General features: G+C 40.7%; 2 protein-coding genes across 2 annotated transcripts; one reads left to right on the top strand and one right to left on the bottom strand.

Annotated features, from left to right (window-relative positions):
• Positions 1-379: 379 nt before the first annotated feature.
• On the bottom strand, positions 380-2,681 carry LOC145457793 (caspase-2-like). The gene has a single exon (XM_080336076.1). The coding sequence runs from the start codon at positions 2,193-2,195 to the stop codon at positions 1,065-1,067; it is 1,131 nt and encodes a 376-aa protein (XP_080192202.1). The 5' UTR covers positions 2,196-2,681; the 3' UTR covers positions 380-1,064.
• A 28,128-nt stretch (positions 2,682-30,809) lies between these two features.
• Positions 30,810-46,779, top strand: LOC145457175 (galanin receptor type 1-like). The gene is made up of 6 exons (XM_080335348.1): positions 30,810-41,774; positions 41,841-41,994; positions 43,511-43,590; positions 44,153-44,297; positions 44,386-44,728; positions 46,643-46,779. The coding sequence occupies exons 1-6, from the start codon at positions 41,392-41,394 to the stop codon at positions 46,762-46,764; spliced, it is 1,227 nt and encodes a 408-aa protein (XP_080191474.1). The 5' UTR covers positions 30,810-41,391; the 3' UTR covers positions 46,765-46,779.
• Positions 46,780-56,532: the final 9,753 nt, after the last annotated feature.

Raw genomic sequence — 56,532 nt, forward strand, 5'->3', positions numbered from 1 at the left:
ACTGCATACGTCTTTTGGTGTGTCGTGGCGCGGTATTGACTGGCACCTAAATGCCAGTTACTATAAATCATGCATGCTTTTTTCTTCAGGAGAAAACGTAGGCTTTGTATTTCAAAATCAAGCTATGTAGAGACATTTAAATTGCGATGCTCGTAGAAAATTTTCAAGTTCATGAAATATCTCGAAAATAGTCTATAATTTGTGTTGGTTTACGAAATACTTTTGAGTCCCCTTCTAGCTCACTCCCCACCCTATTAGAAAATTTGGGGTGCGGCAGTTGTAGACCTAGCAAGAATGCAAATCGCTGGCTGCGATAAATCGTCCTCTATAAAATGGGAAATGGGTACCTTATTACGCAAATGTCGCATCTTTTAATCTCATTAGGCCTGTCAGCGCAACCCATATATTGTCTTCCAATATAACTTTTAAGATGCAAAATAAATGTAATCGTGAGTAATCGTGATTACTTTTCCAATGTAATCGTAATCGTTATCGACTACTTCCTGATTTGCTGTAATCGTAATCGTAATCGCGTTATTCAGAAGTAATCGTAATCGCAATCGATTACATTCACGAAGTAATCACCCCATGTCTGGACGGAGATAGAGAGTCTTTATTTTCATCCAACCAAAATACATAACTAACAACAGACGACAGTGGTACAGAAAATATGCATGCACAGTATTCGGTATTAGATAGGAATGATCGATACGACTTTGAGGGTCAACTAGTCTGATCACACCCACAGCAGTAGTTCGGGGCTTGAATCCGACATACACCAAAAGACAAGAAACTACGGATGGTGTAAATTTGAGGTTCACATGCATAGAGCGGCCCGCAGTTGAAATGCAATAAATTTCAACCAGAGATGTCATAATGACGTGAAAATTGTAATATATGAAAAAGGTTCACAGTGCAGAATCTATCAAGGTCCGTTTGTGAACGTGAACCTCTAAATTTCCGAGGTTCACACACAGAACGCGAACGTGAACCTCACCTCCACATCATCCATACAAGAAACGTCGGATTTTCGAGCTCTACAGCGCATTATTGCATCGCAAGTATTAGCTTTGCCCCGGAAAAAGAAAAAGCTTGCGACGTAAACTCGATGTAGTCTGACTCATTTCCATGTATCGCCCAGATTTATCATAACCATATTGCCGACTTTTTGCTTCATTAACTATCGTCATGAGGTCTGCAACATGCTCTGATTTGGCATGCTCGCGAAATACGTTAACGATAGCATTAATGAACCAAGTACCAAATTCATGACGAAATGCCGTATATCCCTTATGAGTGGCATAAGATATCAATATATCACTTGCTGCTGGCATTATGGAAGGCATGTCTGATTTGTTTCGTGAAAACGTTTTTTCAACAACTAGTGCTCGCTTGCGTTCTTTTGGAACACCGCTATCCTCCATATTTCCTCTGCATGCCTGAATGAATATCAATTTTGGGATGCCTTGAAGTGTTGTTCCAGGATAGCCGTTTTCCATCATTTTCAAAATTTCGGTCTTCATCACCCTTTCACCATCATTTCCTAATATATACTCTTCTCCGACTCTTTCCGCACTGCCCTGGCGATAGTATTCGCTATTTCCATGCGACATAATGAAGAACGCCACAAATCCACACCTTTTACCACTATCGGAAATGACTAATCTTTTGATCTCATCTTTCATTGCCTGGGCACTAAGATCCGATTTGTCCAGAACTTTGCAACCCCCAATTTCTTTCCAGAGACATTTCAGATTTTCAACATCAATGTCAGAGCCTCCTCTCTCACTAGCAGTTTTCTTGAAGGTATTGTTGAATATCAGTACATATCCTTTAATCTCCTTGCCTAATATTGCGTAATGTGTTTCATTTTTGGTTACTCTTGATGCATCTTGTTTAGAACAATCAACCCTTTCAATGAATGCCGGTGGGGCAAGAACTCTGCTGGTAAATACTTTGTACACTTCTGTTAAATGATCATAGGTTCCTCTGCGACCCGTTCGCATGCGCCATCGATTAATCAGACCGAACTTCTGCTCCTTCGCATTACTTGTACTTGATAAAACATCTTCGATTTCGTACTCCGAAAGTTCCAAATACGCTCTTGCAAATCTCGTCGAATATCGCAATGATACTTGATTCAGGAAATTATACAGTGTTGATACATCCATGACTGGTCTCCTTTCGGAATTCATGAGGGCTAGAACTATCTCGTACTATTTATGTCTGGTCAATCACCATGAAAATATACATCATCATCGATTTAAAATTTAAGAATCGCGATACAGCAATGAAAACAAAGGAGGGAGCCCAAATTACTTCACGTAGTCCATCATCAAATTCTCAACTTGGCCTACAAATATAATAATGAAACGAAAGGATATCTTAAATAAGAAAAAATGCACAATCAAGGAGGGCGCTTCTTCGTTTTACGATCGGAGAGAGCGAGTGTTCCCATGGTACCGATCAACAATGTTCACATTGAACACGTCACTATATGTAAGGTAAGGTGAAGCGTCCGGCTTCTTGATCGGTAGGTCGTTGGTTCGATCCCCGTCTGGGTCAGAATAAAGACCTTATTAGTAACACTGGCATCCGCACTCATGTATTACTGGGATAACCTGGAGGGGGGTACAAGACTCAGAAAACCGTACAAGGTTATATCTGCACCTTCCTTGTCCAGTGGCATATGCACATCATGCACATCCAGCAATGCTGTCTGGCGAAACGAGAGAGTAGCTCAAGAGAAAAAGAGCCAGACACCATTGTTGCGTCACAATGCCAATCTCCATAACAATGAAAAATTCGAGGCTGATTGTGGGAGTTCCAGGGCCACGAGTGGAATAAAATTTATACTTTCGTAATCAGTGCAGAGTCAGCTTTCGATTGATACCCGTTTTACCAAATTTAATGCTCGTCAAGCCGATCAAAAATGAACGTCAAATTGCCTGTAGCCAAATGGAAATTGTGACGTGATACAATTTCACTGAGGCGTGAGATTTGCTTGTGTCGACACCATATAGGACACTATGATTTCCCATTTCATACATGATTATATTGATATATACCCGATTATTTCAGCTGGCACTTTTCAGGGATAATCGTCAGCAGCTAGTACAGGATTGGAAAGAACATTTCTACATCAACAATCGTATCACCAGATATCAACATAATGTAGGCCACGACGTTATCTTCCGCACCGAGTAGGCTACCTCGTTCGCGGGTCGTAGGTTGCTTGTTATTATCGGGTGACAACTCAAGGCAGGAATTTATGATAACTGGTCCCAATTTAATGCTATGGCCGCCCTGATTCCAAAAAAATCGAAATATTATCATAACCGTGGCACCCGAATCCCTTCCCCCCTCAAACATCGTATATGGATAGGAATATCAGGTTTTTCACGTACAAGCAAAGCGCAATGAAGTAGTGCGCTATCGGCTATCGACATCGCGAGCCAACGTTCAAGCGTGAGTTGTGAAGCTGCATTGGTCTGTATATGTGTAGTGCAGAGAAAATACCTTCTCATACTGATGTCACTGTTATAGTTATTTTTAATTTATTTACCTTCAATAAGTGTCTACGCATTACCTTCTTACGTAGTCTGTGCGCGAGGAGTGATAATGTGATTAGAAATAAATCGCTAACTGAATGAGATCTGAAAGAGTATGCCTTGCCACTCACAAACCTCTCCACCCCATACATTTCAGACTCAACTGCGTCACCTCACGAAGACTGTGATGTCACTGTGTATGTTACTATATTGGTGAAAGCTGGCGTGAAGCATTGCAATTTGTGGAATAACACCGCAATGGTTGGTCTAAATGTGAGCACAGACATGTACCATGCCGGAAGGCAAGACACATCTAACAAGAGAAGGTTATGGATGTAGTCACACGAACACGGCGTATAGGCAGATGTCGGCACGTTGCCACAAGTTATTACGAGTATAGATCCGCGTTGCGAGATCAATTGACCAATGATTGCAGTGGCGGCTCGTGACAATATCGGGTGGTGGGGCAAGGGGTGCATGCGATGTTAATAATCTAAATAACGTCACAATAGTGCATTCCGACGTGAAAATGTGACTTCGTGGTCGTCACACGCAGTTTGTGTGGTGTATAGATATCAGGTATGGCTAACTAGGCTTACGCATTTCAAATTTTACTAATATATTCATGACAGAAGTATATTAAAACCCGAAGCTTTTCGCACTGACACTCTTCAAATTATTCGGAAGAAAATATGAAGTACAGTAGTTCATACCTGCATATTTTAACGTTTGTATCAGTAGGCTATTGCGCGCGGCGTGATTTCATAGTTGCAAAATGTTCAATGACGAATTCATTGAAATCTGGAATACCCACAATGACAGCGCTGGGAATCCTGAGTACATCTACTATAACTCATCGAGCCTATATCTTTACACACCTCGATTCTGAGAGAAGTCTCGATGCGTTTAATGTGCTGAAACCACGCTTGGATTCTGCGGATGAAATCGGGGTGGTCAATATGATATTAAAAAAGCTAGTTACAGCAGCAAAGTTGATAGAAAGCGATTTTTCAACGATAGGAATTTTGAAAGTTCACCACTGGTTACTACTTCGAAAAAAAGATGCATTGAAATATAAGCCAGTCAACTCTACCGAGTAGTGTCGACAATCGAGTAATATCGAGACACCGTTTGCAGTAGAGACCACATTCTTCAGATCACGATACCAAATTTTGTTCCAATTAGACCGCCTCTGGTACCAGCAGTGTAAAAGTGTATAACAAGGCGTCCTTATCCTCGCTTTTACCTCAGTTATTCATTGTTATCGAAATATCTTTTGGGAAAAGGGTAAGAGTGCGCTTTCCTCCCGCGTACGATTAGATCATTGGACAATTTCTAGGCTGATAAGGACCGAGTCTCTACCTCTAATTATTGCTCTAAAGGAAACTGCATGAACGGCGTACGGAGCAGAAATTCAACACAATTCATGTTCGCAATTGACCTGGCTAACAATCTGCAGACAGAGACTATAACTCGAGATATTGTGTATAGCCCAACCGGAAAGGTCAACGAGTTCAGACACAAACGCCATTGTTATCTCATATTGAATCCAACACACCATTTTAAATTTGAAGAAGTAAGACGAAAGCAGCCTCGGAATTTCGGTCTCGGAACAACATTATAGGAGATTTTGGCCTTGAAACTGGAGATTGTGACATAACACAAATGGCTTACTGTCTAGAAGCCTGCTGCTAAATCGGCATTGGAATGGAAAATATATAACCGAATAAATACGTGAATGAAAGCTGTCAACTTAGTACACTGTTACATGACATCATCGAGAAGTAGCCTCGACGCTTTTCGGTATGGTACGGTCAAAATTAATACGAACAGCCTGTTCGGAACAGACCAACACCGAATTTTGCGTAAAATTTACTGAGGAATATGCTGATCAAGTGATCAGCTGTTAGCCCTCATCGAAAACGAAATAGCTTTCGCGCTTGACAGAAGGTTGTAAGCAAATGGCTTGAAGGCCACAAATTGAAATTGACATTGGAGAATATAAAGTAAAAGTAAATATTTGAATGCAAAACGAGAATGTTAGTTAAATGTTTCATGATATCATCGTCTCATCACCTATCTCAGTATGGAACACAGTAAACGTCTAGCACAGACCGATCAGACAACTTTTGCGTGAAATCCGCAATGCGTTAGGTAGGCTATAATATCAGATCGGCGCACATCTCTACCATACTCGACCTCGATAACGAAATTACTGCCCTAATCGTTGAGTGTCAACCTTGAGACTTGGCACAGCGTTTGATACTAAAATCAAGACATACCGTGCAAAAGCTCATGACAGATGTAGGTAAGGAGCATCGTTAAAATCAATAGAGATCAATACCGGCTTTGCGTAAAATCTGTTAGCGATAAATGACGAGTCAGCTCTCAGCCTCTCACTCGACTTAGGAAACGAAATTACCACTAACATAATTCGGTGAACAACTTAAAACTTGGTACAGCGTTCGATAGTAACATTAAAACTTACCGTGCCAAATGTCATGACCGATCTCGGTACGGAACATCGTCAAAATCAATGGACACCAATACCGGCTTTTGAGTAAAATCTGTTTGCGATACATGACGGATCAGCACACACTCAATTTCGGAAACGGAATTACTACCCTAATCTTTAAGTACCAACCCTGAAACTTGGGACAGTGTTAAATACCACCATCACGACATAACACACCAAGTTTCAAGAATTATCATGGTGTGAAACACCGTCAAAATGGACCTATACCAGCAAAGATCGACTCAACGGATATGACGATGACCGAGTTCAGATATGGATACGATTGTTACATCACAACTTAAGGGCAACCATGCTATGTTGCCCCACCCGCTCGGTAATTTTATGAATAGGAGAGAGTAAATAACCGTCTCTTTATAGTGCGAGGCTTTGAGAGAATGGACAGTGAAAGCTTGTTTTTAGCGCTACCGGGGCATGCCCCGGCTAGGCATTCGCAAAGCGAAAACACAGAAGAGAATTCGATTTTCGCAGAGACTTCGCTATATATGGGCATTTACAAGCGAACGCACAAGAAGAATGCGATTTTCGCTGTGATTTCGGTATATATTGATTGCTGTGCGTCTATAAATGATGAATAGTTGTTATTGAATCGAATTTTAGGTGGGGAAATGCCCCAGTTGCCCTATAGGACGAGCCGCCACTGAATGATTGCAATGTCGATAATTACTAATCCCAAATGGCGCCACATACGATTGTCCTTGAGAAAAGTAGGTCTCTCGATCGATTATCCAAAATTGCATCACGTTACGTTAATACGCGGCCAGCAACAATGAGCAATGAGGATGCATCATGGATTTGGAGTATTCGAAATCTATGGGCAACATGTGTTGCGTTGACGACCGTAGCACTCCCATGTGCGCAGAAGACGCAATTGGAATCGTTGGCCGTGATCGATGTGATACGAATCGCTACGCAAGCCATATGGCAAATATTATGCCTTTATATTAACTCACTTGCAAATGGTGGACGCATATTGATGGTTTGCAGGAAACTAATTATTTCATGCCGACTGTCTTTCGAAAATTTTGGATGGGTAATTAATGCATTGTGGTTAACAGCCGATGGGTATATGATGGCTATCTTTATCCATGGTTAAAAATGTGATGATGCAGCCTTCCCGACTATGCGAAGAAGAAACTTCAAAACAAATGTTGAGGACCGGCGAACCTTCAAAAATATAAATTCCCGCTAAAGTTAATTACGGCGAATCCGTGCAACTTAAATGTAATATTGGAAACTTCATATAATGATTTTTTATTGATACTTGATTGGTTCTGTTGAAGTTTCTGCACGCGGAGATCGCGAAGTCCTGTTAAACCAACAACCTGAGTGATTGGTCGGGGTCCTTAGAAAGAAATGCGAATTTGCTATTTGTCTTAAAACCTCCATACCGCTAAGTGTATGTTAATTGCACCGTTGGAATCTAACAGATTTTGTTTTAAAGTATCCGTAGCTTTCACATATAACTTTTCCGAAACGAGGTGTAGGCTACTTGTAAACACTGGCACCATTGCAACGCGTATTCAAAGTAGACTATGAACTCTCTATTGCGGCACCATACAAGAATACGCGTGATATTATATTAACTAAATTACTTTACATATATAATTGTACAGTGCACACTACTACTTTACATATCCCTCGCGCCCCACGCTTGGGAATAGGTGATCGAAAACCTAAACAGCGTGTATGGAATCAAGCGTCAAAACGTAGACTCGGCTTGCACACAATGTAGGCCTACGTACAGTGTAAGATGGAAAATATAGCCTATTTCGAAAGTATCGCTTTTAACGTAGTGAGGTGTTTTGTTTCAAGCACGGGACAGCGAAAATACAATTATCGCATTACTTCAAAATATGGCGCCTAACGGACCATTAATGCGAAACATGTGGTTTCTGTTGCTCCGTGGTCACATTCCCGAAAATTTACAGATATGGTTTGAATGCGTTTGGAAGCAATATATGATATAAATGATCGCCGTATATGGTACCCGTGTACTATCTTTGAAATATTAGAGCATGATTCTTCCTTTATCAATCTTTGCCATTTCAAAGTGTCAAGCAGATGCGAGAGTATGGAATTGCGGAAGATGCAACTTATTATGTCATCTATTAAACAATCATATCGGCCTAACAATAGCAATAACGAACGTTTATAAGAGGCGTATATACAACACTTACATCTAGAGATGCTGTTATTTTCGTCCATCGGTAGCCGTAGTGTTCTTGTTCTTGTTGTTTGTGGTATTCACGGTATTTGTCGGCTACTATGGTCATTTGCACCAACCACTTTTCTTCATTTTTATTCCGTAGTTGCCGACTTCTAGGCTTTTATAAGACACCGCTTACTCGGATGATATGGCGAGAAGGAGCCTATAGATAAACCTCCTACACTTTGGTATAGGAATTCTGGAGTCGACCTCGGTCGGACTCGAACCCGCAACCACTACTACTCTTGGTCTTGAACAATTTCTCATGATTATACCAGGAGATGAATGATTTTAAAACTCTTGAAGGGCACTTGGATCGATTTGAACATTCGATTATTGACCACTTTGTTAAAACATATTTGTGTAAAGTAGTGACTTTCAACATGGTGCCGTTTGAACTGATCAAAAGTGCAACGTGGTAAATGGTAATGAAGTAATGTGGGTTGCCGTCGACATATAACAAAAATTAAGGACAATCACATACTGAGTAACATTTGGGAAGCTGGCGACTGTAAAAAAGGTCATCGATAAATAAACTCCAACTGGGAGTGACGACATTTTATTAGTCGCCAGGTTTATAGAAATTGTCGATTCGCTGTTGAACGGGTGCGAGAAAAAGTTCCGCCGGTTTTGTCTGAAAATATAGTATCAATTGTGTTTTTCAGTTAGTACTGCTTGTCCCTCTTCATATGCTACACAAAATAAGTCATGCATGTTCTATAACAGTCACATCATTACGATATCTCTTGGAAATGGAGAAATCATATAGTTGAATATCATTTTTATTTTCATGTCTCTGCACTTTTGTTGGTGATTCAGTGATTGATCGTGAATTTATATATTCATAATGACTTTGCCAAACTATTTGCATGTTCTGGCAATATGTAATAGGGATGGTGTGAACCTCTGAAAGGTTCAGGTTCGTGTGAACGCGAACCATTTTGAAAGATTCTGTGTGAACACGAACGTGAACCTCATGACGTCACATGACGTCATATTGCTAAAATTCCAGTCCTATCTTTTCATGAAGTGATAGGCTTTGTACACGATACCTAGCGACGACTCGGGCCACATAATGCCACAATACTGAAGTACATATTAGCGTTTTAAACGTCGCCAAATTTATCAACTGAGGCAAGTAATTATATAATAATCACATAAATTAAATATCTTCCGACGCTTTACCGACAATTTCAACGAGGACTTGCCAGGGAATATAAGCTTACGACCTAAAAGTCTAGGCCAGACCGGACAATGCATTCGGTGTCTGATTATTGCTATATTGATATTGAGCAGAGTGTAAAACAGGTTTCTATACTTGCTCTTGAAATTTTACTACAAGTTATACAGCTGTAGCCAACAGCGCAATCACACTTATTTGGTTCCAATGATACAGTAAACCTGCTATATTTGTTGCATCAGAAAATGATATCAATCTCATTTATTGGTCGGGTAAGCATCATTCGCTGACTACATGTAGTGTATTTCGCTCTTGATGTCGTGTGATTGCGGGCTAATATCGCAGCAGAGAGTCACTAAATTTTCACAACCGGAAATCTGGAAATTTCGAGCAAACTTTTGTAACAAAGCAAGTAAAGTTTTTGAGATTGTCAATGGGCATTGGGCATGCTCGTTTTGTGTTGATTTTTGATGCTACCAACATCGTGCACATATAGTGGCCCGCAGTTGAAATGCAATAAATTCGAACCAAAGATGTATTAATGAAGTGAAAATTGTAATATATGAAAAAGGTTCACAGTGCAGAACCTACCAAGGTTCTGTTGTGAACGCGAACCTCTAAATTTCCGAGGCTCACATACAGAACGCGAACGTGAACCTCACGTTCACACCATCCCTAAATGTATGTACTGTACATTGTAACGTTGTAGCAGCGGCATTTGCCTGGTCCGTGCATTAGCATTTTGAATTATAAAAGTAACGATAACTTGATTATATCAAATTTATTCATACTAATAGGACAAAGTCACTTTGAATATGTAAGTCCAATGCGATTATTATATCCCTCCCAAACGATATACTGATAAATGAGAGTCAACATTCTTCTGAAACCTAGCCGCGGAGATAAAACTTGTTAAGGAAAAGTGAAACAGATTCACGTACCATATCATGTGTTTTTTTACTTAATGTGAACCCGGCTGTTTAAACGGAACTTTTTGGTCAAAATATATGTATCTGACACAGAACTTTCGAGAGGCATACTCGCGTATAAGGCTCTTCTTGTCGATGTTTTTTTTTTGTTGTTGTTGTTTGAGGTAGGCCTATTCATGGTGTTTGTCGACTATTATGGTCATTTACACCAGGCCAATTTCTTCATTTTTAGTCCGCAGCTGCCGACTTGTAGCACAGCCCACTTCTAGGCTTTTTTTAAGACACCGCTTACACGGATGACGAGGAGGGGCCTCCAACACTTACGTAGGAATTCTGGAGACGACCTCGGTCGGACTCGAACCTATCGAGGTTTCATCTGTGGATTATACCACTGCGCTATCTCGTCACAGATAATGCTATTCTCATTCATATCTAAATCGGCGACATATGCGTAACAGTGCTCAAGGGTGATGTCACAAATTTTAATTGAAGTACGACGATCTCAATAAAATGCTTCTTGCTGAACACAACAGGTTCGGGACTTGAGCCACGCGTGACGTTTCGACGAAATAGTAATCAGTGGTCTATTTGATGACAGAATATCCGTCGCCTAGCAAAACACTGTACGTCGAATACGCCCAGCGGTTTCCTATAGATATTACATCGCACAATCATAGGCTATTTCACAGTAGCGCAGCGAAAGAAGCATTCCGGATATAGTTCTTACTTGAAATGGTGTAATGAAATCTCGGTAAGTATAGAGACGTTTCAAAGAGAGGCATTGTTTCCCTTTTCCAATTCTTAGTGAACGTCAATGATACAAGGAAAAAGAAAGTTTCCGTACATTAAATCGCATCACAACCTGTTAACTTATTCTATAAATCATGAGCAGTGAGAATAGCCAACCTAAGGACGAAAGAGCAACCATATGGTAATCTCTCATTTGGTCAACGGAGAATCCCATTTTCTCGAACAAATAAATTGATATTGGTGATCCAAGAGCTCTTGTATACATTAGCCGTAGAATTCTCACCAGAATGCAAATATTGCCATATCGTCACCTCCAGTCAACTTTTTATGTTTGACGAAGCAATAAACTGTCTGTCTGTCTGTCTGTCATTCACATGCGAATACTTTCGAGTTATTATGAAATATTTTCAATGTTCCACTGCAGTTGAAAATAGATCTGTACTAATTCCTTAATATGTTCTAGTTGAAACAGAAGCTTTTGAAAAATCAGTGTTTGCGTAAACAGTTTATAGATAGCCATACTATTCGATATATTTCCGGCTCGAATCTTTGATTCTAAATTTTTATTTGTGGGATTCTTTGATGAATCTCGTTACGAACAACCAAGGTTGCATGTACCGTACCGTACACTTGCACGATGTACGGTTCCCACTGGATTACGCGATACCAGTTCACAATATAACACATTCTTCGGTTCCGAGTGCCATAAAGGAAAAGCAGATGCTTGTTTGTGTTATTCATGGTGTCTGTCGACTACAATGGTCTGGGCATTTACACCAGGCCGATTGCCTTTATCTGGATTCCGTATCTGCGTACTTGTAGCACGGCCCACTGAAGCCTTTCTGTAAGACGCCGCTTGCGCGGATCAGAGGGCGAGGAGGCAAAGCAGATGCGTGTGGACTGGACTGAACAGGAATTTATGATATTTGTTTGAGCTTTTTCATCTTAATTGCGGCAATGAGTGATATTCTGTTATATACCTATCTACCTCGTAGAGGACCAGTTTTTGTATTACAGTTTACACGTGTGCTGGCCTGGTATGTGTGGTCGTATAGCTAGGCTAACCAGTGTTACAACAGAATAGATCATACAATGACACATTCTTTACGCGTTATAAATTCGCTCATTAAAAATGCTCCATATCCGTAACTCTCATCGATGTATAGTAAACTGGATATCTCTATGTCGGGTATATATGATAATCCTGTTTAGGTTGGTTACTTAAGTGGTAACGGGAATCCTGATGTGGTCAAATTATTTTTGTTACAATTTTAATGATGCTTGTGCCTACCTTTATAAAGCTTAGCGAGCTTTCGGAAATCTATGACTTCCAACGGGATGTTCAGGCGACGGAAGAAGAGTAAGCCTTGGCTTTACACAAAAAAAAAATCCGCTTCGCCGCGACCAAATCTATATCGCGGTCTGGTTCTAGTAGGCTGATTTCGTATAGCCGTGTAAATACAAGCAACCTTTTGCGGATAGTTAATACTTCGTAATGATCAGCGGAAGAATGTAAGTGCAACTACGGCGTTGCCAGTTGTTCGATTGACTAATTGGGAATTACGATATGTTGCGACACGGTAAAGCTCTAGGTTACTTCACATCAATCGTATTAGCACGAGGTATGTGAAGATTTATTGTACTTTACACGTCCTATTTTGTTGTGCAAGGTAATAACGATGTAGGAATGGGATATTGTATTGTAATTTAAAGCAATATGCTACCTGTGCTGGTGTTTTTGTGCGTGTAGGCGGTGGCTTGATCATCACGAAAAGCTTAGGTCGAATGCAAGTACGTCAATCGACAATACAGTCGGTCGGTATACAACAGATTTCAAAATCGGGGGATTGGCTGTAAGGGCTGGTTGAAAATCGGAAGGGACACAATCGCCGCGCGAAGAGCTATCTTTTCTCTCTGAGTTGAAATCGTCATCAAGGGGGATTGGAGGAAACATTATCGGTGTAAATTATAACGCTGGCCACCGTTAAGGGGATAGGAGTAGCAGCGGTAGACTGTCGACAAATATGTATTGATTCTAACTGTCTTACTGTCATGCTGCACAGTTCACACGATAAACCACACCAGCATGGCTGTCTGGAAAAGGACATCACAATGCATTTCTTTAAGCCACAACAGTCAGGCATCCACCTGTATTCATTTTCCGTACTAGGGCACCGTACATGCGACAGGCCTATACGTTATTTCGCCCAGCTAGCAAGTTCTGTTCGAGCCTGCAACTTCCACGGAAGTATGGTACTTGCGATTCATGAACTACAATCTAACAAGGCAGTTGGATATGATCTAACCCCGGCCTGGTTTTTAAAACTGATTAGCCTAGACATCGGCCATCTCATTGCCTATTTTTTTCAATTTCATGATATAAAATGGTGTATACCCAAATTATCTGAAAACTGCAAGAGTTTTCCCGGTTTACAAAGCCGGAGATAGAACTAATGTCACCAACTACCGACCTATCTGCCCTACTGTGTATTGGAATTGTGTTCGAAAAATTGCTCCTCTCCCACCTATCTTCGTTCCTCTCCAAGATGTCTATCATTTCTCCACAACAATTCGGCTTCCGCAAAAAGTATCAAACCTCGCATGCCCTGCTAACAGTGGCTGAACAGTAGCATGACATCTTGGAGAAACGACGTGTGGGGTGTAGCATTTTTCTTGATCTAAAAAAAGCGTTTGACTGCGTCGATCACAGTATTCTTCTCTCAAAATCGTTGCGCTATGGGTTCCGGGATCCACAACTAGAGCTCATGAAAAGCTACCTGACTGGGAGACATCAAATGGTTTCGATATCCAACACTTTGCCCCCCCCCCCACCTTGGTACCTGTGCTGTTCCGCAAGGCTCTGTTCTTAGAACGGTCCTTTTTACTTTATATGTCAATGATATCTTTGAAACCTCATCATTGAATGCCACACTGTTCGCTGACGATACTCACCTTCTATCTCACGCACCTACTACCGCAAGCTTCAATGCAGTCACCCGTGATCAAATGCCCAAAGTGCATGAGTAGACGTCCCATGATAGCCTTCGGGTTAATGCTGCGAAATCCCAATTATTGGCCGTGAACTCCTGCGATAACCTAACCGTTGGCATCACTGGCCAACCAATTTCCAACACTTAGAATGCCAAATACCTTGGTGTTTTACTGGATTCGGACATGTCCTGGAAGAGTCACATACAATCACTCAAACCACAACTATTAAAGGTATGTGACCTGTATCGCCACCTTAGCTACACTCTGCCAGTCAGGGTGCTGTTGATACTCTTCAACACTATTCCTATCAAAGTTACAATTAGGGCTGGGCTAAATCGAGTACCTGAGTGATTCGATTCTGAATCACGTAATATGCTCCGAGTCGAGTCGAGTATTCGAGTATCACTCATTATGACGTCACAACAGAATGCGCTATGTCAAAAGTCAAATATGTACCTTTTATGACACCACAAAGGACATGCCTGTTACGTCGGATTTTTTTCGACCATACCGATTTTATTCCACTTCTTGACAATGTTGTGGGATGATCATGACTTCGGAAACGTGTTATTTCCAGTAACGTTCGTAGCTTTGTACTATGTCTCGTGTGTTGCGACACGGCCAATCAAGGTTTCAAGGCTTCCTCAGTGGAAATAGTATCGAAACCATAATTCTCGTTGGTGAATTAACTTTCTGATGCGAGGAGCGTCTAATTTCAGTACTCGAAAAAATCGTTTTTTACTACTCGACCCGAATCATTAAAATTAATACTCGATTCAGATTCGAGTACTCGAATCATTGTGCCCAGCCCTAGTTACAATACGGACTTATTTGTTGGGGTGCTGTCTGCAAGAATACGATCGACTATGCAAAAACTTCAACATCAGATTGCCAAAGCCCCATGGGGGCCTGGGTGGATGTTCAACTGACAAATCGCTTCTCAAAAGATTTGGTGTTCTAAACATAGAAGATATGAGGAAGCTAGAAATTGCCAAGTTTATGTATCAGTTCCATTGCGGTCAATGTCCCTCAAATTTCAACGACTACTTCACCTCAGAGTCAAAAGCGCACAAGTACAGCACACGCGCGTCAACGAAGGACAACTACCATATGATCGGGACGGAATACAAGAAAACGCATTGCTCTATCGAGTATGCCGGACCCCAATTGTGGAACAACATCTCGCCGGCCATCCGACAGTCGTCGAGCATATCCGCATTCAAGTCGAAATACAAGCAATTTCTTCTAAATGAATACCAGCCAGCCTTCAGGACAACCGGACCACGACCTAACATCGACCTCGCCCTCCGCCACATGCCACCTCATTTTGTCGCTTGCGTCTTATATTCTCAGCATTACTTTTCATTCAGTGTGCATGCCTCTTTTTTACTTCGCCTATGGCCCTATAGGCTAAGGTGCTGGGTGTCTGATCCTAAAGGCTACTCCAAGTTGTTTCGATACCTTCCTATCTTTTCATTGTATCGCAGTCTTGTGATGTTTTGAAATGATGAAAATATTTATAAAACTGATTGGTTGATTGACCTGACAAGCACAACATGAAATAATTAGAGCAGCAGTAGGCTACGTGTTTTCGGTTTACCGGCAAAGAACTTCTCTATGCTTCGATTGTTAGGTTTATCAGAGGATAAGCGTATTTACGCTGCGACATTTTCACCTGAAATAACTCACAACAACTTAAAACTTTCAAGTTGAAAAATAGAAAGAGTATTTAGGAAATATCCTATTCTAAATTATTATCGCAAGCTTCATATAACGCCAAAAATATTCTTCCACCTAAGAGAAGCTTCGGTTATTTTTAAAAATTGGTAAAACTGAACGTCAGGTTGAGTAAATACGTTTATTACAACATAAGTCTCATAATATTCAGTTCAAGTCAGAGAAGAGTCCAGAAGGAAAAGCTTGAATCTAGGTTTCGCAAGAAAAGCAATTATTACGTTATCTTTGATTTCAAGGGTTACTTTAGGACGAACAGGGATCACCAAGGCGGTGCCCGCGGGCCCCAGGTAGCCCGCGATGACCATGTGAGTAGCCCGCGAGCCTCTTCTAATAGATCGAATAGCAGCATTTATCAAGATTCTTCAGATTATTATCAGCGTGCTTTTAAATGTATAGATGGATTGATTTAGCTACTCTTGTTTAAATCAAACTAACCTTTATCTTACGGATGACAAAACACTTAAAATCATTACATCAAATATTCTCAATTACAATTAGTAATATTCCAACATGTAATAGAATGACAAGATATCGAAGACGTATGATACGGCGCATTGCCTATACAGGCGACATGGCGGAATGCCATCCACGGTCTTCTTGGTTGGCCAGGGGTTCAGCCACGGTGCGAAGTAATTCATAATTTCTAAAAAAAATCTTAGTGGCTAGCTCGCTGAAATGAGATGTTTTCATTTAAAAGACTCTCTTAGAAGTCTTACCGCAATGTGATTACTGCCCAGTGCTATGAATATCAAAGCGGAAATTCGGTCTGTCACGGGTAAACGGCGGGAGTAAATGGTTGCCCGTCGACAAACATTCATCATCATCATTGGTTTATTAGCAATTTTATCAGTTCAATACACCACAAAAAATGCGATACAATGAAAAGACAGGAAGGTGTCGAAGCGACAAGGAGCAGTCTATGGAATCTGACACCCACCTTGGCCTAGGCGATGTAAAGAGGAGGCATGCACACTGAATGAAAGTAAAGAAGATAGTATAGAAAAAGAAAGCGACAATAAATAGGGCGGCATGTCATGGGAAGCGAGATCGATAGGTCAGTCGTGGTCCGGTAATCTTGAGGATGGACTGTATTTATTTAGTAGTAATTGCTTGTATTTCGACTTGAATGTGGACATGCTCGTCGACTGTCGGATGGCCGGCGGGATACTGTTCCACACATCAGGTCCGGCATATTTGATAGAGCGATGATCTTTTCGGTCGATCATATGATATTTGGACGACGTGGACGCGCGTGTGTTGTACTTGTGCGCTTTTGATTCCGAGGTAAAGAAGTCATTGAAATATTCGGGGCAACGACCGCAGTGGAACTGATGCATAAACTTGGCGAATTCTAGTTTCCGCATATCTTCTATGTTTAGGACGCCGAATCTCTTCAGCAGCGACTTGTTGGATGGGCAGCCAGGCCCCTTTGGGGCCCTAGCTATGATTCGGAGTACTTTATGTTGTAGTTTTTGCAGTGGCTTGAGTGCAGTTTTACTGGCAGCCCCCAACAGAGGATGCCATAGTGTAACTTCGATTGGATTAAGGATTTAAAGAGTATCAGAAGAACCCATGCTGGCATGAAGCGCCTAAGGCTGTAGAACAGGCCGCACTTCGGTGATAATTTAGTTTCTAGGGACTGAATATGACTCTTCCAGGACATGTTCGAGTCCAGTAAAACCCCGAGATATTTGGCATTATCTGTGTTGGAAACGGGCTGACCAGCGATATTAACGGTTAGGTTATTTTTTGAATTTACTGTCAGCAATTGCGATTTCGAGGCGTTTATGCAGAGGTTGTTCTGGGCAGTCCACTCATGGACTTTGGGCATTTGGTCACCAGTCAGGGCATCCAGCTCTGCCGTCGAAGATGCTGAAGAGAGGAGGTGAGTATCATCAGCGAAAAGTGTGGTGTTCAATGAAGAGGTTTCAAAAATGTCGTTGACATATAAGGTGAAAAGGACCGGTCCAAGTACTGAGCCTTGGGGCACACCACAGGTCACCAGGTGAGGAGAGGACAAGGTGTCTGAGATCGCAACCATTTGTTGGCGTCCAGTGAGGTAACTTTTCATGAGCTCAAGTTGTGGGCCCCGAAGTCCGTAGCGCGCCAATTTCGAGATGAGAATTTTATGATCTACGCAGTCAAACGCTTTTTTTAGATCGAGAAAAATGCTACATCCCACATTTCGCTTTTCTGAGATATCATAATACTGTTCGGCCACTGTTAGGAGGGCATGTGCGGTTTGGTGTTTGTTTCGGAAGCCAAATTGTTGAGGGGAAATGACAGACATTTTGGCGAGGAATGAGGACATTAATCTCTAAAGATGCGGTTCAAACCTAAGCATTTAAACTACATACAATCAATACAACATAAAATATTCGACAAGTTAAAGCTTAAATGATTGTGACCAGGGCCGTAACTGCCGCACCCCAAACCCCCCAATTGAGGGGGGGCGAGCTCGAAGGGGGCCCAAAATTATTTCATGAATTAGCATAAATTATAGAGTATTTTTTGAAAATTCGTGCAACTTTTTCAGAAATTTTTTGCGCTGCGCGCGATTTCAAGTTGCCGAATTTCTTGATTGTTGGATACTTTTCCCCCAAGAAAAATTACGCATCATTTATAGAAATGGGCATATCAGCGTTGACCATTACCGCGCCACGACGAACCAAGACGTATAAAGTCTTAGACCATGCAATATGCGACTCCAAGAAGTGTGCCAGAACGATCGGCAGCGAGAAAACTTCTGCCGAAAGGGACTGCCCTTATACTGACCGAAAACGTCATTATATATACAAATTAGAGAGAGAGAGAGAGTTCTTTTATTCGTCAACCATGAAATATAGTAAAGGCAATGTCCACAAACATTCACGTCCAATAGTATGCATTTTTTAAATTTTCCTAACTATAATTTACACGGTATAGACTGGGAGACTCGATATGACCGAAGTCTTCTAGGCCGGAATCACCCAAGCATATTGGCAGTATTAATTATAATATGGATCAATTTCTTCTATCAGTCAAGTAGCACCGCAAAGAGTAACGAAATAAACAAAAGTAAATAAAAGACAGCAACGCTAGTGAAGGACGGTTACCATAGTTAACAGTGTGATCAGAAAATAACAATTTCACCCATGTACACAGTGGTAATATTATTGTAGCATAATAAATGAATCAAAACAACAAACAACATCACTGTGGTCATGAGGGTTGCCAGTAAACTCGCCCCAAAGTAAATTCGGCCCAGGCAAATTCGGCCATTACATCAGTAAATTCGGCCCACCGAGAATATTGTATTATAATGTATTACCAACCGTTAACATGAATTAATTACATAATTATACTATTATTAAGTGATTTGGATGTCAGGGTATGCGTAGAACGCGTAATCACGGGAGATAGCGCGGATATTCACGGGGACCGAATTTACCGACGGCCGAATTCACTTGTCAATTCACTGGTTACTCATCGGTCAATTCTGCCCTCGGAGAATTTTTTATAAAAATGTATTACCAACTATTAATGTGAATTAATTTTATAATTATATTATTATCAAGTGATTTGGAGAACAGGGTATGCGTATAAATATATTTATGTATATATATATGCCGATGTTTACGGGGCCGAATTTACCGACAGCCGAATTCAATCGGTATATTCGGCCCTCGGAGAACATTGTGTGAAATTGTATTACGAACTAATAATGTGTATTATATTACATAATTATATACAATTAAATAGTATATTCATATTGAAATGAACCCGAATATTTTCGGCTGACACTAGTCAGGGGTAATCGTCAGCAACTAGTACAGTACTAGTTGCTGACGATTACCCCTGACGAGTGTCAGCCGAAAATATTCGGGTTCATTTCAATATGAATATACTATTTAATTGTATATTGAAGTTCTGTACCTCCAAGAAGCTCTACATAATTATAATATTATCAAGTGATTTGGAGGTTAGGGGTTAGGTTAGGGAGGTTAGGTTAGGTTAGGATTAGGGTTAGGATGATTACCAGAGAACCCGTCCCTTGGAGAACCCGTCCCTACCAACTCGGCCCTCAGAGAACCCGGCCCTTGGAGAACCCGGCCCTCGGGAAATTTTGCATATCAAGCACGCGTGGTCTACTTGTTGTGGTATTCACGGTGTTTTTCGACTACTCTGGACCTCGGAGAATGCGGCCCGCGAACAATTTTGTATTAAAAATGCATTAAATGTGAAGCCGGCCCTCGGGAAATATTGTATTCACCGGCAACCCTAATATCCCACCTCCACCAACCCTAATATCCCACCCCCGACAACCCTAATATCCTAACCCTAACCCTAATATCCTCCCCCGACCCTAATATCCCCCAACCCTAATATCCCCCTCCCCCAACCCTAATATCCCACCTCCGGCAACCCTAATATCCCACCTCCACCAACCCTAATATCCCACCCCCGGCAACCCTAATATCCTAACCCTAATATCCCCCTCCCCCAACCCTAATATCCCCCTCCCCCAACCCTAATATCCCACCTCCGGCAACCCTAATATCCCACCTCCACCAACCCTAATATCCCACCCCCGGCAACCCTAATATCCTAATCCTAACCCTAATATCCTCCCCCAACCCTAATATCCCACCTCCGGCAACCCTAATATCCCACCTCCACCAACCCTAATATCCCACCCCCGGCAACCCTAATATCCCACCCCCGGCAACCCTAATATCCCACCCCCGGCAACCCTAATATCCCACGAATGCCCTGACCTCCTTACAAGACCGACAAATCAGTTGATAATAACATTATTACTTTATTAATTCATATTAATACTTGTGAATACACTTAATTTCTAAATTTCCCGAGGAATTCACCGAGGGCCGGGTTCTCCAAGAGCCGGGTTCTCCGAGGGCCGAGTTGGTAGGGACGGGTTCTCCAAGGCACGGGTTCTCCGGCAACCGTTAGGATTAGGGTTAGGTTAGGATTAGGGTTAGGGTTAGGTTGAGATTAGGGTTAGGTTAGGATTAGGGTTAGGGTTAGGTTAGGATTAGAGTTAGGATTAGGGTTAGGTTAGGATTAGGGTTAGGTTAGGATTAGGGTTAGGTTAGGATTAGGGTTAGGGTTCAGGTTAGATAATGGTATTGTAACTGTTGTTGTTACTCTGGCCCTGGCCGAATTTACCGAGGGCCGAATTCACCGAGGGCCGAATTCACCGACGGCCAAAGTGACCGAGGGCCGAATTCGACGGGCCGAATTTACTTTGGGGCGAGTTTACTGGCAACCGGTCATGAGATATGTTCTTCTTAGTACTTGGATAATATAAATTTGCAATAGCGAGCTTTAAATGTATGATGAGGAAGAGTACGGTACAAAGTTGGTACATTGTTCCAAAATTTCACATCTATATAAGATGGGGAATTTCTTGACAGTCTTGATGAATTCAATTTAACAAATAGGGACTGATTCTGTGAGAATCTTGTGTTATAATGGTGAATTGAATTGGGGCATTGAAAAAAGTTGTCAAAATATTCAGGTAATGTTCTTTCATTATATTGTTTCATGATTTTTACAATTTCAAATTCATACAAATCCGAGACCTTGAGAATGCCCAATTTTCTAAATTCAGGACTGACACTGCTACGTGCAGATATATTAGATATAATCCTAATGGCTTTGTTTTGTAATACCTGGAGCTTGTTGATATGCTTCTTGTAAGAGCAGCCCCACACTGTTATTCCATATGTAAGATGGCAGTGGACGAGCGCATGATAAACAGGTAGGAGAAGTGATATTGGAACCAGCTTCTTCAGGCGATAGAGTGCACCAATGCCACGAGATATTTTGCCTGCTATGTAGTTGATCAAGGTGGTCCCATACTAGATTATCATCAATAATAATACCTAGATACTTGACAGATTGACTGGTTTTAATCAAAGAGTCCTTTAGTTTGAATTCTGCGATCACATTGTTGAGAGATCCTTTAGAGCAGTGGTTCCCAACCTTTTTCGACCCATCGCCCCCTTTTCAAGGTCAACACCGATCATCGCCCCCCAAATTTTGTGCACCGATAATTGGACATACAGGCTGTAATCACCGGCGGGTTGACTAAAAAAAAAAAAAAAAGGTCATCTTACTCTGCTCAGAGCTGAAAATAACGTTTTTTCTCTCCGAATGGCTAGGTGGATGACTAAAAAAAAAAAAAAAAAAAAAAAAAAGGTCAGCCGTTTTGACGCGTCATCGCCCCCCTATCGCCCCCTTCGCTATTTTCGCCCCCCGTCGCCCCCTTTGTCCATTTTCGCCCCCCTATCGCCCCCTTCGTAATTTTCGCCCCCCTAGATCGCCAAATCGCCCCCTGGGGGGCGATATCGCCCACGTTGGGAACCACTGCTTTAGAGTCAAATACTAGAATTTTGGTTTTGAGGGGATTGATATGTAATTTATTCGAAGACACCCAATTACTAACGGAGGCTAGTTCAGAGTTAGTATTGTCAATGGCAGATGCATAGTCAAATCCAGATGTGACAATACTGTTATCATCTGCAAAGAGTGTGATATTTCCTGGGGAGGAGTAGACAATATCATTTATAAATATGATGAATAATAGTGGCCCCAACACAGAGCCTTGTGGAACACCTGTAGTTACTGGTAGTTCCAATGACTTGATTGAATTGATTTCAACAAATTGGGATCGATTTCTCAGGTAGGAACTGAAAAGTTTTTTTGCAATTCCACGAACACCGTAATACTCAAGTTTTTTTATTAAGATAGTATGATCAACGGTGTCAAAAGCCTTTTTCAGGTCGAGAAATACTCCACATCCAGTTTGCTTCGCACACAGTATATCATATAGTTTCGAGGTCATATGAATAACAGCTTGAGAGGTAGTATGATTCTGTCGAAATCCGAATTGGCATTGATTTAACAATTTTTTGTGGCATAAGAAATCATTCAGTCTTTGAAATAATAGTTTTTCAAAGATAATTGCAAAGGGCGACAGGATAGATATTGGCCGGTAGTTTGAGATAATGTCTCTGTCACCATTTTTGAATATGGGAATGACTCTAGCTATTTTGAGATAGTTTGGGAAGATTCCTAGATTTAATGAGTGATTATAGAGAGTAACCAAACTATCACTAAGTTGAGTGCCAATTAATTTAACAATATAATTTGGTAGCATATCATAACCTTGAGACTTTTTGTTTTCTAGTGATGCAAGAACAGTTATGACCTCAGCACTTGTGATAGGTTTCATGAAGATGGAAGATTCTGGTGAAAGGCCATAAGTTCGCTGTGATGGAGCAGTTTGGTTGGCTAGTTTGCAACCTATTGATGAAAAGAAATGGTTAAACACTTCACATATTTCACGTTGATCAGTTTTGGTTTGACCAGTTTCCGAATCTATGATTTTGTTTGGTATGCAAGTATTTGTGCCACGATTTATTATTTCACCAATCATTTTCCAGGCGATTTTGGGGTTAATTTCTATGTTGTGCAAATTGCTTTTTTTAATAAAGTTCCTTGGCTTTTATTTTGACTTTGGAAAGTAGATTTGCATAGGACTTGTAATGAGAGTGGTTGCAAGCAGAAAAATTGAGTAATAAATACTTATGCAGCTTATTCCTATTACGGATAGATGTCAAGATGCCCTTGGACAGCCATGGCTTTGCAGAGAGTCTGCGTTCGCGTTTTGATTGAATTCGCAATCGGGCATGTTTATCTACAACATCACATATATCGTGCATAAAATTATCAAAAACTAAATCATAGTTTTGTTCATCAATTTCTGTTCGGTACAGATTGGCAGATATTTCCTCGATATCATCCGTAAAACTGTCGTAGTCCATACTACCAAAATCCCCACGCTTGTATCGGCTATTGATAAATCGGGTTGTGGTTTCCAAGAGACAACATATAGGGTAATGATCAGTCAGGTCTGAATTAATTATAGAAGGCGTTAAACGAAGATCGACGATGTTAGTATACATATGATCCAATAAAGTAGACGGTGTTCTGGTCACTCTAGTAGGTTTAGTTATCAAGGGAATACAGGCATAGTTGGTAATCATATCTAAGTAATCATGTACAGTAGGGGATGATCGAAGAAGGTCTATGTTCATGTCACCCATCAATAAGAATTGTTTCCCGTCTTTTGTTAATTGGTCAAGACTAGATGAGAGATTATCTATGAAGTTCTTCAAGTTGCCTTTTGGGTGTCGATAGATCACACCGCAGACACATAGGTTTAATTGTCCATAGGCGCCTGAATGCCTGGCGCCGAATGTCTTGGCAACCTGAACCTAACAAGACAGATACCATCACGCAGAGAAAAATTATATGACAATGAAGAATACCAATTTGAAATCGTGTGTACTTTTAGTTTAGTACGTTTGGTCGATTCTATATTTTTTGATATAGCAGAAATAACATCATGTAACGAAGTCATACCAACGTGTACGCCCGCCCGAATCTGTTTAATTATTATTTACGGGCTCTACAGTTCCGAAGACACCTCACTAAGCTATACCGGCAAATATGAGTAGAGAGGACAAGAAATTTATAGCAATATATATGCAATTCCCGACCGATTTATCATGAATTATCGAACATTTTCGCGCATAGCGCTGGCTCACGAAACGGTACCACTATAACTTCGTGGTAAAAGTGAACAACGTGATGGGGGACGGTTTATCACCTAATTGAAGCCCATGACTCAAGTTTTTTTGGGGGCCTGACGAAGTGCTGTTTCGTTCCTGTCGACGGGTATACACCCGGAGATGTTTAACTATTATTGAGGGTTCCTACCTTTTCAACCACACCTCACTCAGCTCTGCCGGTAAATCAGATTACGTGAGCAGAGAGAGGGTAAAAATTAATAGCAATATATATGCAATTCCCGATCATATTGACCGATTCAGTCATGAATTATTTCTTCGCGCCTAGCGCGGTAAGCCTAGAAAAGCTGACACACTAAACCGACACCCAATGTAGATGACATGTAGCGGTAAACAGCGTACAGCCTGAGGGGGGCCCAGATGCTTCGCCCCCCAGATGCTAGGTTGATCACCCTATGGGGGGCCCAATACCAACGCTTTGGGGGGGGCTGGCGAAGTGCTAAAACGGCCCTGATTGTGACAAGGACCAAACAACCTGCCCAACACGGCCGCCAAACAAGTTTGCTGCACAATCATAAAAGTGTGCTTGTTTTGTTATTGTTTGTTATCTTTCCACACGTAAAAACTGATCATTATGTGCCATAAGTCAGAAATAAACATGGACGAGTATCGAAGGTGCACTTCTTTTGTGAATAACTCTTTGATTCAACTGTTAGCTGTACCTCCACTTATTATTTTTTCAGGACGTGGACTATTGATCGTAAGCTATATTCGTATTGTCGACAAAACATTGCGAAAAACAACCATTACTTTTCTACTGTAGTCGCAAGTCCAAATTTTAGCAATCCGCTGTAGAAAAGATTTTAAAATATACACTGATCAGGAGATTCTCTCCTTTGGCATTTATTTTAATTTTACATACCTAGTCGCTATCATCCTTATCGCTGACGCCTTACCTAACATTTCAATTGCCTTATTAAGCTTGGTGTATTAGTTTGATTATACATTTCATTGCCTGTATGTAGCCTATTCGTTGTAAGTCGTTGCCAGTCACTCATATTATTGGCCGCTAACAGTCACTTAAAAATGTTTCTTGGTTTGTATTTTTCAGTACTCACGATCAGGAATAGTTCGAAAACGTTCGAGTTTCTTTTAGTTGAAGGGTATTCTACGTATCATGAATGAAACATGAATAGCTTGTGATTGTTGTTGATTACGTCGCTGTACCGTTGTCAAAGAGCACCTCTCTACCGAATTTGAATTTAGGATTCATCAATTACATGTTTAACAGTAATTGCATTTATAATTGCAATTGGATATTTTTAGCATGGAGTAATTGCAATGTAATTGAAACATGCAAGGGAGTAATTGGAATTGAACTGAATTAATTTATGTAATCCAACTTTGCATCGTACACTCCTTGACCTTCTGTATCACTATCGCCATCAGGGTAGCTTACTCGATGTGCTAGAGTTCCGAGAACCGTGTTTCCCTTGAGAGGGCGCCATGAGGTCGAGAACCACCATCCTAAACCCGAACCCAAACCTATCGAGTCTAACCGCTAACCCTAACCTAACTTAACCGATTCCACTCCTATCCAAACGCTAACCTCAACCCCTGACACTACCCTCTAATCAAGGAGTGGCCAACCTTTTTGCTATTCACGGCCGCATTTCGATTAGGCCTATACTTATGTAGCCTACGTCCGCATTCCAGGACATGGTCGCAATGGAGTAACTACTAACTGGACACCAAATACCCATGCTAAACTGTCCAGTGTCCACTGCCCATGTCCATTTGCCGTGAACCCCAGACTATAGTCTACTTTTTCATATCGTCTTACTATATATAGTATACGCATCGAAATCGCTAGTGGTCATGTAATGAATAGTTACTGGGAGTGGTTATATGGTCGCGCGAGGCACGAAAGATATTTCAGATTCACGAATGAATTTCAATATTAATATTAGTAGTTTCTTACTATCAGATCCACCGGTAGAGTTGATGGAGGGAGTGTTTTAGAAAATTTAGGGTAAGTTATAAATTATGATGAATATCCGGGGGGGGGGGCAATTGTTAAGAGGCACTTTGTTGCATGCGTTCATTTCTCGACCTCTAATCAGGTCGGTATAGTGGTAAGATATTAGAATATTCCAAACGTACCAGAAACAAATTTCTTTCGCAGGACGCACACGATTTCAAGATGTTATTTCTATATGGGACTATATTAAAACCATAAAACATGGGTGGGCAAACTTTTTAGCTCGCGGGTCGCATTCAACATCTTATTCCCTTCGCTGGCCGCATTATATAAAATTGGGATTATAAACCAAAACGCAATATTTGTATTTGATTACAGTGAGGACATGGACCATTGATTTTATGATGTCGTATGCACATCAGAAACATTAGCGAGATTTTATAAGCTGGTCAACCTCAATAACCAATTTTCAAAACTAGGGATCAAAGTCGGTTGTCCTGATTCTTACAACAGGATGGAGAAATGAATATGTAAGCAGTGATATCTTTATAGATTTGCTGATTCTGCTTTTGGTTCAACTCAAGGACACACAATAATGCTCAACGCGTCATCGCGCCAGCAATGAAATAACAATAAACTATATAGTAAGAATATAACGTTTATTTATCGTGGTGAAATATAATAAGAAAAAGTTTAATCGAGTCCCTGTATAGTAATTAGATTTTTAGTACGCATTTTGCTAATATTTTAATACGTTTCTTGAGCCTTTTCTGCCCACCCCTGTCGTAAAATGAAGTCGCATTGAATCGCGCACAACGCGAAGAAAATTTCAAGATCAATTAAATCTCTTAAAGATTAATCAACCTCTCAAAAATCTGAAGACAATTTGTAAATTCAATTTTCATGTCGACGGCCACTAGCACATACTATAATTGAATTACGTGTCCGCGGCCGCAGGTTGCCCATCCCTATTCTCCAATCTGTCTCATAATCTTACCTCCATTTTCGTCGTGGATTCAAGCACGAAAAGACGCCTTGACTAATCCTGGTTTCGTCCGTCTATATTGGATTACTTCCAGTAGCAAGCAGATTTCGAGATATTTTTTCGAGGTATTTTAGGGGTGGGAAAATTCGAGTACCTCGATGATTCGATAGCCGTCGACACGAGTATATTCGAGCATTTGTCATTATGGCCTCACAACATCGTGGATGATTTGGATAACTCAGATATGTTCCTTCCATTTGACAACAAAAAATGATAGTTATACATAATTTGGTATTTTTTATCATACTTTATGTCATAGCGCTCCGTGACAATGCTCCCGGTATACATCGCTACTTCACAGATATGTCGTTTCCATACAAGAACGTATGTATATTTATGTCGTCTGTTTGCGCGTATGTACTTGTACTGTGATAGGACCAGCCGAGGTTACAAGGCTTAAAACTGTCTAGACTATCAGTATCAGCAACAGTTTTATTAAGAATGTCATCATGTCAAAACACTATAAGACTGCGATACAATGAAAAGATAGGAAGGTGTCGAAACGACTTGGAGTAGTCTTTGTAATCGGAACCCGCCTGAGCCTGGGCGATGTAAAGAGGAGGCATGTACTGTACACTGTACAGTCGTATACTGAATGAGTGAATGAAAATTAAAAGAAAATAATACAAACGGACAACCGACAAAATTAAGTGGCATGTAACGGAAGGCGACATCGATATGTCTGGTCGTGGTCGGGTAAACTTGAGGGCTGACTATATAGTATTCATTCGGTAGAAATTGCTTGTATTTCGACTTGAATGTGGACACTGGACATGCTCGATACCTGTCGGATAGCCGGCGAGATTTTAGCTACTTGAAAATATCGGCGCTCACCACTCACTCGGTTCGTTATAATTGATACCCGATTCGGATTCAATTCTCCAATCACTGTACCCATCACAACGTCGCGCTTTATTCTGTGTTCAGTGCTCGCGATTGCCCTTTTTGAAATTGCAGTCTCAACACTTGACTGGCGGACTTGATATTTTCGAAATAACAATCGCTGTATGCAATGCTCCCCTGTGGGATTTTATGCTGAATGTCGTAAGCAAATCGATATGCCGCTCATTCAAACGAGATGATCCCAATTGTCGTTCGTTGCAAAAGCAACTCTAGCTCAGATCGCTAACCCGGCAATCTATGAAAACAATGAAGAAACTATATTCCGTATATACAAAGGCTTCAGAATCGTCACACATTGCAAGTTTCCGTTGTCATTTATTTATGATAATCGGTTCAGATAATAATCCGTCACCCGCAAGGACGATTTGCGATCAACTCGATGATCCGCAATGGAAACATGAATTGGAGCATTTTGGGCAGAGTTGTGTTGGGCAGTAAATAGACTCAATGTGACACAAAGAAATCAAATTATCGTCAGCTCCGTGTCTGGTCAAAACCGAGAATGCGAGAACGTTACGACCGAGAATGCTATTACCGAGAATGGACAAATTGGATATTACCGAGAAAAATAAAATTTAACATTCAACGTCATTTAAAACGACGAAATTAAGAGCACTCGCGATGACTCTGTCAGGTATTGTTTCCCCACGCCTTTGTTGCGCTATAATATGAAGGTCGAGTCTAATTCCTTTGCCTGAGCAAGACGATCAGTAATAAATTAGAAGGCCGGGCAGACGTTACCCTTCCAAGCCAACTGAATCATCTCAAAATTTATTTCGATTTAACAGATTCCTCCTTGGATATACGAGTAGATAATTATCCCTTAAATCGGGTTCTCACTGATATGATATCGAGACGAGGTCGATGAGATATCCTGCCTCGTTGTTTTGTATGTACTTCGTCGTAACTCGCGATCCGTGATTACAGGTGTAAAAACCAGTTCCGTACGAAAATGAACCAATATTTTCATATTACTGGACTCCACACGCATTCGTTGATACAAGCATAAGTGCGTTGTAACAAGATACGCGGGTGTTGTCGTAACTCGATTTCGGTAATTAGCATAAGGCATAAACCAAACTGCGTCTCCCAGATAGACAAAGACGCCTCCATTCGGATTGGTATGGTAGCGTACGACATCGGAGCTATAAATCCAGCCTTTTTCTTATGGTCAAGAAGACCGTAGCGCTAACGGGAAGGAATTATCCTATTATCTACAAGGGGAATAGCGTGATATTTTAAGTAAAAGTATTTAAAGTCAGTACGATTCTCGATAGCGCAAGCTCCATCTCAGTTTTGTGCTAAATTTTATTTTATTTACTGTCACGGTGACACAACCAGTGACTTTAAGTTGAAATTCAAAGAATTTCGACCCCGATATTGAGATTACCGAAACCCTATGTGTGTACCAGGGATATCTAGATATCCCTGGTGTGATACGTGCATACGGCGTCAAATCTCATGCATATAGATCTCGTTCTCGGTAATGCCCATTCGTGGTAGTATACATTCTCGTTAATTTCCATTCTCGATAATGACATTTTCGGTCGTGTCCATTTCGGCAATAGCAAAATAGTTATTCTAATCTAAGCAGAGCGGCTAAAAATTCATTGATATCGAGACACACGAGCACGAGCAACATCAGCTCATATAGGCAAGAGAATGGTGGTTTTTCGTAATGTGGCGTCACAATAGCTTATATATACTTGACTATATGATGGAACTATTGTTCTGATATATGCAAAACGCAACAGCGGGCAAGCCTGAGTGAGATATTGAAGCATTCGCATACCTTACAAAGTATAAGGACAATATTACCGGTCATATATCCGACATAATGCTTCATCGGTACCATGTATTAAAGTTCAAAATATGGAAGCATTACGCAGATATGATAAAGTGTTATGCATTGCGAGAAAGGATAATTCATCAAAAAGCAAATATTCTCCTCTACAATATTTGATATCTATGTCGTTTCAGCCGGAAATTTACGGAATTTACCAATTTTATATCACAAGCGAATAAGTGACTGGTTCCCGACATTTCCCCTGATGACAGACCCCTGTTCTGTGCAACATGTGGGATGTACGATTGCGACCCCATAGTGAAAACGTAATACCGCGGTTTATCGACCTCCAACAGAAGCAAATATTCTCATTAATAAAGCATGTACGTTATTTTGGAAGGGCAAAAAGGGGACGTATTAAAGCACAGAGATGTAATTCAAGCTATATATTCCACCACCAAATTGTGGTGACGCGGTCATAATCCGATAGACAATATTTCTTCCTGAGCTCGAGCTATGACATATCTCAGTGCTTTTACCATGAAAGATTAATGAGTCATAGAGCTATGCATTCCGAGAAATCTTATCAGCGGATTTAAGTGTATTACTATTGGAAGAGGATAAAGGAGCGGGGTCATCTTGTTCCGTTGTTTGCAAAATAACAGGTGACTTGGTAGGTGAAATTCAATTTGCCGTTGATTGAGCCAGTAATTTGCGCGGAGGACCCTTCTCATCCAGATGGTGAGAGGGTTTCGCTAAAGATTTGCGCGTTGTATAATTCGTGCCTTCCAACTTCCAAGTATATGCCAAAATAAAGGCATGACGCTTTTGAAACCAGGTATTCGGTCCATTTGCTTCGACTAAAATCAATAAACTGTTAATAGATCGATATGCAGAACGTGAAATGGTGTTTCTGGGCATATATATCGACAATTGCTGAAAATTATATATAATCCGCGAAGGCGTCAGGGAATAGCGACGCGACGCGTATATTTGCAAAGGCAAAAATGTAATTTGTAAATGTTACGGGTAAAAATCAGATGCCGAGAAGGCAGAGCCAAAAAACACATTACATCCAGTAGAGACAGCTTGGCTCATATCAAATCATTGATCCATTTTTGCTAGCCAGAATCAAGATTGGTCTGCTAATTCGAAAACCAGTCACTAATCCATCTTCTATCAGATTGGCTACTTATGATTTCGGGTATGCAAATATTATCAGAAATATTGAGATGAAAGATTGAAGCTTGTCTGGAGTATCAGAATATCAATAGGATAGGGCAGTGCTCTTCAACCGGGGTGGTCGTACACCCTAGGGTGTACCAGAATTTTCAAAGGGTGTACCACTCGGATGGGGTGTACAGGAGTGTACCAGATCCACATTATGATGAACCGATGATACGATGAATATAGCTATCACAAAAATACGCCAGTTTATGCTTCAAAACAGAATGACCGGATGTGTAATATTGTACAATGTGATGTCATAAGCAAATGTTTCTAATCATTCAACCTTTGGTAATGGACTCATTACTTCCTTTTTGAGTAGAGCAGGGTGGAGTTAGCATGTGTTCAGCTTGCGATATCTGTCTGATGATTCTCGAGGAGATCTCGGACATTTTGAATTTGTGCTTCCTGCGGCCAGCTTATGAATAGTGCAGAATATATAGCCTATTTACGCAGGCACGGGGTCGAGTTTGCGAACCACTGCGTTAGATGGTGGTCCAGTAACCTCGAGCCCTTATTCGTATTATCATTTACTATACGTTGCAGCCTTGCTCAAATGTCCATCCTTATTTCGGCTACGTCAGGGGTGCGCAACCTGCGGACGTACGGCCTCATTCAGCCGCATAACCATAATTTTGCGATCTTCTACTCATATTCAAATTAGCGTGTGTTGGCGACCGTCATTATGTAACCAATTGTTGCTGGTTCTAGTCTCGGCTCTGCCATGTTTCTATGTGTCGGATGTTTATCTAGGCACCTCGTCGCCGACCCCCTGTTAACGTAGCGTCATGAAGAGCCCAGAAGAAAAGTTAACCGAGCTTCAAAGTCAGCAGCAAAGTCCTGAAAGTGGACGCACGTTAGCGAGAGAGAATGAAGAATGGGAGTGCGCGTGCAAGCAAAAGTCGTCCTCATTACCCAAAGCAAAAATACTAAACTTTAGGAAATGCACTTTCGTGGCGCACAAATTCTAAACAGGCGATTATCACCACTGTCATTGATGTGTAATAAAATATTATTAATAACAATACAAACAATCCTGGTGAGAGGCCAAGAAATAACAACATGCAACTAAGTGATTAATAGGAACCGCAAGATGCATCATCATTAATATTGTACCCAATATTTTCGAAAACACCCTCCATCAGCTCTACGGGTTAATCTGATCACGTGAGCTGAGAATTAATAAATTTTTGACAATAATATGTGAAACTACCAACATTTTCGATGAAATCCATTTAAGGTGCAAAATTTTCGCGCTCTGCGCGACTACACACATAATCCTAGTGTCTTTTCTTGATATTTATACTCGCGATTTTGGTACATAAATTATATATTGTAAGCCTGCTGGGATGTTTTGCTTCTACAGTAAGAAAATTTGCGCATTGCATATCTCAAGAAATAAGTGAAGGCACAGAACACCACAAGGGCTCTCCGTGGTGTTAAGTTCCCAGTATCCAATTTCATATGAGCATTTGTCGTCCATGCGCCATGGCGAATCCCCGTTGGAATCCGGACGTATTGTATATGTAATCAAAATGCGGCTTTCGGCGTTATCGGTGTATTATACGGTCAGGGGTGTACGAGTTTTGAGAAAATGTTGAAAAGGTGTACCACGACGAAAAAGGTTGAAGAGCACTGGGATAGGGGACAGGGTGGCATCTATATACAGGCCGTTACAGGCGTACTAGTTGGAGTTGGATATTGGAAGTGCTAGTATTGGAATATTTAAAGTTTTCAGCCGGTTTATTAGTAACAGTGATGGAAGATAAACCAGTAATGCTAAATGATTCGCTTATCTCATAAAATTTCCTGAAAAGGTTCTATAGAACCAGTGAGAACAGGCCGAATCCGACCCGCAATTATTTCACGAATCAACGTAATGTCTAGTGGCGAGATAGTGCATAGTGGTATGATCCACAGCTGCAATACCAATGGGTTGCTGGTTCAAGTCCGACCGAGCTAGACTCCAGAATTCCTACCCAAGTGTTGGGGGTTTATCTAGGCTCCTCCTTGTCACGTGATCCGCGTACGCGGTGTCTTATAAAGCCTAGACGTTGGCCGTGCTACAAGTCGTAAATACGGAATCAATATAGAGAATACCTGCCTGGCGTAAAATGATCAATTTAGTCGAAACACCATGACTATCAAACAGACAAACAAACAGAATGTCTAGGTATTTTTGGGCAGATTCATTCAAATCGAATAATTTTATTCTTTCGATAATTTTATCCCCCCCCCCCCTACAAATATAGTCTGTATACTACGAATACTTTATAGAAATCAGTCGAATTGTGCTGTGAATTTCAAATTGTGGCCGCACGAATGGATACTTTAGTCATGAGATGTGCCACCTGCGACTATTCGTCACCGCCAATTCAGAGCCAGTAATTTACGAAACCGACATTTTCGAGCCAGAACTTATCAAGTCGCCAACATGCGACCCCGCGAAGTGTACACTGTGTAGTAGAAAATCCGAAAAGGCCGCTGTCGAATAGTTCGATACCCACAACCTGATGCAGCCCGCAACGAAATGTCAGTTTGGAATAGAAAGCGCCCCAGTAAAGGTTTTCTTTTGGTTTGGTCGGGTACGTGTCAGCGATTCCAATGTTTTTGATAACACGACAATCTGACAATCAACAATACTTTGCTCCGTCATAATCCTTGTTGAGAAGTTGAGGATGCAATCCATCCCATGTCGTCCGATCAAATACATTTGCCTGTGTTATAATGATTGCTTAACTTACACCATCACCACTGCTTTTCGCATGTTTCAGATCCACGGGATTGATCAATGCAGCGGAAGGCTAATAGGCCTACTGTTGTATTGCGAAAATATGTCCCACTGTCTCGTATGAAATGTGTCAATCTAGAATCTAGATTCATCCAGCTATATTTTACAATGTCCATTCTCCAAACCTTGAAAATTAACGAGATACTGACTTCGCTTCAAAGGCTGCTGTATTCTAAAAGTCGCTTAAGTTAGGAGTATTTACGGCAATACTCCATTCCCTCGTTTACTGATAGGACAAGTATGTGCGTTTTAACGTATTACATAACCTACATGACATGTCATGATAGCATTGCACGTAGGAGAAATGGGGTATAGGATTGATGCCCCAGAATTTGGATTGATCGCAATACGCGTGAAGCTCATGAAGAGTGACAAAATCCTGCTACAGCCCTACTTTAGGCCATACAATAACACATTTTCAGGGGGTTGATGTCCACGCAAATGCATATTCGTGAACATTCGATATCTGGTAACCGGAAGTAGTTTTATGTCGTGGGTATGAGGTACGGAAACTATAACTAATAACTATAACTATAACTAATATAAATATTGTAACAAAACACTCGTTAAGACAAATCATAACTATATCGCCTTTTGACAATTCGTATGCTCGGGCGCGCGGCCAGAATTAAGATCCCATGAAAGAAGTAATATCGCAGTCATATGACCCACAACTTCAGAGCGTGTTCAAATCACTTTTGAATTGCCATTGTTTTCACACGCACTACATCTTTGTAACTTCATACCGATCACACAAATGTGGAGATTATCTATATTGTTCTGACGCAGACTTGGAGCCTATATTTGAGAAAGGAGCAGACGCACGGAGCGAATTTTGTTTAGTTGCTGCAGTGATCAATTTGCATGCTATCAAGATGCGATGTGATGAAAAACAAATTTCCCTGCCAATTCAACTATGTTCTAGTTGATGAACTTGGAGGTTAACATGGGCTCATCATCATCGATCCAGTCGTAGCCACGGCGCCTTGAAAAGTCAGAAAAGAGTGAGCGGAGCTACAATACAGACTCGAAAGTGGATACTTGAAAGAGAGAAAGAGAGAATAAGAGGGAGAAGAGTGCGAGTGAGAAAGATACAAGTCGCACGAGCTTAAAAATATCAATAATAGGAATATTTTATATCACTCAATGCAGTGGCGCTTAAGGCCCTTAAGCTATAAGCACCGTTGTTGTCGGCCACAACAATAACAATAATATAAACTTTGCAGCTGCAAGAAAATATATAGGCCTACGTAATGACTGAACTGAACACTTTGATGTTTGACAGTCAAGTCAAGGTTAAAAGTTGAAAATGAGATCGGGATACTGACATAAGAGTGTGATCCTGCATTTTTTCTGAAAAATTGATGCAACCATTTCAAATTTAATTTATGCTACGACTGTATACAGTCAGGGCCACTGTTATTCAAGTGATGCAATCGCACTAGCTCAAGCGTTAATTGGTCTTTACCATCTCCACACACCAAAATCTTGGCAGGCAGTAGATATCATATTGATTTAGAACAAAATTAATCCAGATCATGTGCAAAAACAGGCTGAACAATTGATACAAACGAAAACGTTCATTTGCGTATCTTCACTGTTCGAGTGTTGGTATATGACCGGACCGCAAAATGGAGAGATCTCCGGCTGTGCTGTAATATGATCTGCGCGCACTTTCGTGATAACATCCTCGCTTTGGTAATTAAGGTCAAGAAACCTCGCTGTCTCTCTTCATGCTGTTATCTTCGCTTACGGGTCACAATGTTATGATTAGTTGTACTTAGTTTTGTATATGCGAATGAAGAAGTCACAAACACGAGTAGGATTATGTAACCGTGGTAATATCTGCATTTCGGCATACATTTAAGCTGATCAATCGGTTAGAACTAGGAACACACTCTCCTATTACCCCCCGTTTTTTTCGACTAGATACGCCCCTGTATACAGTATACACGCTTACTATAGAGCCTGTGTTCGGATCAAGACATTTAATTAATTAACTAATTCCTATAAACTTATGGTATCAATAATACATTATTATTTACTCTTATATTTTCGAATTTATTATACTTGGACCAAATATTCTTCTGGTAAGTTAGCCGCTAATTCTTCTTCTTTAGTATTATGAGAAATATTTATGGCAAAAGACCTTGATACCGATAATAATTTGATTTCTGCTGCGAAGCGCAATGTACGGGATTGTGCACTACACTACATTGTAGCAAACTATCTGTGCGGTCGGATTAAGATTTGAATACCGAACAAAAGGTTCAAAAAATAAAATAAGGTTGGGAACCGCTGAGGCATTGTATTGAGTTACATTCAAAATTGGAAATCCAGCAATATTGGTTGATCGATGATAATCATGAAAAGGTATTCATTTGTTAAAATGTGCCCGGAATTTTGGCTGGCCCTGAGGCGAGTGGCTTGGTTACCTAATTGTTGGTCAATCTGCGTTTCGTACTATTCTGTGCTAGAAACAGCTATACCGTTAATTTAATTGCATAGTATTTTCCACAAAATTACGAGCTCGCAACATGCATGGGTCGCAAACATATATGCCGCTATTATTTTCGGGTACTTATTATGTTGGTCAAGATCTGCTGGAAAATGGCGAAGCCTAGTATTGGTAAATAACGGACCGATAACCAGACTATTGTACGCCGCAAGCCGCAAGTAGGCCTATATATTTTCGCTACTGAAAGGGAGACAGTTTTGCTGATAGCTAAACGAATTTGTAAATTTGTGACAACAATCCAGACAGGTGAACATCGAATTTGCAGCTCATCAGAGAAGCAGGGAGGGGTTTGCTACTAGCAGTACTGCATCATGTATAAGTTTCTGACTTCTTCCACTTGAAAATGCTTCACAATTTCCTATAGGCAAAACTACTTATTTTTAAACTATTGAATTCGTAAAGTAGAAAGTCGTGTTGGGATATCTTTACACCACTTTTATTTTGTGGAATTGTCTCAAGAACTGGGCCAAAAGTCCATGGCTTACGGCGACTTAATATAGTGCCCAAAGTTGCAGATATTTGTGGTGTCATCAGTTATTTAGCGGTAGTCGCGAAAATGAACCCTGCGATTCCGTAAACCGCGACCTCATATCATGGTAAAAGTATGCGTCTATGCGACCCCTAGGCCAACTACTTTTTGAAACTACTTAATTGCGTATTTTTCATAATTTAATTATCTACATCCTCTTGAAGTAATTTTGACATGTTTTGGAAATCGCAACTTGTAATTGCAATTCAATAAAACTTTACGGCGTTTCTGCTACTTCTTGTAGTATACCAATGCTGGCTACTTTGACCAGGCTAATCTGTGTCTTTGGTATCATGTGGGTCTATAGTTAAAGTAACACTGCTTCGACTGATTTTTACGGTATAATGAAATACGTTCTCCCACCGTTTTAAGTAGCATGGCAATATGTCAATAATAATCGACTAATGTGTCATGTTTTTCCATTAATAATTCTACTGGTAATGGAGGTCAATCGACTTCTCGAGGGGCTTGTCATTTCACAGTGAATACAGAAAAGACCTTTTTCAAGCCACGTTACCTTGAGGAAAATGGCAATCATAGTCGTATATATTAGGAATGGTGCGTACCCCTGAAAGGTTCTGGTTCGTCTGAACGAGAACCTTTTTGAAATGTTCTATGTCAGTGGTCAGGAACCTTTTTCGTTTGAAGAGCCATGTTAGCCCTATATTTTCGATTTTAACTCTCAAAGAGCCATACATGTCAATCAATTGTTACGTCACAATTGAAAAGTTGTGACGTCATTGTAGTGCCATGGCTTACTAAAACCATGGTAGTAGTAGTAGGACATGGTTAATTCGAACTCACTACATGGGATTCATCGTGGGTCATATTTTCTCTGTAAAAACTCGTAGGCTACTAATCATCCTGTGATAGCGGAATTGATCGTAAATAGCTCCGAATTCATAATAACTGATATTTAATATCACTACAGCACTGATTCCAAAAATCTAATTATTGATCGAATTCTTAATTTGGCGGTAGCATAAACGTTGCACTACACGCCTACATTTTAGCGGCAGTACTAAAAGCTCCTAATCAATTTGGACGTGGATAGCGAAAAGTTGTTTGTAATTTGGATTTGTAATTGGAATGTCACTTCCAAGGCAGTTCGTTTCTCGGCGTAGATCTGTAAGACAACGTGTATTTGAAAACAAGATTGTGATATCGGCGTCCCCGTGTCTGCTATATTCTCTTGGTCAACCGACGTATGGTGCAATCCAAGATTACGCAGCGCAGCGCGCGATGCCGGGTACATGGAATTCGCGAGAATTATTTTGTTCGCTTGCGCTACGGCAACTTATAATGAGTATTTTGTAAAGGGGTCCAAACCCTTAACATTGGATACGCCACTGCCTTGACCGTTCAAATACATGTTAATGCTACCACGAGAATAATTATTCTGGCCGCTAAGAAAACTTACTAACAAGTTGCTGCAATATCGATGAAATCAAGGACAAAATTGAAAATATGTCAAAGAGACATATCTTATATTCAAAAAAGCCACATATGGCGGCTTGCGAGCCATAGGTTCCCGACCACTGTTCTATGTGAACGCGAATGTAAACACAAGCCCTTGGCATATTAATAATTACAAACCTAAATTTCGGTAATGTCGTATATTAATGTACACGACACCGAGCGACGACTCAGGTCATTATATGCCGCAATCCTGAAGTAGGCCTACATGCTGACTAGGCTGACTATTGCTACATTAATATTAATCAGAGAGTGAAAACCCGGTTTCTATAATTGCTACAGATATTATCTCATAAGCAAGTTATACAGCAGCCAACACCCCTATCCAACGGAATTGGTTTTTATGATACAATTAGGGTTGCATTTAAAACAAAAATGAATTTAAAACAAACATGTTTAAAACAAGGGGCTTGTTTAAAACATGTTTTTATTGTTTGTTTTTTGTTGTTGTTGTTGTTGTTTTGTTTCAAATCCATGACGTCATGAATATCCAATTGCGACGTTATAGCGGATTGAAAATTAACAATTGAAAATATAAGGTAAACATAGGCCTAGCTCCTTTGACGAAATATCTACGTACTAAAACTGTAGAAACGACTATTTTGAGGGTGCCCACCATCGCATACGTTGGCTATATCGTGTGGTAATCTTCCGTAGGCTCATACAACATGTTTTTAGGAAAGTATTTACGAAAATATGGCTTAATTATACATCTTAAAATAAAATGTTTTTTTCAAAAAGGCCTTTGTTTAAAGCACTGTTAAAAACATGTTTTAGACCAGGGGTCGCCAACTCAAAATGGGTCGCGGGCCACTTTTCAAAATTCCTGGAGGCCGCGGGCCGCAAGAATTCAATATCGAGATTAAAATAGGCAACGCAGTTTAACAACCACTTTTCATAACTCTACGTTAGTACAAATAGTACAATTTTGTGCTCTCTAACATGGGCGACGGGCATAGTCACCACAAAAGAAATAATATTTTATTGTACAAACACATATACAACAAAAAATATCATGATCATCAATAATTTCATTCTATTTTGAACTATGAGCTGCGCACGATACCTGACAACACTCTGTAGCAACTATAACAGAGGTGACCAATCTTTGCTATTCACGGCCGCATTTCGATTACTCATGTAGCTTGCGGCCGCATAATGAACTAAATGGGGGCCAAATACCCACGTTAAACTGTTCATCTCCATTGCCGGTATACTCCGGACTAATCTATTTACTCATATCGGTGTACTATGCGCACCGAAATCGTGAGTAGTCATGTTATGAAGAGCCACAGGGATTAGTTCTGTAGTCGCCCCAAGCGCGAAAATTGTTTCACTTTCATTAGTGAATTTTGTCAATAAATATTAGCATAGTTTGACATATTACAATCAAATATTTATCCTTTCTCGGCCACTGTGATCAGATTCACCGGTAGGGTTGATGCAGGGGGTGTATTCGAAAACTTAGGGAAGTTAATAATGCGGTGCTGCATCTTTGTGTGCCAATTCCTATTACTTCCCTTTGTTGCATGCAATTAGTTCTTGACCTCCCATCAGATTTGTCGGTATAGTGGAGATATAGCCTATTTGATTCGCCCAAATGCAGGCCTACCATAGAAACAAATTTCATTCATGATGAGGAGAACACGATTAAAAATTGTATTTCTTTATGGGGCGCATGCATTATTTTCCTCTGCTGTTTGCGTCTGTACTTTGGGACCAAGATTACAAAGTACACTACTATATTAAAATCGAAGATTAACACGTATTGAACCGCGTCTAGCGCGAAGAAATTTCAAGAATAAGTCAAACCTCTCAGCGAGTCAATTCGCAAGTTCAATTTGCATATTGACGGCCGCCAACACATCCTAATTGAATTAAGTGTCGACGGCCGCATACTTTTTCTTCTACTGCCGCAGATTGGCCACCCCTGGATTAAAGAATCGATATTGAGGTTAGCTAGACACGGTAGCCTACTAGCTGGAAAACTATCTCCTCGTAAAGCATGGTCTTTTGCAGAGCCCGAAATCTCAACCGCATCAGTCTCGGCAATGGTGGGCCAGTGCACGTCAAGGCAATATGCCCATTCATATCAGCAAATTCTTCCTCCTTGGAATGATATTACCATGTCGAAGCCGTATTAGATAGTGAGGAATAGTGATATTGGGCATAGTAGAATGGCTTACTGGGAACACCAACAACAATATATTTGAACTGAAATCAGTTTCAGCATTTCAAATGCTTTAGTAAGCGTTATTCCGAAATTTCTTCAAATCATGCCGCGGGCCGCAAAATATGACCTCGCGGGCCGCGTGTTGGTGACCCCTGTTTTAGACGAAGTGTTTTAAACAACCGTTTGTTTTAAATGCAACCCTAAATACAATAAACATATTAAATCAAGGTGGATCCCGTACGCCTGATACATGTTTCACTTTAGACAGCAATGCATTCTTTATATCAATTTCATTGCTGTCAAAAATTGATGGTTGTCACAGTGCATAACCTACCATGGTTCGTTTACCAACGCGAACCTCCGAATTTCGACGGTTGACACACTGAATGTGAACCTCACGTCCACGCCATCCCCAGTATAGGCCTATTTATCACTTTTCTTGCATTATTACGCAGTATTTTAACACAGTCGTATTAGTGGAAATGAATACTACCGAACTACAATACGGCGAAGTGATGGAAACAACAAAATTTATGACTGCTCCCGGGAACGATGCGCAAATTGTCGTTCCCGTCTTTTTCGCCATTTGCTTCATCGTTGGGGTCGTTGGTAATTCTTTAGTAATCACGGTCATGATAAAGATACACAGTACAAATGGACGCAGACTGAGGAATACGAATATATTCATTTTGAACTTGGCAGTTGCTGACATGGTGTTCCTGGTGATGTGCATCCCATTTCAATCAACGGTTTACACGTTACCTGAATGGCCTTTCGGAGAGTTTTTATGTTATTTCTCTAAGTACTGCGAACATTCCAGTAAAATCGTGAGCGCATTTTCGTTGGTGGCGTTGTCCTTCGACAGGTGAAGACTTTGCGCTACTTTACTTGAAATGACTTCTCATAGCGTGGATTCAAATTGTGCATTCAGGTATTTTGCTGTGGCGCACGCAACGTCTACTGACTCGTCACTTCGGACAACGAAAAATGCCATCAGGGGATTAATATTCATATGGATCGCAGCCATTGGTTTGGCTACTCCTGTATTCTACACGCAAGAACATGCAGACATTCCGATTCCCCAGGTGCTCAGTAGAATATATATCAAACATTCAGGTGTCGAATTTCAACAAAGATGTGTATTTGGCTCTTTACAACTAATTCACCATAACGGCGGTGCTTATTTCCTCCCCCTTGCGTCCAGATATGAGCGGATTTGAAATCGCTGTCCTAATCCAATCCAAATCCGAAGCTTCAAATCCCAATCCTAATCCATAACTTTTGTATATTGAAATCCTAATCCGATTCAAACTTGGAATTCCACTAAGAAACCATAGCTTGCATCTTATTCCTATATAATTCTGTAAAATGAAATAAAACGCTGAATGAGTGCCAAAGTAATAACTTTACAAACTTATGTAAAATCGTGGTAGATCGAAATAAAATTTCGCCATTTTCTACCGTACATCAATCTTCACGAAAATCGGTCAATCCAATCCTAATCCTAGTCCATTTAAAAAAATCTTAAATCCTGATCCAATCCTAATCCGACAAATTTCACAAGTCCGATTTTTCCAAATCCTAATCCTAACCCATGCTCATCTCTGGGCTTGACTATACCGTTAGCCGCTGCACAGAATCCTCAATGGTATAGATCCGATTCAGTAACTCCATCGCCGTTGGACGGCATTGTTTTCTCTCTCCCCCCTCTCTCTCTCTCTCTGTCACACACACACTATGCGAATGTTGCAGATTGAATGTTCACGCACGGAGACATACTATGTAGATCCCACAATCCACATGCTACAGCATTCTAAAACATTCTTTCTCCACTTCTCTGTAATATTCCATTCACCAAAGAGTTTTTGAACGAGGCCAAGAATGATTATATTATTCTTCACCATAGTGGAACTAAAACCCCAACCACACAGTGGATGCGGGTTTTGTTTATTGGTTTTCGCGACGTGAGGGGTACAGCGGAAGTGCACAAGAGTCATACGATCTTCGCGGGCCGTTACTGTCGCACCCCCAAACCTCCAATCGGGAGGAGCTCGAAGGGGCCCAAAATGACTTCGTTGTTGTTTTTTTTGTTAGAAGAGATCGATTGAACTTGAAAATTTTCGTCGCGCTTCCCGCGATTTAATGTCGCTACAGGCCTGCGTTTAGATATGATTAGTAGACTAAGAGAAAATGTGCATATTTTAGAGAAAATATAGTCATATCGGCGGCGGCGAATACCAGACGTGGAACACTATGATAAGAGTTGGGCGACAGAACATTTTCAAACCCGAAAATGGGCCACGGCCAACGGAAGGCTGACAATCCCTGACATAGACTATAGGTTGACTCATAGTGATGATAGTGGACTCAAGAACAGACAAATAAAGTAAATTGCGAGCCTTGGCCAATATAGAGAACATGTGCGCATGATAATTAGCATAAGACAGCAGCACACAGCTTCGGGAATAAATATGAATATAGTATTCAAATGTGGCATGGAGGTCTGTACTCCAAAGCGTCTAGTTATCATTTGGTAGTTTGTGTTAGTGATTAATTAGCATTAACAGGTTCGAGTTCAGTATTCGATATTTCCACCTTTAGGAAAATGAGACGAAACAGTTTTGCGCTCCCACCAATGAAGAATTTCGAAACCCGTACGAAATATCCATGGCCTTTTTCGGGTAATGTTCTAATTATTTGGATCGATAATATTGTTTTTGCAATTTAAATACTTATACGAGATTCGTGTTATGGCGCCACCATGAACTTCATATATACGTACGTACACAGTTATGATATATTATAGATACGTCGGTTATATACATGCAGTTTTCGTATTTACTGGTCGTTTAGAAATATACCTTTCATATATTTGGTGGCTTGGTTTCGAATCAATTATTTATCATTATTCATTAGTAAAGGTAAGTGTACACTATATATACAGATATGACATGAACTAGTAAGTGTCAAGTCGTATCTGCATTCCACACGATCTGTTGTTAATATGGTGCTGTGCAACATGCGAATAATATGATGTGGAATTTTCCGTACGACAACTCTGTACTCGTACGTAGCAAATCCATAGCTTGTATTGAATAACGTCTCTATGAAATTCGGGATGAATTTGCATCATAATTACTGAGAAATATACTAGTGTTGCAGTTGACTAATAATGGCGAACACGCTGCATTTTTATTTCACCTTACTCTATCCACCATATACGTTGTTGGATATTATTCACAGGTATATAGTACCTCTATTGCTGATCGTTGGGTGCTACATCGGTCTTTTGTGGACTATTTGTACATCATCCAAAAACAGTTCCATAAATCCCTCCAGAAGTTCAAACGATATGAAGATGAGGGTTACACGAATCGTGGTTCTCGTGGTAAAATATACTTTTATCCTAAAATAGTTATGTTGAGTAGTTTGTCTCGGCAGATTGATCATCAATTATGAGGATTTCATACTTTCAGGTTTCAGTTTTCATGATATGCTGGCTTCCATACTACAGTACGGCGTTATGGATGGCATACGATTTCCATGGATTCTCATTAATACCCGGGTCCTTCGAATTGCATATCGTCGCCCGTTGTATGGCTTATGGCAATTCATGCTTGAATCCGCTGGTATATGCGTTTGCCTCGAAGAAATTTAGGGACGATTTCCGGAAGGCTGTCACTTGTCAATACAACGAATCTTTTGATGCGTCCAGAAAAAGTTGCTTTTCAAGGCAATTGTTGGTGGGAAAAGTTACTCTCTTAAGGACTGACGATCAGTCCGCAAAATACAGAACTTGCGAAACAAAAATCGATATAGGTATGACAATAGTTACGATATATGAAATTTATTCCCCACTCATATGTACGACTTCTCAATTGTTCGAGGCTCAGATAACATTTAACCGTGTTGACTTCTACCGCTGCCTTGAAATCCAATTGCTGTTTACTTGGCATAGATAACAGTTAGGATATGTTATCAATATCATGAGAAAGTTGCCAAGCATTGCTAAAGGATTTTGGGCACACTGACGTCGCCTGTATCCAGTGTTGCTATGCAACGTTTTCCTTCTCCGCTTCATCGGCTCTCCTTTATTCTTTCATTTTATTATTATTATTGTCCTATCTTAATTTCATAAACGTGTTTATAAAATGCTGGTATATACACAACTCTATTCTATATTTCCATGATAAAATGATATCTGACTACCATCAGAGGCGTCCAAAGTAGTCGGTGCTGCTACTGAGTTATAGTGTTAGCATATTTTGGTATCCGGTAAAGAGGACACTTTTTATAAATCACAATAGCTAGATTACCGGACTAGAAAACACGTGATTTGAATTTTTTTCACGGGATATCCTCTAAAAAATCGAAAGGAGGACAAATTGCCAAAAAAGGAGGACACAGGCGTCCTCGTTGAGGACATTTTCGACTTATCGAAAAAGGATGACATATGGTAATGGTAAAGCTATTTAATAAGAAATGTAGCGCGCGGTGAGGCCGTTAATTTATAATGAGTTACAAATAGAGGTAGCTATTTCCAAGACGCATCACAACTGAATGATGAAAAGTATGAAAAGTAATCAATTAATAACTTCGAAAAGTTTGTATACTTTCGTAAGTTCATCGGTGGTGACAATACTTTCGAAATTGCAATATGCATCTTCGCGACTAACGCAAATGGAATAATGGCGTTACAAATAGGTACGATATTCTAATATACGTTCAGCACTCAGCAATTATAATGATGGCTTTTTCACGATGTTCTTGTGACAATTTCACACATACGGTGACAGTGGCGAGATAGCGATTTGGTATAATCCACGGATGCATCACCAATGGGTTGCGGGTTCGCGTCCGACTGAAGTCGACTTCAGAATTCCAATACCTAAGTGTTGGAGGTTCATCTATGATAGGTTCCGACTCGCCACCTCATCCGCGTAAGCGTTGTCTTACAAAAAGCCTAGGAGTACCACAAAACAATAACAAACAAAAACATGCGGCGATATAAGCCTATATCCCAAAACATACTTGACAAAATATAAAGTGGAACATATGTAAGCAGGCTTGTTTAAAAAACTGTTCAAGCAGAAGTGGAAGCAGCATAAAACAAAACTACTTGAGTAGTGCAAGTATAGACAATGCCTATTTGAGTGCATCGATAACGTATATAAGTAGCCTACTTCGTTGCTGGCCACTAGGGGTTTTCAAAAATGACTCTTTTTCTCCAATCGTACTTGCTACTTGATAAAATTGTTAAGTTACCTAATTTAAGCCTACACACCAAATTTGGTTCAATTCCAGCCAGTAGCCTCATTGCTACAGGAGAAGTGAGTTTCTATTTATCATATAAAAATTTGAAAATTTTCTGTTCACTCCATGAAAGTGTTAGGTTGTCTATAGAAACGATGTTCACCAAATTTAGCTCAATTCCAACCGGTTAAAGCGGAGTTCTTACCGTCGAAAAATTTGGATTTGAATAAAATAGTATTTACGGTGGCCACCACGATAATAAATAATTAAAGAATTGGTCACCGTAATTACTATTTTATTCATAATCCAAATTTTTCGACGGCAATAACTCCGCTTCCACTAGTTAATTACTGGTCAATAATTGCAAGTAGACTACAGCGCAGCCTCCATGGCACGGTGAAATGCTCTGTTTGTCTGTGAATCACGTATATTTCATATATTCCTGACATCTTGGACATTAAAGTTGAACGATATTTACAGGTTCCCCGATTGCTGCAAGTACAAGAGTCAAAGCGAATGTACTGATGGAGGAAGTGAAATTGGCACCCAGCAATAATAACAACAGAACAATCGATTCGCTTTCAAGTGGTACAGCTAAATAAATGGTGTTTCCTTCATGTCCTGTTCTATGGCGATAAATTGGTTTAAGTCCTATAATTGCAGCATGCCTGATGTCTCAATAACGTATAGCTAGGGTTGCTCAACCCCAGGCTCATTGAAACCACTGCTCCGGCTCCAGCACCAGTTAGTCAGTAGTCTTAGTGTGTATACCATTGGCTGCATCTGTTACCAAATCCCCAGCAACGCAACAACGTGGTTAGTTAGATAGGGTCCCGCCAAAAAGGCAATAATTTTATATTATGTGAAGGCTGCTATTAGATTATGTGTATTCAGGCAATAGTAGTAGGCTAGTACCGGAGCCGTAGCTATTCTTCAAGTAAATCGCTCCAGCTCCGTTTGAATATCACTCAGAGCTCCAGCTCCAGCTCCACCTCCGTTGGAAATGCTCGCCTCCGGACTCCGACTCTGGTTCCAAAGTACCGCTGATAAGTCACATAAACTATAGCGTTGACATATTCTGGAATCCGGAAAGGAGGACACCTTTTACAAATCATAGAAGTCAGATTACCGGACTACAAAATTGCTGATTCCAAAACTTGTACTATAGAATTATTGTTGTGTGAACTAAAAAATGGTGATTTTACAGTTGTATTCAGTCCACATTACAGAAGCGAGTGGCGCAGTTGGTTAAACACTGCAGTCACGACATCACACACGACATGGTTGATGGTTCGAGTCTCGGCTCTGCCATGTTTCTATGTGTCGGAGGTTTATCTGGGCTCCTCATCGCCGATCCCGCTGTAATACAGCGCATTGAAGAGCTCAGATGAAGAGAGAGCCGAACTCTTGAAAGATGGCAGCTAAAGAGCAAAAAGCAGAGCAAAAGCAAGAAAACATCTGACATTTATGAATTTCATGTACTGGGCGCAAATGACTATAATAGCGATAAGCGCCAATGATGTAATAAAACAAACAAACATTACAGATTTCGCGTCATTTATGTCTATTACCCTGGCTGTCAAAGCTATAGGCCTACAGGAGGACGGATTTCCAAAAAGGAGGACAGTAATCGTAGACACTCGAATGTCATTAATCAACATTCTTATAGATCATGTTACGTATGCGCATGCGCATGCGCACTCTTTACAAGGGGGAAAATATACTAGCCTACACAAGCAAAAATATTCCGAAGACAAGCGATATATAGCTATACCTAAGTTACTACTACTACTACTACTACTACTACTACTACTACTTCGGTACTTCGATATCGCATTGCGTGTGTCTTGAACGGCTAAAATGATAAAACAGCTGACTGTACCGAACTGAACTAAATGACGAATGTGTTGTTTACTTTGTTCGAAATGGTATTGGATGTGGTGCACAATGTTCATTGCTACTACTACCAGAGCTTTGTTGCACACAAGCGCAAGAACGGCAGCTGTTTCCTTCTTATTAGTATATGTCTGTTCTATTTCCTTGATATTGTGTTCAATAATATTCGCTGTTCCAATTCGGAATTCGCTTTATTTCGGAATTCGCTGTTCCATTTCCTGATCCAATTTGGAATCTTCTCCATCTTTTAGTTTTGTACGCTTGGCTGATTTCAATATCTATTCGCTATATAACAGACAGTAGGTCACGAAATAATGACATGCAACGAACTAGTTATTCTAACAGGCCTGCCCGAATAAGTTTAATTACTATATGCACGCGTGCCCTAAATTTTCCCAAGACGACACCTCACTCACTTGTACCAGAAAATCTGATAATTCTGAGAGGATAAAATATTTATAAAAATATATATGTAATTACCAATATTATTGACCGATTCAGTCACGAATTATAAAGAATTTTCGCGCTTTGCGCGATTTACATACACTCTTTCCCTACTCTGAGTAGAATGAATATGCTCACAGGTAGTCTATACTAGCATCTATTTCACTGTGGGGTCGCAGCCCCCAGAAGTTGGGCATATCACACTGTGGGGGCCCAAAACCAACGTTTTTTTGGGGTGGGCTGACGAAGTGCTTTTTCGACCCTGATTTTGTTGATGGGTATGTATAGCTGTTGTAAAGTATCTTCATGCGGCACATCCTATTCGTAGTAGCCAGAGTAGCCCAAGGCTGGTGGTACTGGGCAATGAGAAAGGTAGCACATCAAGGTGCTTAGTTCGACTCGGAAACGATTATTTTCTCGATGTCGAAGAGTAAAATATTTTTCGAGTTGACTTGGTCGGTTAAACCCACGGCCTTTGGTGCGAAAGACTGTAAACGACTCTTGGCGGTAGCGCGTTTGTCTGGGCAGGGTCATTTTACCAAGACTCAGCAGACTCACTGCCGTAAAATCATATGGATGCCATCATGAACACAATTAATTACGATCAAACCCCTCTAAATGCCATTCTATAGCATAGGGTTACCATATTTCTGTGACCCAAATTCCGGACACTCTTTAGCGCCCACTAGTGGATTTCAAAATGAGTTATGAGCACATTGTCTGTAAATATGACGCCACACGAGCAAAGCTTTGCTCATAGACTAGAGGCGGTCACGATTCGGTTCAGGAGTATGTGGCTCTGTATTGTGTAACTGGGACCGAAACCACATTTTTTCAGCCCCTTTCCAACCCAAATAAACAATGAGTTTGAGCCCACCATGGGGTAATCGATCCAGCTTCTGGGAGGGGGGGGGTGCTATATGCATCTGGTAATATTTTGAATGAATTCTGTCAATAATATTGGTAGTTCCATATATTACTATATAGTTACTACTCTCCGCCCACATGATCAGAGTTAGCGGTAGAGCTGAGGTGGATGATGATGAGTTCGAAAATACGGAAGCATTTATCAACCTTATACTGGTGCGCGCCACGGAACTTTATAAATACCCCACATCCAGTGGTTTCCAACCTTATATGGTCGCGACTCCATCTCCAATTTGAAAATGTTCCGTGGCCCAGATCAAAATTTGGCGAGCTAATTACTAAAGAAGTCAGCACCATTGCATAGACTTATTCACATAGGCTATTTTGGAAGCTGATTACGTTCAAGATCTTCGCGAACCCCAGAATAAAGGCAAACGACCCTCACGTTTGGAACCACTATCTTTGAATATAGCATTTAAACGGCCTAACGATCTCTAGGAATATACCGTTCTCCTATAATTGCGATTACAATTAGGCTTATTTCAGTAAATGAAGGTTGTTTTTATTTGTATTTTATTGCAGTTTTTGCGAGGGTGGTAGTAGGCCTACCGGGTGCCTTTATTTTGTACATGCAAGCCAATGAAAATCTAATGCAGCTAATTAAGCTAATGAAAAGCTAATTAAGCTAATGAAAAGCTAATTAAGCTAATGAAAAGCTAATTAAGCTAATGAAAAGCTAATGAGAAGCTAATTAAGCTAATGAAAAGCTAATTAAGCTAATGAAAAAGTAAGCTATTGAAAAGTAAGCTAATGAAAAGCTAACTAAGCTAATGAAAAGCTAATTAAGCTAATGAAAAGCTAATTAAGCTAATGAAAAGCTAATGAAAAGCTAATTAAGCTAATGAAAAAGTAAGCTAATGAAAAGTAAGCTAATGAAAAGCTAATGAAGCTAATGGAAAGCTAATGAAAAAGTAAGCTAATGAAAAGTACGCTAATGAAAAGCTAATGAAGCTAAAAGCTAGTGACTCTAATAACTATGCTGTAGCACGGGGGCCTTTCGACCCGCCTGGCGGGAGCAGACCTTTTAACGTGGCCCATGCATTTCAAAGGGGAGTTTGGACTTTGAAAATTTTCGAGCTCGCCTATACTTTAACGTGGGCGATATAACTGCCGCAACTTTGCCGCGCGTCGCCTACCCCAAAACACGCGGCCCTATGGCAAACCGGCTATACTTGCTCGGATCGGTCCCAGATTCAGTGTTGGGATGACTCGAGTCATGACTTGACTCGAGTCAGACTCGAGTCACCTTTTTCGCATGACTTGACTTGACTCGAGTCACTTTGCTAAAATGACTCGACTTGACTTGACTCGGCGTATCAGAAATGTGGATTGACTCGTGACTCGGAGCAAAATTCACGAGTCAATTTCAAGTCATCAACTAATCGGTGTCGTTAAAAATCACTGTATCTTGCATATGTTCGGATTGTTCGCAAAACGCTGGTGCAACCCGTGAGAGCGACCAATCATTCAATGATCGTGCGTTTCACTGAGCCTCGATTGTTCTCTCACAAATAAATTGACCGCAAACGAAGTGATCGAAGCTTACAGCTTACGTTGTTGTAATTCTAGTAGTAAAGTAATAGCAAAATGTATATTTCCGTTCTCTGTTCTTACCTTAACTAAACCTATTGTTTTATTGAAATTGACTTCGAATATAGTTTAGTCCTCACTCCTCAGCCATTGGCGCAGGCTAGAATTGTATCATATCTATTTGTAAATGGGTAATGTATAGAATCTTATCAATTCGTTTCTCCGCATTCTCTATCATTCTCTATTATTCCGTCTGGCAACTATAAACTGTAGCTATGCAATTACGTAGTTTAACAGTTCTACGTATATGTGAGTGGTACTGTGCCTTCGTGTGTGTATATTTAACTCTATATTCGGTCATCCGTTTGGAATCAATAAACACTCAAACTGTATTTCAGACAGCTAGCAAATTGCAATGACGTAATCATGCCTCATACATACTTCGAAAAGGCAACTTGACTTGAAATGTGACTTGACTCGTGACTTGACTTGACTTGACTGGACTTGACTCGAGTCACCTCCAAAAATCGAGTGACTTGACTTGACTCGAGTCACCTTTGAAAATCGGTTGACTTGACTTGACTCGAGTCAAAATGTACAATGACTCGAAATGACTCGTGACTCGAAGGTAGTGACTTGATCCCAACACTGCCCAGATTTCGTGTGAGCCTAGTCATGAAGGGTGCTTGGCCGAGAAATTTTCTAAAAAATTTTCCGAAAATTTTTTCGGACTTCAATTTTTTTCAATTTCGTTGCCATGTTAAAGGATAGGGAAGATGGAGTTAGTCGTTTTTTCGATAAAAAAAAATTTAAATTTTTTCTCGATCCCCACTTTTCTGGTAGTATCGTTCGACGCAGCGGACGCAGTACACGTAGAACACGCCGGTACCCTCGGCGTGGCTTTAGGAGGTCGCAGAAATATTTCAGATTTTTATCCTCGTTCTGTGATCAGGAGCTCGAATCGACTAGTCGCTTAGCTTTACGATGCACAGGAGCCGAGATACGACGTTTCGTGTTCTAGCTCGGCTCCTGTGATGCCCAGCCCCAAGCTCGACCCCTCGTTGGAAGCGCCGCAACGAGACGAAGCCGAAAGTTTTGGAAAATTAAAAAAAAATTCTTGGCCGATGCAGACTGAAAATGATGACACCGACGACGAGGCTAGCGTAAGCAACGATTCTGCACCTGTCGAAAACAGCATCGTTTTCCATGGCTTTGCACAACTTCATAATAAAGTGTTTGAAGTTGAGGATCAGTTGTTGTGTCCTGCCTCACAAGATCAAGCAGGAGGTGCTTATGACAACCTCAAAAGCACATTTAATTGCATTCAGCGAAAACTGAGACAGGTGACATTGGAAGTCAAGCAACAAAGAATGCAAAATATGCATTAAATGACTTTGCACGATATGTTCAAGCAGTGTTTTCCTGACATTCAGTTATGGTGCTTGCTGTTGAAATAGCTGAACCCAGAAATTGTGAAGAATTTTTGCGTAGCCTACTTATCTGGGATGCGAACTTAAACGGGTGCGTACTTAAGCGGTAGATTACTGTACTGCGTCCGCTGCGTCGAACGATACCAGAAAAGTGAGAATCGAGAAAAAAATTTTAAAATTTTTTTTTATCGAAAAAACGACCAACTCCAACTTCCCTATCCTTTAACAATTAACATGGCAACGAAATTGAAAAAAAATTGAAGTCCGAAAAATTTTTCGGAAACTTAAAAAAAAAAATTATCGGCCAAACACCCCCCACGACTAGGCTCACACGAAATCTGGGACCGATCCGAGCAAGAATAGCCGGTTTGCCATAGGGTCGCGTGTTTTGGGGTAGGCGACACGCGGCAAAGTTGCGGCAGTTATGTCGCCCACGTTAAAGTATAGGCGAGCTCGAAAATTTTCAAAGTCAAACTCCCCTTTGAAATGCATGGGCCACGTTAAAAGGTCTGCTCCCGCCAGGCGGGTCGAAAGGCCCCCGTGCTACAGCATAGTTATTAGAGTCATTAGCTTTTAGCTTCATTAGCTTTTCATTAGCGTACTTTTCATTAGCTCACTTTTTCATTAACTTTCCATTAGCTTCATTAGCTTTTCATTAGCTTACTTTTCATTAGCTTACTTTTTCATTAGCTTAATTAGCTTTTCATTAGCTTTTCATTAGCTTAATTAGCTTTTCATTAGCTGAATTAGCTTTTCATTAGGTTAATTAGCTTTTCATTAGCTTAATTAGCTTTTCATTAGCTTTTCATTAGCTTAATTAGCTTTTCATTAGCTTAATTAGCTTTTCATTAGCTTAATTAGCTGCATTAGCTTTTCATTAGCTTGCATGTACAAAATAAAGGCACCCGGCCTACCCATATTAAAATCAATAAATGTGATAGTTAATCGCGCGGAGCGCGAAGAAAAACATAATGTAGCATAAATATTCCCCCAAATCATGTTTTTATGTCGATTTACGAAAAAAATGATGAGCCTATGTCAAGCCTTCAAAATTCCGGACATTTGGCCTATTTTAGAAATTCCTCCCGGACGCACGTTTGAACAGTGAAATTCCGGACATGTCCGGGAAATTCCGGACGTATGGCAACCCTACTATAGCACCATATACTTGCAAAAAAGGCTACGTACTTTACATTTTGGGTTGATTTCGATTTTTGAAAGTCCACCGGTCCGCCCACTATTTTTTGAAATTTTAACGGTCCGCGAAGTGAAAAAGGTTGAGAACCACTGCTCTACAGTCTACAGCATGTAAAGAAGAGGCATGCACTCTGGATTTCAGAAAGGATAACATAAAAGGAAGCTACCAAAATGAATGTTGCATGTGTCGGTAGGCGAGCTCGATATGTCAGATTGCGATCCGGTAATCTTGAGATCTGACTAGTATTGATTCAGTAGAAATTGCCTGTATTTCGATTTGAATGTGGAATTGCGCAACGACTGTCGAATAGCCGGCGAGATGCTGTTCCACACGAAAGACCAGTGATCAAATGCGCAAAGTGCACGAGTGGACGGCCCATACTAACATTTGCATCGACGCCGCAAAATCCTAATTAATAGTCCTAAATTCCAAAACGAACCGAGCTGTTAACTCCGCTGCTCAGTCAATTTTCGAGACGGAAAATGCCAAATACCTCGCGGTTTTACTGGACTCGAACATGTTACGGAAGAGTCACATTGTCGCTGAAAACAAAATTATCACGAGACTGTGGTCTGTTCTAAAACCTTAGACGCCTCTCATCTTATTCACGTACGCGGTGTCTTACAAAAAGCCTAGAAGTGGACCTGGCTATAATTCGGCAGATACGGAATCATAAATAATATCGGCCTGGTGTAAATGACCATAGTCGTCGACAAACACCATGAATACCACAAACAACTTTAGACGCCTCATGCCGATCTGGGTCCTTCTGATACTCTTTAAATCTTTATTCCAATCGAAATTACAATATGGCATCATCTGCTGGGGACCTGCCAGTGTTTTAGCATACTCAAGCCACTGCAAAAGCTTCAACATCAGGCCCTGCGCACCATAGCCAGGGCCCCGACGGGGCCATGATTGTGTGTCCAACAAATCACTGCTCAAAATATTGTGTGTCCTAAACATAAAAGTTCGTGTATCAGCTCCACTGTGGTCACTGCCCCGAAAATTTCAATGGCTTCTTTATCTCGGTATCAAAAGTGCATAAGCACAACACACCGCTCCTCGTCGTCCAAGTATCATATGATCGACGCGAAAGATTATCGCTCTATCAAATAAGCCGGACCTAATGTATGGACCAATATCTCGCCAGCTATCAGTCAGTCGTCGAGCATGTCCAAATTCAAGTCGAAATACAAGCAATATTTCTACTAAATCAATACTAGTGAGCCCTCTACGTTACCGGAGCAGGACCTGGCATATCGATCTCATCTATCATCACACCACCTCATATTGTCACCTGTCCTTTTATTATAAAAGTTTTATAATAATTTATTTCAATTTTCATTCAGTGTGCGTGCATGCCTCTTCAACTGACATGTCACGAACAAGCAACGCATCGCATCTGATACCAACAGGCGCACAGGGACGGAGAAAGACATCCATCGACACTACGAGGTCTTTTACGCGCGAATCGACGCGATTTGTGGCACCACTGGCAAACGCGGTCCAAGATTTTACAGGATTTACTCGGTTCATCCACCACCGCGCCTGCATCCAGACGCCTAATTGAAAAAAACATGAGCGAGATAATTCTGCATGGCACCTCCCGGCATGTACCGATCTGATGTTTTTTTAGACATTTTAACTCGGTGATTAGCTGATCTGAAAGTACTGCTGCCCCACGCGCGCGATCAATGGAGCTCTAGCGTCAGCCGCGTGGTGATTTCTGTGGTAGGATCAAATAATTTGTTTCTTGTGTCTTTGTATTTTAATTTTTCGTGGGCTAATAGTGTACGTACATTATAATAAAAAAACTCACTCTTTGCAGCCATCAATTGGGCATAACTGCATGTTTTAGCACCTCTTTTTCGTCTTCCTTCGACGCAGATACCAAGCAATATTACCTTATTTAATCTGGTTCTTCTGCTCCACCTATTTCCGCTCCTTCTCAAAGGGATGGCCGAGTGGCAATATATCTGATACGAAGGAAATATATAACACTTTCTTACTAACAATTTACCAAGTGATCGGCCTACTACTCACCATATCAAGGTAACTTAACTCGTACTTCTATATTCTCTCATTATTGCATGATGAATACTTAGTATATAGACTGGTTTCCAGGGTTTTATAGATATGAGATTGTTTTACGCTACCTAAGACAATGACGTATCTGAATAAACTGGATTGAGTGTATCTGTGGATTGATAATTCACAGCCAGCACAGCAGCGGACGCATGTCAAGCTACTGCTGGTACAGCGCAATCCATAATATTTGGTTAGCTACCATTGTAGTTCAGGAATAGCAAATCCGTCAATCTGCTGCATGAAATTTGAAAAATAAACTAAACTATGGGGTCCGGCATACTTCCGCGTCGGAGGTTATTCTAGGCTCCGCTTCTCCCGCGTCGCTGTTCTTACGGCGACAAAAAAGCCCCCCCCCCCCCCAAAAAAAAAAAAGAACGATGAAAAAGTGCACTCACAAAGAATGGAAAGAGCAAGGAGGAAGCCGCGGAATAGATACTAACATCGGAAAAGGAACTGTTACATCGGGTACTAGGCCGAGGTGGATGTCAGTTTAAGAGACCGCAACTACAACCGCCGCTGGTCGTTCGGCATCACATCGGATTCTGTCTTATCGTATTGTACATTGCAGTGTTGGGATGACTCGAGTCACTTTTTCGTATGACGTCAAGTACTTGACTTGACTCGAGTCACTTTGCTAAAATGACCTGACTTGACTTGACTCGGCGTATCAGAAATGGGGATTGACTCGTGACTAGGGCTGGGCACAATGATTCGAGTACTCGAATCTGAATCGAGTATTAATTTTAATGATTCGAGTCGAGTAGTAAAAGACGATTTTTTCGAGTACTGAAATTATACGCTCCTCGCCACTCAAAGTGGATTTATCAACGAGAAGTTTATCAACGATCAACGAG

Source organism: Botryllus schlosseri, chromosome 15 (genome assembly GCF_051294905.1).
Source record: "Botryllus schlosseri isolate E-star chromosome 15, Bs_hap1, whole genome shotgun sequence".
In the NCBI taxonomy this organism is placed as follows: domain Eukaryota; kingdom Metazoa; phylum Chordata; class Ascidiacea; order Stolidobranchia; family Styelidae; genus Botryllus; species Botryllus schlosseri.

Excerpts from the sequence above, each read along its gene's own strand:
- LOC145457793 (XM_080336076.1), bottom strand. The coding sequence starts at position 2,195 with ATGAATTCCGAAAGGAGACCAGTCATGGATGTATCAACACTGTATAAT.
- LOC145457175 (XM_080335348.1), top strand. The coding sequence starts at position 41,392 with ATGAATACTACCGAACTACAATACGGCGAAGTGATGGAAACAACAAAA. Across the intron at positions 41,775-41,840 it reads GTGGCGTTGTCCTTCGACAG|GTATTTTGCTGTGGCGCACG; the intron begins GTGAAGACTTTG and ends TTGTGCATTCAG. Across the intron at positions 44,729-46,642 it reads CGAAACAAAAATCGATATAG|GTTCCCCGATTGCTGCAAGT; the intron begins GTATGACAATAG and ends CGATATTTACAG.